The sequence below is a fragment of the Emys orbicularis genome, chromosome 4 (genome assembly GCF_028017835.1).
Source record: "Emys orbicularis isolate rEmyOrb1 chromosome 4, rEmyOrb1.hap1, whole genome shotgun sequence".
Lineage (NCBI taxonomy): Eukaryota > Metazoa > Chordata > Testudines > Emydidae > Emys > Emys orbicularis.
In genome coordinates, this window is record NC_088686.1 from 70,188,358 (window position 1) to 70,249,305 (window position 60,948).

A 60,948-nucleotide genomic window follows, 5' to 3' on the forward strand; every position below is an offset into this window, starting at 1 on the left:
CTCACCCCCAGACCCACCCCAGAGTCTGCACCCCCAGCCAAAGCCCTCACCCCCCACACCCCAATCCCCTTCCCTGGCCCTGATCCCCCTTGTGCCCTCTGAACCCCTCGATCTCAGCCCAGAGCACCCTCCTGCACCCCAAACCCCTCATTCCCAGTCCCACTCCAGAGCCCGCACCCCCAGCCGGAGCCTTCACCCCCCCGCACCCTAACCCCCTGCCCCAGCCTGAAGCCTCCTCCTGCACCTCGAACCCCTCATTTCTGGCCCCACCCAGAACCGGCACCCCCAGCCAGAGTCCTCAGCTCCTCCTGCACCCCAACCCCCTGCCCCAGCCCAGTGAAAATGAGTGAGTGAGTTAGGGTAGAGGAGAGCGAGTGACAGAGGGAGGGGGGATGGAGTGAGCAGGGGTGGGGCCTCAGAAAAGGGGCAGGGCAAGGGCGGGGCTTCAGGGAAGGGGTAGGACAGGGGCGGGGCAAGGGTGTCGGTTTTGTGTGATTAGAAAGTTGGTAACCCTAGATATGCCACAAAGCTAGTTTAGTCAGCCCTGAGAATCAAGCTCAGAATCTAAATGTGGCTCAGAGCTGGGGTATTCTTGGTGGGACGTAGCCCCATCAGCCATAATAATCCACCGCCCCTAGAGAGAGGCTCGGCTATCTGCACAATTACAGGCAGTGGGACAGGAGGGACCTTGTACCTTTCGTAGACTCTCCTGTGTAGATGCCCTGGTAGAGTAGAAAGTTGCATTCGTGTGAATCCCAAAGCTCCAATGACCTTTTGTTCCGTTGGATTTCTACTGTTAGGATTTTGCTTGTGGCTAGGAGTCGGGAATAGGAATAGTAACGGAGAGAATCCCATGCAGGGATCAATACATAGGAACATAAAGAGACAGGCTGAAAGAATGAGATACAGAGCATGGACGTGAGCCACTAAACATGAAAAAGAGCAACACAGTTAAGTAAAGTATCAGAGGGGTAGCCGTGTTAGTCTGGATCTGTAAAAAGCAACAGAGAGTCCTGTGGCACCTTTAAGACTAACAGATGTATTGGAGCATAAGCTTTCGTGGGTGAATGCCCACTTCGTCGGATGCATGTCACATGCATCCGACGAAGTGGGCATTCACCCACGAAAGCTTATGCTCCAATACATCTGTTAGTCTTAAAGGTGCCACAGGACTCTCTGTTGCTTTTTACAGTTAAGTAAAGTAAATCATGACTAGTTCTTTGACATAAGTGGTTTCCCCAGGGATTTCCATGTGCTTGCATATTCAGGGCATTATGCTAAAACATTTGCAAAATAGCATCAGCTGAAGAAGAGCTGAGATTTGTTAGAGCAATTCCAAAAATAGCATGGAAAAATACAGCACTAGGATTGGTTGATAAGGATTCCAAATGATGTGTGGTATGCAATCCAATATTCCAACATGGACCAGTACTTCTCTGCCCCGTAAGTGTGAATATCAGTCCTCCGCTTCAAACAATAGAATTAAACTGACAAACAAAGAGAATGCTCAAAAGCAAAGAAAACCGATAAAATCACAAAAATAAACAAACGGCATCTAAAGTTGGACGGCTTAGCATATCCTCTGCCGTTGGCAACCAATGGACTGGAACAGCAAGTGGTACCAGAGGTCATGTGTGGCAGAACGATGTGAGGGCACATGAGTGAGATAGCTTGGAGTGCTGGAGGTCATGCACGGGAAAAGCTGTGGGGAGTGGCAACTCAGGATTGGAATAGAATGGGATGCTACACAACTGAACTGAGGTACACGGGCAGACCAGCGGGGGATTAGACCTTGAATTGCTTTGTAGCTTGAAGACTGAATTGCTCTGGCAGAACAATGTATGAGGGTACATAGATGGGGCCTACCCACACTGTGCATGGATCCAGCTGGAACAATTAGTCATTGATTTATCTTCACCATTCACTGGGGTGGGGGGGGGTGTACATTTCTTAGGACAATATTGGCAAATCCTTTCATTATCCACCCACACCCCAGCTAGAAATAAAAACTCCCCTCTCCCTTTCATCCCGAGATGTGGGTGAGTAAGAATATAATCATGGGCTCTCAAGCAGCTGTTTAAAAAAAAAAAAAGAACATTAGTGTCTGACATTCACACAAGTGGATAATTTTAATTTTGCAGCCGCTGTCCTAATTAGCTGGAAGAAAAGACATGCTGGGAAATATCAGAATTGTTGTCTTGCCTTTATTCGTCTACACACACAAGGTGTAGGACTTTAACAAGACAGGTATAGTTAAAGCAGAACATCCCACGAGTGTGGACACAGAAAAAAATTTATAGCAGTATAGCTATTCCTGTATGGGAAGGGGAATAAGGCTATGTCTACACACGGAGCACTTTACTGGTATAGGAATAGCAATATACAATACCAGCAAAACACTCCTACTGTGGACACAGCTAAACCAGCAACACTGCGCTCTGTAGCCGTATAGTAAGACACTCCCACATGAGTGAACAAAGGTAAAAGTAAACAGTAAACGTGCAATTTTGCTGGTATAACTGCACCTACACTAGGGGCTTTTGCTGACACCACTATACTGGTCATGAATCACACCTCTTCACACCCCTGACTGACATAGCTATGCTAGCAAAAGTCTGTAGTGGCCTAAAGCTATACTGGGATAAGGCCCTTCTATACCAGTATAATTATGTCTGCACTAGGGGCTGAACCAGTCTAACTATATCGGTAAAAAAAACAGTCAGACCCCTAACCGACATAGGCCTGGTCTACACTGGGGGGGAGTCTACTGCTGCCACTCCCCCGTCGACTCTGCCTGCGCCTCTCCCCAAGCTGGAGTACAGGAGTCGAGGGGAGAGCATTCGGGGATCGATTTATCGTGTCTAGACTAGATGGGATAAATCTATCCCCGCTGGATCGATCGCTGCCCGACGATCTGGCCAGTAGTGAAGACATACCCATAGTTACACTGACACAAAAACTGTGTGTAGACCAGGCCTTTGAGGGTTGTCTGGGTGACTCAGATGTGCATTTTATGTTTTCTTAGCAGCCCTCATTGAACGGGATGTGGGCGGGGGCTACTTAACATACAGCCTCTCTCCCAATTGTCTTCACTGAATAGGTGTTTACAAATACCAAACCCAGAGAGTTTTAAGTGGTTTGAATGAAAATCATTTCCCCTTTCACTAGTTCACAGTAGCTTGTGCTGCCTTATGCATGCATGATTCTGCCAGCTCTCCAGTCACCCACAGTCTGCCAGTGAAGGCAGGATCAGAATTCCTAGCTTGAAAAACAAACAAAAACCAAGAGCCAAACCACCCTTTCAGGCCTTCTCTCTGAAGCATAAGCAGTAAAAAAGTCGCACGGCCTTTATTCCTTTGCAGGGCACTAAAAAGCCCCATTTCCCTCTCCCCCTTCCCCTTCCCTACTGGGATCTCACCCTCTTGTCCCCTAAGTTCCACTCACTCCCTTCCAGCTCCAACAAAGTCCCAATTTCTTGTCTCTTCTTCTCCCCAGAGTCCCCATCTCTTGCCTACATTCTTATTGCCCTTTCCCTCTGCTCTAACCTCCCAACTCTCCCGCCTCTCCCCTCCTCTAAAGTGTGACACCAGCCCTTTCCAGATGTTCCCCTAATTTCTCTCTTCTGCTATGTAGTTTCTGTTCATTCTCCATAGCAAGACTCACTGGCCACTACCTCTGAGGCCCTAACCTTGAGCCTGTTCTGGTCTGGGTGTGAGAGCAATAGCCAGGGACAGTTCCCTTGAGGTTCCTCTGCTGACTATGTTATATTTCCTCTCTGCACTGCAGTCAAGAGTTGGGCAGAGGTGAGGGGATATCAAGAGGCCCACTTGCTAGAGAGCAGAGTGGAGAAGGGGACACAACTGCACTCCTTTCCTTGGGAGAAAGTTGAATGGGACAAATGTGTCCCATGCTCCCCTTTAATTACACCTGAGCTCAGACTGCTTGGCTCATCAATTCCTCACCCTCTCCACTGAGACAGCTGACAAGGGGTCACTGGGCTCAAGTGTGCAGGGAGGTTAAAAGTGGGAGAGGAGAGAATGGAAGGGAGCCACCCCCTGCCCCTGCATAAGGGGATTACAGCACATACATAATCTGGTGTAGCACTGAGGCTGAAGTAGAGGCCATCCAGAGGGACCTAACAGCACCTTCTAAGCTTCTGGTCTGATTTTCAGAAGTGCTGAGCATCCACTTCACTGGGAGTTGCAGGGGATCAGCATTCTGAAAACCAGTCCATATACCAACACCCACATGTTCTCTCCCTCCCTTTCTAGCAACCACTTCAGCCACTACTGAAATGTAACCACATCTGGGTGGAACACAGCAGCTATTTTACAGCACATCACATTTCCATGCTTCAGGGCTTAAATTAGCTGGGGTTGGGAAGCATTTTTCTCTCCACGTTATTGTTCAGCAATAGAAGCGCAGGAGAGAAAAGGAGCACAGTTTCATAAGAACATAAGAATGGCCATACTGGGTCAGACCATCTAGCCCAGTATCCAGCCTTCTGACAGTGGCCAATGAACAGAACAGGAAATCATCAAGTGATCCATTCCATGTCGCCCAATCCCAGCTTCTGGCAAACAGAGGCTAGGGATGCCATCCCCGCCCATCCTGGCTAATGGCCATTGATGGACCTATCCTCCATGAACTTATCTAGTTCTTTTTGGAACCCTGTTATAGTCTTGGCCTTCACAACATCCTCTGGAAAAGAGTTCCACAGACTGACTGCGTTGTGTGAAAAACAAAAGGAAGTATTTTGTTTGAAACCTGCTGCCTATTAATTTCATTTCGTGACCCCTCAGTTCTTGTGTTATGAGAAGGAGTAAATAAATAACACTTCCTTATTTACATTCTCCAGACCTCTATCATATCCCCCATTAGTAGTCTCTTTTCCAAGCTGAAAAGTCCCAGTTTTATTAATCTCTCCTCATATGGAAGCTGTTTCATACCCCTAATAATTTTTGTTGCCCTTTTCCAATTCCAATATATCTTTTTTGAGATGGAGCGACCAGAGATGCACGCAGTATTCAAGATGTGGGCGTACCATGGATTTATATAGCGGCAGTATGATATTTTCGGTCTTATTATCTATCCCTTTCTTAATGATTCCCAACATTCTGTTCGCTTTTTTGACTGCTGCTGCATATCAGAGAACTATCCACAATGACTCCAAGATCTCTTTCTTGAGTGGGTAACAGCTAATTTAGATCCCATCATTTTATATGTATAGTTGGGATTATGTTTTCCAATGTGCATTACTTTGCAGTCAGGAAGGAGCAGGGGTTGGATTGGGCGGTGGGGGGCAGTCAGGGGCAGGGGTTCCAGGGGCAGTCGGGGACAGAGAGAAGGGGTGGTTGGATGGGGCAAGGGTCCCAGGGGGCCATCAGGAATGAAAGGAGGGGTTGGATGGGGCAGGGGTCCCGGGGGTGTGTGTCAAGAACTTTAGGTAGGGTTAGCATGCATCCGCATACATTATGCAATGTATATAATATATAATTTTGTTATTATTTATATATTTATGGAAAGTAAATAATACATGGAAGAAATGAAAGGTGGTTTTTACGTGTTTTTTTTTTTTAAGTCATCCCTGTCGTGCCCCCGCCGAAAATGTTTGAATTGGGCCCCGCACTTCCTAAAGCCGGCCCTGCTATCAGGGGTATTTTGGCTATCAGGGAATTTGTTTTGTTCCTGCTTTTAGTTGTCAGTCGTAGTGCATGAAGCCATAGCATTATGTTCTATCTCCATGTACAAGAAATAGTGTGCGGTGGGAGGGGTAAGAGGAGAGTGGTGGCTTTTTCTGAAATGAAATGCTTTCCCTTCCCATTGGAACTACGTTTTGTCTCCTCAAATAATCCTGCTCCTAAGTCTTGCTGCACGAGTGCTCAGCTTTTGGATGGCTGCACTTTCTTTCTTGGTAATTTTCCCAACCTTCTCACTGTCCCGTGCTGCATCTGAAAGATCAGCTGCGATAACAAGTAGGGTATCAGTGGGACTTAGCAAAGAGAGAACTTTAGCATGTGGGTGAAGGGCTGCCCCAGGCACTATTGTCTGTGGACTAATACTGACTTTGGCCTGCAGGTGGCTGTATGCTTTCAGGAGTGACCACAATACAAACTCCCTCGGGGTAGCATTTTCATCAATGCTTATGGAATCTAATGCATTTTTCTTAAAGGGACATTAGCAACTGCAGAGTGATCAATTTCACCCAAACCTAACAAAAGCAGCTCTTGTCCCCAAGTCCCCTGGCCCATTTTTTTTGTTTTTTTTATTTCCACATGTTTGTTTTGTGTGGGCTTTTGAAAAATATTTTCCTCTGTCTCTCCTGCTGCTGTTTGCGACCCACAGGAAAGGACTGGGGCTGCAGCTCGTGCAAAGGGCTACCAGGAACCCTGCTAGCCACCCAACTAACAGACTGGAAAGAAGCAGCAACTGCAAGGAAAGCATCTGTCCCTGCTCATTCCCTCTGGTCTCTGGTGCTTCCCAGGGAAAGATCACCTGCCCCTGCTACTTCCATTAGTTTTCACCTGTCCCCCCGGTAGGGTTGGGGAGTAGGGCAAACCCTGCTCCCTCTGATTCTTCCCGCAGTCCCAGGAAGGGGTGTGAATCTCCTGCCACTCCAATCTCCCTGGGCAATTTCCCAATAGAGATTTATATTTTTACCTTTTAGAGTCTTAAAAATTAAACCGTATTGACTAGATAAGGCAGAGATGGCAGCATCCAATACTATTCTCAGCCAACGGCGGTGCAGTCCACTCCTTTTCGGAGAGGCTCCCCAAGCAAGGTATCAGAATGTCACGCCGTCAGGCTAGTGCAGGGCACTGAGAAGGGAAACTATCAGTGCAGAAGCAAAAGGGATTCTACACAAAGCCCTATCCAAAGCACACAACCAGCTCAAAGAGAAAACTGTTCTTGAGTTTCAGAAAACATCAACACCTTTAAGCAAAAAGGTGACCACAGAGTTAACAGGGGAAAGCTCATTAGTGACCCCATGCAGGCTGAAGAAAGAAATGCTGTATCACTGGGGCAGTGTGTACCAATGGTACTGCCTGCTCACCAGTGAACAAGGGGTTAACTCCGGCACACTACTTCCTCCTCTTGCATATACGCTCAGGGGAAAGGCTAGAAGGGAAGCTGCCTGTAAAAGAGAGCCTGTGGGGCTCAGCACCTGGTGGCCACAGGACTGGGTTTACCCACAAAATGGGATGCTTTTCTCTTAGCTTTCTGGTAAGGTAACTCATTTTGCTTTCTGGTTAGACATATTAACCCCTGGGGAAAAGACCTCACTGACTGCAGCTGTTTCCTGCAGCTCAGTCACTCTTCACAGAGGCATTCCTGGAGGACACCTGACTATGGAATTAAGCAAAAGGCAAGCAGGAGCAATCCCTTCCTGGCTTGATATGAACACACCGATTGCAGAAATATCCCTCTATTAATCATGACAACCTAAAGAACAACCACCACCTTAGCAACCACCTGGAAAGTCCTTGGCAAAACATATCAGCTGAACTCATTGATTTTCAAGGCAAATATTAGCAGCTGACTTGTATTCAGGCTCTGTTGAATTGAGTCTACAACAAACTTTCTGAGTGTAGCCCACTTCTCGTGCTGTGCTCCCTCCACATCCCCACTGGCAAGAATCACCTTTCCTCCCCATGGCAAATACAGCAATTGCTCACATGGAAAAGTAATCATAGGACAATGTTTACAATCTTGACTGACACCAGAGATTGACGCAGCAACCTCCAGAGCTAGAAGCACAAATATCTACAGCTTGAGGGCAAGAGCCAGGCTCTGTAGCTGAGGCCTCTATTCTCTGTGCATGGGGCACACAGCGGGAGACACCTAACACACACTGACAATGGGTTATTTCATACAGTTATTCTCAACTGTTCTGCTTCTGGCTCTGAGGACAGTTTCCTTTTCCTCTCCACCTCCTCTTATGTAGGAGTGGCTAACACTGTTGCAGATCGCATGGCTCCTCCTCCTTCTTTTCATTTACTTCTCTAAGCCCCCGGGCTCTTGTGTGCAGTGTGGACTTTGGGCAACCATAGAAGCAGCTGGAAGCAGAGAGGAGGAGCCAGCCCCAGAGGAGCTGCCCTGCAGGCCAACAGGTGTCCAGGGAACCACAGTTTGTGAACCACCATTCGAAAAAATGCCCTGAGTTAGGGTTACCATATTTTAATTTTAAAAAAGGAGGACACTCCACAGGGACCCGGCCTCTCCCCTTCCCCTCCCCCAGCCCCGCCCCAACCCTGCCTCCGCCCCTTCCCCAAAGTCCCCGCCCCAACTCTGCTCCCTCCCCTGAACGCTCTGCCCCCTGCTCCTCCCCCTCCCCTGCTTCCTGCGAATCAAATGTTCGTGGGAAGCCTGAAACAGGGAGGCAGCAGGTAAGCTGGGGCAGCCCAGTCCGGCCGAGTGGCTCCCTGTGGAGTGGCACCCCCGGCCCCCAGTCGAGCACCCCCGGCCGAGCACCGCCGGCCCCGGCCCCCGGCCCCGCACCGCCGGCCCCGGCCGAGCACCCCCGGCCCCGGCCGAGCACCGCCGGCCCCGGGCCGAGCACCGCCGGCCCCGGCCCCCGGCCGAGCACCGCCAGCCCCCGGCCGAGCACCGCCGGCCCCGGCCCCGCCCCACCCTGGCCCCCGGCCGAGCACCGCCCGCCCCGGCCCGGCCCCCAGCCGAGCACCGCCGGCCCCAGCGGTCCCGGCCCTCGGCCGAGCACCCCCGGCCCTGGCCCCAGCGGCCCCGGCCCCCGGCCGAGCACCGCCGGGCCCTCCCTCCCTCCCTATTTTCCTGGACATGTCCGGCTTTTTGGGATTTCCTCCCGGACGGGGATTTGAGGCCCAAAAAGCCGGACATGTCCGGGAAAATCCGGACGTATGGTAACCCTACCTGAGTGAAACAGTGATTTGTCATCAGAAAACTTCCTTTGCCAGCCACGGAATTCCTTTTCAAACCTTTCCACATAATAGGTTTAAGCATGTTACACGGAGGCCGATGTACCCTAGAAACGGGCTAGCAGGCTGTACTGTTCAAACCATCAGATACACTCAAGGACACAAAGGAGCAGACTCAAAATATATTTCAAGGGCACCCTTAAAGAAGGAAGGGGTTTCAGAGGCAGCCATGGGTGGGAGAAGCTCTTGTTAGCATGGCCATGGGAACCAAAAGATGCGGCTTTATGTGGAGGGCTTAGGGCCTCCCTGAATGCCTACGGTCTGTGTAGAGCTGGGGGAGCTGCATATTCTAGGGTGGAACTGCCTGCTTTTGCACTGGGGGGAGCAAACTCCCCCGCCCCTACACATGCAATGGAACAATTTAGGGAAAGCTCCCTAAGGCAGACCTCACAGAATTCTCCCACCCAAAGACCCTGCCAGGTTTTTTTCTGTGGGAGGGGCTAATCTGGTTGATGGTGATTAATGGTGTTATTGGACTAGGTGGATCATTTCCCTTAGCTGCTGACCCATTGGTGGATGTTACTGCTTTACATTGCAAATCCATGTAAAACTGTAGGGTTGGAATAATTGTTTCCATATCACCGTTGGTGAGCACGGCACTTTGCAGACAGAGAAAAGACAAGGGTCCTGCAAGGACAAGCATATAATCTATGGGCCCAGTCCTGCCCTGACTTCAATGGGAGCCCTCCTGATTGCATTGCAGGATCAGGGCCTAAGCTAAGCCAAGAAAGATGGCAGCTGGGTACAACAGAAAATCTTGTGGTGTGAATTGGTAGGTTAGCCACGCAGTTCATTGATTCCAGTTGAGGTTTTTACTTTAGATTTAGTGTATCTTGACTTTAATTTTAGAATAAGTTTTAAACTGCTTAGCAGCAGAGCTGGACAGAGGAGCAACAAGACCTGGGTGTACGGGTCCATCACAGGATGACTATAAATCACCAATATGCTGCAGCTGTGAAAAAGGCAAATGCGCTCCTAGGATGTATCAAGTGAGGCATTTCCAGTAGAGAGAGAAAGAGAGAGAAGTATTAATGCCATTGGGCAAGGCACTAGTAAGACTTCATTTGGAATATTTTGTAGTTCTGATCACCCATATTTAAGAAAGATGCATTCAAACCGGAACAGGTGCAGGGAAGAGCTACTAGGATGATCATTGGACTGTAGGGCCTATCTTATGATAGGAGACTGGAGGAGCTTGGCTTGTTTAGGAAAAAGAAAGCTGAGAAGGAATAGGATTGCTCCTAATAAATACATCAGGGGGGTAAATACCGGGGGCGGAGTGGAGAGCTATTTAATCTAAAGGACAACGTTAGCATGTGAACAAATGGGTATTAACTGGCCAGGAACAAAGTCAGGCTGGAAATTAGAAGGTTTCTAACCATCAAAGGAGTGAGGTCTGGAACAGCCCCCCACTAGACTTCAAGTGGGCAAACAACTCAATTAGTTTCAAGCGAGTGCTGGACATGTTTATGAGTGCCATTGTAGGACAGGGTTGCTTGTGACGGGTAGTGGGCAGGGCTCGTCTGTTTTATGTTCCTAAAGCTCATACTTCAGGGTTTCAGCTGGCCACCGGCAGGGGTAAGAAGCAGATTTTTTTCCTCCCCAGGGTATTCTGGGAGGTTGTGACAGAATGCATCCCTGTATTCATCCCCTACACACTGCTGTCAAAATCTGTGTACACAATATGCCTTGTGAGGTATCACTTGAAAACTAATAACTTGCAGGTCAAGAATATCAAGGTGTAAAGTTATGAACATCAGCTGAAATTATGACAGAAGTGTGTTTACCAGACGTCTGGGGAGTGGGTAAATCTGTTTCTCAAAGACAAAGGAAGAGGGTTTTTTTAAAATCTCCTTCCTCTGAAGCATCAGGGAAGGCCATGGTGGGAGACGGGACATTGGCATGCTAGGGTACTCAGGAGTCTCTCTCTCAGCTGCTTGCTCCCATGCTCAGGGTCTAGCTAATCACTTTATGTGGGGTCAGGAAGGAATTTCCTCCCAGATCCGATTGGCAGTGACCTTGGAGGGTTTTCACCTTTCTCTGCTGCATGAGTGCAGATCACTTGCCAGGATTATCACGTATAGCTCATTTAATCATTTCCAGGCCATTGCAGGGGCCTCAGGTACTGGTGCACTTTGTTCCCTCCTAGTCTTTGTCTGTGACACATAGCAGTCTAGTCTCCTGTGAGCTGTAATCTCATTTTGGTTGTTGGCTTAGTGTGCGGGTGGCGTTGGTGGCCTGTGATACACAGCAGGTCAGACTGGATGATCTAGTGGTCCCTTCTGGCCTTAAGCACTAGGTCTCTACCACACTCAAGGAAGGTGAGTGAAAGTGGGAGGCCAGGGAGAAGGCATTTTATGTGCACTCCTGTCATAGTTTGGCAATGTACAGCACCTAGCACGGTGCAGTCTTGGTCCACGACCAAAACTCTTAGGCGCTACTGCAATGCAAACAATAATAAACAACAATAACAATAAATTCACTCTAGTAATTACTGAAGACTGCTAGAATGGTTTGATTGATTTTCATAGGGGAGAAGTAATGATCAATATTGCAATGTCACATCAAAACCAAACAGTCCCTTTAGAGATAACGTTGCTTTATTTGTTATGTAACTAATGTGCTGTATCCTGAAAGCAACAGCTCCATATAACTGATATTGTGGAATTCAATATTTATTGTCGTTTAATGACTGCAGATCAAAGGTGTTGTGTTAACAAATCAAAAGGTGATTTTTCTAACTGCCAGGATTGCAAACTCTCTCGCTGGGATCTAGATGTGTCTCTCTCCCTCTTACATCCTCAAGTAACAAAGATTCTGTAACTGGAAATTAAATGGTATTTTGGTCAGGAATGTGCAAGGAAGAATAGACTCCAGCTTGCTCTCCCATAGCATTGGCTCCTGGGGTGCTGGAACAATTTGTATAGTGGGGGTGCTGAGAGCCATTGAACCAATCTGTGAACCCTGCATATAATGGAAATCACTTCAAGTCAGGGGGTGCTGCAGCACCCCTACTTCCAGCACCTATGACTGGCTCTGCAGATTAAATAGGAATTGAAAACACAAAAGGATCAAAACTGTTAAGGAGGCATTTTGACAAGGTCACTTATCTGATGATGACATTTAATGCCTTTTATGTCGGACACTGGAATCGTTAGGCACATCCCATTGCCTGGCAGAAGGATGCCTGCGACTGCCTGCACAAAGGTATAAAATGAGGCACAAGCCATGCCTCCATGACCCCTCAAATTTCCTGCTTATTGCCTAGGTAACGTCTGCATCTCCTGAATCACTGTTTGGCCTTGCTTTAGGATGGAGAGGGGAGAATGGAATTCTGCGTAATATACAAAACAGGACCTTCTGAATTACAGCAGCAGAACTACTCTTCAAGCTTAACAAACACTATGTTCATTGGGACAGCATGAGGCCTGGTTCCAGCCTCACTGCTGCTTTCTACCTATAAACTACACTCCATAGATAGGAAAAGTGGCCTACTAGATAGCTGTAAGCCAAGACCCTCTGAACTCTAATCCAGGTTCTGCCACTAATTTTGTGATTTTGGATAAATCACTTAACTCTTCTGTGCCTCAGTTTCCCAATCCATACAATGGGGATATTAATACTCACCTACCACATATGTTTGTAAGTTATATCCGAGTGCTAAGTACTATTATTATTGTATTCTGGATACAAGCCTTGTACGGCTTGTTACTTAAAGAAGGTGCTAGTGGCCATCAGGTTTGCATAAAAAAATGATTCCTCTCTCTTCAGCAATTTACAGTATTATTACATGCTGGGCAAATCCTCTCTTCCAGCCTAGGTTGAGTCTGGGCTTCTATGACAAACACATCATCTACAGCATTCCAGGAAGAATGCAGGCCATGATGGAAAGGGAATGGAAGGGAAAGCCCTGATCTCTCAATAGGGACACCACCATTGATAAGACTTGGATAAACCATGGATGGTGTCCATCCTGCTACAACCTGGATAGTTGTAGTGAAATGGGTCCCAAACGTAAACCTGGTAGGTAGCTGACATGACAATGATGGTGTTATTCTGGGCAGCGAGGAAGCTAGTGCTCCTCAGGTTGTGTGTTAATTAACTAAGACTGTGGTAGCAGGACTCGATGCTGGGTTCTCCTCACCCACCCACCCTATGTTATCTTGTTGCCACTGATGGCGATGGCACCATAGACACCGACTCCATGGGTGCTCTGGGGCTGGAGCACCCACAGAAAAAAAAGCACCCACAGCAGCCCCGCGGATCAGCTGCTCCCTATCCCTCCTGCCAGCAGCCTGCCATGATCAGCTGTTCAGTGGTGTTTAGGAGGCGCTGGGGGTGGGGGAGGAGAAGGGGCGGGAAGAGGCAGGGCAGGGACGGACTGGGGACGGGAAGGGGTGGAGTGGGGGCAGGGCCTGGGGCAGAGCAGGGGTCAAGTAACCATAGGTGCCAACTCCGTGGGTGCTCCAGGGCTGGAGCACCCATGGGGAAAAATTGGTTGGTGCTCTGCACCCACTGGCAGCTCCCCGCCCCGCCCCAGCTCACCTCCGCCTCCGCCCCTGCCCGCTTTTTCCCCCTAGCTCCCAGTGTTTGCGCCGCGAAACAGCTGTTTCGCAAGGCAAGCGCTGGGAAGGATGGGGAGGAGGGGGAATGCAGCAGGGCCGGGGCGGGGATTTGGGGAAGGGGTTGGAATGGGGGTGGGGCAGGGGCGGGGAAAGGGTGGTGTCAGCTGGACATTAGGCTAAAAAAGGGGTTTATCAGCAGCACCTACATTTGGCTGGGACTAGACTGTGAAGAAATGACCCGACACTCCCTAAGCTAAAAAGTACGATTAATTTGAACACTGATTGTGGGATTTTGGCAGAACACATCCTAATGGAAATGGCTGAAGTAAAGGGAGGTGATTTGGGGTGAATGTCAGAGCCTCCCTGCAGTCTAGGGAAAGAGAGATTGGCACTGCTCAGGAACGCACACTAAAAGCCACAACCCTGGAGGGTGTTGCATGCATCCATCCTGCCCCTTTCCCCACAAAGGAGCAAATCCTCCCCCTGACCCCAGTGGTTTAACTTCTGATGAGGTGAACAACGACCTGAGATCAGAAGCCCCCTCCTGATGGGAGGAGATGAGGATTCACTTTTCGTCCCCTGAAGCAGAATTTTTTTGTGACATCATGATTTGATAGAGGGTTTCTCGGAAGTGCTGGTCCCGGCTCAGCCTCTTGGCTGCCTCCTTCAGCTCCTCAATGTTATCGGCTTCTGTCTGGGAGAAGATGAACGACTGGGACTGTTTCACTGAAACAACAGCAGCAGTAAAACAGGTGAGCACTCCCATGCCGGAGACCGCCCCAACGCTGCCCGAGACCCAGATTCAACGGAGAGCCAATGCAGAGCAGCCGAGCAGTGACATCTTTACAACCCTGGGCCCTGGCGGGGGAGGAGATAGTAACCTATGATGCCATTTGAGAGCACATGGAATAAGTCCATCTTGCTCTCTCTCCTCAGAGAGGGGCAAGAATGAAGGCAAGGCAGTGCCTGTTCCCCCCCAAAGGGCCCCCAAAAGGGGGCTTCCTATGGATCAACCACTCAAAGCAACTCAGCTGCAGGAGTGTGCTTCCCCAGCATGCACACAGAGAGCTGATGGCACTGAAGGGGTTCACCCATGTTTCCAGGTATGTGAAAAGCCAGGGAATACAGGTGGAGAATTGGTGCCTGAAGTTTCTCTGCCTGCAGCCCCGTGAGTGGGTGATGCCACAAGGGGGCAAGAAACACAAAGCACTTGTGGAACAAATTCCTCACCTCCTCCACCAAACCTCTCCCCTCATCCCCACTCCCCAGAGCATAAGGGGAGAAGAGCCGCCAACACCTACAGTCATTCCATGAAGCGCTGGACCTCCTGCGGTGAAGCCGGCAGCTCTTTATCCGGCGGGTGGCAGCCTTGTGGAGGTACACGGAGTTCTTCATGATCACGGGCATCTTGGCTTCCAGCTCGGCATTCCGGATGCACTCCTCAAAGAACTCTGGGGAGCAGAGATTCCAGGAAGCCATGTGGGGGAGGCACTTCAAACATTAACATTGACCCCAGAGCGAGCCTGTCCCAATTGGGCATACTAGATACCAGATACACTGTCCTGCTCAGAACAGTCCTGCACTGCCCACGGAGATGGACCAGGTACTCATACCTTGCATTTCTATAGCACGATTCAGAGGAGGATCTGATCCTGGAGCACTTTCACAGACACTCATTCACAAAGCCCCACAACATCACCAGGGGACAGTGCTTAAAGTGGTTTGAAAGTAAGCAGGGCATCGATCATAACCTAGGAGCAGCAGCTTTGGTAAGACACTGCTTAGAGTGTGTCCGGCAGTGACCCCGTGCAATTAAAGCAAACTTCAGGGTTTCAGCTGGCCACTGGCAGGGGTAAGAAGCAGATTTTTTTCCTCCCCAGGGTATTCTGGGAGGTTGTGACAGAATGCATCCCTGTATGCCAGTGGGTGCAGACCTTTTTCCAGGTCTGCACCCACTGGCAATCCCCCCTCCTTTCACTCTAAGTACTGTCAGGGGGTAGCAACTTCAAGACACTATTGATCTGGGCTGGATTCAGACTGGTGAAATGAAGGCACAAGAGCCCATTACCAGTCCCACAGAAGCCATCCACTCCCCCTCAGTTATTCCTACAGCTGCAGCAAGAATATCTCAGTCTAGGTCACTAGCTAGGAGCCAGCTAGCTCTTTCCTTGGTATTTAGCAGGAGAAAGTCTCTCTTCATGGGTCTCCAGAAATGCAACTCTTTGAAGCACTACTGGTTGCACTTTGGTTCAGAGAGCCTGAAATCAGCAAAGTAATCAAGCCAGATGGAAGCTGTGGCCACTGGTAAGCACAGCCATATTTCACGGCTCAGTGGAAGCAGAGAGCGGGACTGTGCCCGTGGCCACTGCACTCCTTGTTTCTCAAATGCTTCACCTTCCCCAAGGTGGAAAAGGGGAAGTTCCATATATCTCCAAAGAAAGAGAATTTGCACGTGTTTTATTCTCTCTCCAGGTGACCTTTGGAAATGGAGGGACTAACAACACGGGCACATGCTGGGCAAACATTGCTGAGCAGCTCTGCTGATGCGTTTCTTTCCTGACCTGCAGCATCTCCTGCTATTCCAGCCTCAGTCCCCCTCCTCCACACAGCTCTGCCAATGCACCCGCGTTCTGACCTGCTACATACCCTTCTATTCCAGCCCTAGGCCCAGCTCCCTTCATGATATGCCAGCGCACCTCCTCTGCCCTAGCCAGCTACATCTTGGGCCATTCCAGCCTGGCTCTCCTCCCCCATCCGCACAAACACGCCTTAAGTCTCCTCTGCAACTCCCCTGCTAGTCACAGGCCCCCAGACATCTTTGCTAACACATCTTGATCCTGACCTGAAAGAGCAGGGGTGAGATGGGGTTTGCAGGCCAGGCTTGAGGTGTGTGGTATTTAGGGTTACCATACGTCCGGATTTTCCCGGACATGTCCGGCTTTTTGGTCCTCAAATCCCCATCCCGGGGGAATTGCCAAAAAGCCGAACATGTCCGGGAAAATACTCCCAGCTTTGTTTTGCCGGCATCCCTGCCCCAGTCCCCTGCTTACCTTAGAGCGGCTCCGGCAGGCTGCGAGCTGCAGGCGGATTCCCCCACGGCGGCGGCTGCTGCTGCTCCCCCCCAAACACCTCAGCTCTGTGTAGCTGAAGAGCCGAGCTGCCCGAGCGCTACCGGCTTCACAGTTTGCCAGGCAGCCCCCAGACCTCCAGACCCTGCGCCCCCGGCCGGGCGCTTCCCCAGTGCAGCCGGAGCCCGGGAGGGGAAGCGCCTGGCCGGGGGCGCAGGGTCTGGAGGTCTGGGGGCTGCCCGGCAAACTGTGAAGCCGGTAGTGCTCGGGCAGCTGTTTCGCTTGGCTGGGAGGGAGGAGGGGGAATGCGGGGCGCTCAGGGGAGGGGGCGGAGTTGGGGTGGGGAAGGGGCGGGGCCAGGGTCCTGTGGAGTGTCCTCTTTTTTTAATGTTTAAATGTGGTAACCCTAGTGGTATTGGCCCCTAACCTTTATAAGCACTTAATTCACCCACACTCTTTTATTCTTTTAAGAGTAGACACAGTAAAACCTAGGGCAGAAAATTAAAGCTGAGAGGGTTCTAGTCCCTGTGCAAAAAGTTACCTGCCTTTTCTGTGCAAGAGCTAAGGTTTCTGTTCAGATAACTCAACACAAAGTAAAATTCTGTGCCGACAATGTAGATTTTGGACCTGATTTTCCATTCTCTAAGGCCTGGTCTACACTACAAAGTTAAGTTGATGCAAGGCAGCTTATGCTGACCTAGTTGTTCACGCGTCTACACTCAAATTGGCCTCCCACCGCTGTAAGCACTGACACGGTAACACCACCTACTTGAGCTATGTAGAGCCACGGTCAATGTACTTAGGTTGACGGAGTGCAAGTGGAAACACTGTGTTACTTATGTTGACCTTAACTGTCCTCCAGTAGCTGTCCCACAATGCCCCACACTGACCGCTCTGGTCACCTTTGTGAACTCCACTGCCCCAGGATCATGGAAGCAGAAGCCTCTTCCCCCCAAACACACACTTTTAAAGCCCTGTGAATTTTTGAAATTCCTTTTCCAGCTTGGTGAGCAGTTCCCCTAGCAGTTCTCCATTGTTGTGTGCGACTGCTCAGCTGACCATCTCTCCTACACACTCCAGACATGCTCCTGCCTGGAGTAGACAGGAGATATTGGCTCTCCTGAGCCTGTGGGGAGATGCTATGCAGGCACAGCTCCCAACCAGCCATAGAAGCGTGGCCATCTGTGAGCAGATTGCTCAGGGGATGCAGGAGAACCGGTACTACAGGGACCAGCAGCAGTGCTGTGCGACAGCCAAGGAGCTGCAGTAGGCATATCGGGAGGCCAACAAATAATCGGGTGCCAAGCAACAGATCTGCTGCTTTTACAAAGAACGATATGCCATCCTCAGCAGAGACCCTCCCCCACCACAGCACCGTGGATACGTCTGAGGAGCCCAAGTCACAGGTTCCTGCCATGAAAATCGAGGAAGGAGGAGGAGGACGACTATGGGGGACAGGTGACTGGGGGGATCCAGCTGCACAGTGAACCAGGACTTGATTTTGACTCCACCGCAGTCTGCTGGAGCAATGTAGTGGAGAACCAGGCCCTTTGCTTTGCCACTACTTTGGATTCACATAAAATGGACTGAATGCTAATCACTTGTATTTCTATGGTGCATCTCACCCTCAGGATCCCAAAGGTCTTTACACACTCTATACACAGGCCCGCGTCACCCATCCTGCACTGAAATGAAGCCTGGCAGTTCTTTAACAGCTCCCAGCAACATTATTCAACATTTTAGGACAGGAAGTGAAGAATACTGCATCTAATTGGAGCTGCAAGGGAATTGAAGAAGGGATAATTACCCAAAGCTGAATCATCCAGGGCCCTAGAGTCAACCCCCTTATCTCTTGTTGAAAGCATCTTTGGAACTTCAGTGACACACGGTCAGGAACTTGGCTTTCGTCTCATCTCAAAGACTGCACCTCCATCAGCACAACACCCTGTAATGCTAGGCTGAGGCACCGATTCAATACTGAGTCACAGTACAAGGTTAACCTACTGAATCACCCAGCACCGAGCTGAATGCTCCTTAGGCTGCTGCCATCCAAATACAGAAGGCTCAGAGTAAGGACTATATGGCGGTGGAATCACAGGACTGAGATGCAGAGCTCCATTCAGTTCTGTTCCCTGCTCTGCCACAGCTTTCCTATATGACCTAGGACAAGTCACTTAACCTCTCTATGCCTCAGTTTTTTCATCTGTAAGACAAGGGAGAATAACACTGACCTTCGCAGGAGTGAGAGACTTAACTCACTAATGTTTGCAAAGTGCTTTTGGAATCTGCAGAGGGAAGCTGCAAAGTGTTTTGAGAACTCACTAAACACCACTTTGCTTGGCTTGTGGAGATGGACCCTTCTGTGGAATGTATTCACCAGCAGAGAGGGGAATGGAGAATAGATGACTTACTTTTCAAATTGCTGACGTCTGTTTTCATTTTCTCCTCCTTCTCTTTGTTGCGATCCAGAGAATTTAAGCCTTGCTCCAAGCTATGTAGGGCTTCCTCAGCCTCCCTCAGTCTCTTCTCTAGATCCATACGCACCTTCATCTCAGCCTGAGGACGACGGAAGGAAATTGGTCACTCTGGAAAACCATTCAACACAACAGTGATACTGCTGCTGACTAGGGAGTTGCAAGGAATCCAAAGCTGAGGGTGGCATTGAATATGAAGGGATAAATACAGGGTGAGCCAGTGTAGATAGAAACCATGCAAGCTGTTCATCAGTTCCTCAAACTGAACCCCTCCTTGAGGCTCAGCAGTGTTTGGGTAACTCTATTACTCCAACTTTCTGATTTCACAGCTGCCCCCACCATTCTAGGTTCTGTTTGGAATCAGAGGTGTTGAAATACCATAAGAAAGGCTGTTTGTGCAGGTATTGCTAGATGAAAAAGAACAGGAAATATATGGAATCTCATGGAAGGGGGGAAAAAACTGTCCTTGTGACATTTCTAGCTAAATGTTACTGACTCAAGATGAGGGTAAAAAACATTGAGGCTTTTGGGTGTTTATCCAAACTGAACTGCCAGCTCTTCTGCACTCACCCATCATGATAAGATAGGTGGAAATCCATTTTCCTTTGCCCTTTGGCTAAAACCAGATACTCTATCAGGGGACAGTATCCCCCGTTTTCAAGAGAAAGAGTCTGGTGGTCTAATAGACCAGTGATTCTCAAACTGTGATGTTTGGTCCATTTATTGCAATGAGATTGACATGGGACAGCCAAGATCACTCATATGATTCCCTTGGTGCAGACTGCAGCCCAATCATGTCAGCAGTCAGGAACATATAAGCCCCACTCTCCAGAGACTCTGCTGATCCTGTTCAGCTCTGGTGTTGATCTATAAATACCTACAAGATTTGGGTCTTGGCTAGTTGAGAGACTGTCTCTCTATGCAGCGCTATAACAGCTGAGATCATCAGGAGAGTCCAGGAGTCCCTGGATATGAGCATCTGGTTGCAGAGGCAGGACAATCTCTCAGAGGATAGCCCTGCTTAGTGGAATTCACCTGCTTGTCCCATCAGAGCTAAACCTGTTGACCTACAGGGTATGGTATAAGTCTCTAATCTATCCACTCATGCTTTTTGCCTCTGGAGTGGAAGGGCTGACCATGGGGAACCATTCTTCAGAGATTGAGTTCATTTAGGTTGACATTGTCAATAAGTATCTCTCTGACCAAGTGCAGGCCCCGAACCTCTCCCCACGCTCATCTTAGGCCTCAAAAGAAAAGCTACAACACTCTGAGATCCCTGAAGAAGTCTGCAGTGGAGAGGGGAGAAGGAGGAGATAATCTGTTGGGCCCAAAGCAGGGGCAGATCCAGTGAGCAATGTATGCAGTACCTTGAGGTCTCTCTCTGTCTGCTGTTTCTCTGCAGTCAGTTCTGAGAGCGAGTTCTGCAGCACCTGTGACTGAGATGAGTAAAACTCCCGCTCCTCCTCCAAGGCTCGGGACCGCTCCTCATTCTCCTTCATCCTGCCACACAGCACGACAAAGGAGCATTAGAGAAGACCTCTCCCGGGTCATTGCAACTCCCAGAAAGGAAGGGAAAGAAGACCTTGGTTGAAAGCTGCTCTGATGGGTCAGACAGAGCAGGGCTGGTTTTGCAAACCCAGTTGGCCTCAGTTTTAGGTGTACATAGTCACTGGGGCAATTCCCTTAGCACTTTATCTCCATTTTTGAAACAGGTAAATGTAGTGACCCAGATTGACAGCTCTGGAGGGTGCAGTTCTCTATGAACAGAACAGGTCCACCAGTAGCACACGCTTCTGGCCTATCGTTGGGCTAATGTGCCTCAATCCTGATCTGAAAGGAGCAGCTCTAGAGTCAAAGAGGAGTTCATTCTCCATGGCCCATTCAACCCTTGGCCTCTCTGCTCGGACTGTCAAGTGTCTGTAATATGAACACTTGACCACAGGGAATTAGAAAGGCCAACCAGCTCATTTTACACTGGCAACCAAGCAGCACAGTCACCGATGGCCACCTACCAGGATGAATTTGAACCTGCCTGGCAATCTGAATTGCCTGACTAGCACTTTCCCCCTCCTCAGCTGGCATCCATGAGGGGAAACGACGAAAGGTCTAAAAACTCTGCGGAAGGCTGTTGGCCACCAGGAAATAGCCAATGTTAATGAAAATAGAGAAAATGCTTTAAAATGATCACAGGTCTAAGTCTGGAATTGTATTCCAGTGTCTCCTATTACCACGACTTTCCCTCTGCAGGAGTAATGGTAGCTCCTTTCCCAACACCACATTCCCTCTGCCAGGAGTAACACTACGTCCTTCCTCTTCTGGGACTCTGTAAGCTACTTTCCCCACCTCACCTTCTCTCTGCCAAGACTTTCTCCTCCAGCAGCTGGTACATCTTCTCCTCAATCTGGCGCAGGTTGCTGTGCAGACCGCCGGTGGGGTTTGGCTGCTTGCTAGCATTGGCCAGGGGCTGAAGTTGGCTCTCATTCTCCTCCAGCATCTCCAGGGTTCTCTGCTTTTCCCGGGAGAGCTCCTTGGGACAGGGAAGGAACAGAGCATGTCATTACTAGCCAGGCCACCACCATTCTGACATTGATGTTCCTGTGGCGAGGCACCTTCACAGATGACTCCTCTCCAATGGCTCCCTATTGCCCCTCCTTCCTTCTGCTGCCCTCCTTTCCCCACCCACTTAAACCTTGGATTCCCCTTCTCCCCTGCAACCCTGGGAGCAATCCCCTCCTTAATGGTCTCTCTTTATGCAGGCAGACGGGCCATCACCTGGGGCTTCTCTAAAGGAATCTGCCAATGCTGGCTCATGATTATTCAGCGAGTGTGCTCCAAGAAAGGGGAACTTTGCTTCCTCCACTCAACACTGATACTGTACAACCTCACTGCCCTTCCTCCTCTTCCCTTCAGCCCTCTCTGCACCCTTGATTCCCAAGTGTGCCCGAGGACTCTCCCCTTGCATGCTGATGAACCCTGTGGTGCTATCAGCTACGGGGGGAGGGCACATGACACTGTTTACCTCTGTACTGCTCAACCTATTGACTGTAGTCAGGACAGAACCATCCCTTCCTTAATACGGTCATTCCTGAACTTTGTCTTACCAGTACCTGTAACAATGGCAGAGCAGACCAGGTCAGGCAATGTGAGTGACCTGAACCATGAACTCCTGGTTTTTGCCCAGTGCTCAAAGTGAAACCCAAACCACCCAGCAAAAAAACTCAAGAGGAAGAGCAAATGAGAGAGGATCTGTATTATGGGAAAGTCCTATAGAATCAAAAAGGGATTAAACCAACAGGGTTCCATGGCCATTTCTCTAAGAACTCGCAAAATGTAATACAGAATGAGATCCTTTCCATAGAACTTTTGGACCATCCTGCAGAGTTCAATGGAAAATTATAGGCCATATTCTGGGTTCTACTGCCTAGCTGAGAATTCCCAGTGTGTGGGGAGGGATCTCTCAGAGGGCATAAAGCTAGAGGAGCCACCCTGACATAGGGGTTATAATAGGGGAGGGAAGAGGTGTGATGGAGCTCCACTATGTGCCACATTCTCAGCTGGTATATGATTCCTGAGGGACCACACGCAGCTTTGTAAATTAGAGCTGCCACCTGGTTGCTCTAATTTAGACCAGGGCTAGGGCCAGGGAAGCTGCAGATTGAGAATCAGGGAGCTATAGCTGGGTTCCTGACAGCTCCAGCCCTGACCTGAAGAGATCTCAACAAAGGAGATGATCTTGACCTATGTCCCTGCTAAAGAGTTCTATAGGATGGATCAATTGACCTGTAGAAGGATCTGATTCTCTGTCAAACACTATAGGCTTTTAGAGTAATTGCTACAGGACACTATTAGTTTAATCCCTGTTTAGTTCCATAGCACTTTCCCCAAAAGGCTGTCACCAGGAGGAGAAAAATCTGTCACTGACCTCCAGTGTATTCTGTAAGGACTCTGTCAGGCTTCGCAGTTCCTTCTTCTCCTCCTCCACTCCTTTGAGGGACTGGGCTGTCAGTTCCAGCTCCCTAAAAGGTACAATGGTTGTGCACTTTGTGGGGGAATAATAGTCCCAAACACTGCACTCACACTACCATAGGCTGTAGAGTTGGCCGTTACCATAGGACGCTCTGGTACTGATTTGGAAGGGGTGCTATCAGGAAGCAGAAATGCCAGGCACAAGCTAACTTAAGGTGGAGCGGGGGGACACAACCATAGCTCCCCTCCTTTACTAAAAACAGAGGAAGCATTCCTCCTCCTCTCCCGGGCTTGGGTAGGCAATGCTCCCCCAGCTCCCATCCCTCCTTGTCTTTCAATCGACTTTAACCACTGCATATGGGCATACGTGCATTATAAATTCTAGGCACTTAGGGTCCAAATCCATCCACAGTGTCACTCCACTGACTTCAGTGCAGTTGTGGCACGGTGACTTCCAGTGCCAATAATGTACATATGTTCCCATGTGCCATGACCGGCCATGGGCTCTTATACCTGAGAGGCATAGGAAATGCCCTAGTCTGGAATATGCGCCCATGTGTGCTTTTCACCATAGTAGAGTTTATGGGAGTGATCACCCTTCCATCCTATTTACTACACTGCTCTAAAAAGGCCGTTGAGGTCTTGAATGCAAAGTGAAACTGAGATCGCTTCTCTCCATCTGTGGAAGTGCCAGCTGTCTCGTTGCCCACCTGGTTTCCTACCTGTCTGGGATTCATTACCGTTTAATCTGCTGTTGCTCCAGCCGCAGCTCCTGTACCACCTCTTCAAACTGCTGCTTCTCTGCCTCTAGCACCTGGTTAAGACGCTCCAGCTCCTGAGAGGTAACATGGGGAGATAAGTGCACTCGGCTGCAGCACTCAGAGGGTTAAATGGTTACCCCTGCAGTAACTCAATTCATTTTATGTTATAGTCACACTACCCTTTTCTAACTGGGCCGTCCCCACCATCCCACATGGGCACTAGTGTTGCCTCCGAATCCAAAACAGTAAAGACATGAAATGCATAATTATTAATCACAGAACCATAGGAACGTATGGCTGGAAGGGACCTCAAGAGGTTATCTACTCCATCCCCCACACTGAGGCTGGACCCTGTAAACCTAGATGATCCCTGATAGGTGTTTGCCTAACCTGTTGCTAAAAACCTCCAGTGACAGGGATTCCACAACATCCCTTGGTAACCTACTCCAGAGCTTAACTCTCCTTGTAATTAGGTAGCGTTCCCTAATATCTAACCTAAATCTCCCTTACTCCACATTAAGCCAATTACTTCTTGTCCTACCTTTAGTGGACATGAAGAACAACTGATCACCATCCTCTCTAAATAACAGCCCTGAACATATTTTAAGATTGTTATCAGGTCCCTCCTCAGTCGTCTCTTCTCAAGACTAAACATGTCCAGTGTTCTTAACTTTTTCTCCTAGGTCAGATTTTCTAAACCTTTTATCATTGTTGTTGCTCTCCTCTGGGCTCTTTCCAATTTGCTCACATCTTTCTTAAAGTGTTGAGCCCCAAACTGTACAATACCCCACCCGAAGCCTCACCAGTGCTGAGTAGATTGGGATGATTACCCCCCGTGTTTTACATATGACACTCCTGTTAATACACCTCAGAGTGATATTAGCCTTTTTCAGAACTGCAACACATGGTTGGTTCATATTCTATTTGTGATCCACTATAACTCCTAGATCCTTTTCAGCAGTTCTACCACCTAGCCAGTTATTCCCCATTTTGTAGTTGTGCATTTGATTTTTTTCCCCTAAGTGTAGTACTTTGCATTTATTTTTATTGAATTACATCTTGTTGAATCCAGACCAATTCTCCGATTTGTCAAGGTTGTTTTGAATTCTAATCCTATCCTCTAAAGTGCTTGCAACTCCTCCTGGCCTGGTATCATCTGCAAATTTTACAAGAATACTCTCCACTTCATTACCCAAGTCATTAATGAAAATATTGACTAGTACTGTACTTAGGACTGACTCCTGCAGGACCTCACTTGACATATCCTCCCAGTTTGACAGCAAATCATTGATAACTATTTTCTAAATACAGTTTTTCAACCAGTTGTGCACCCTCTTTATAGTAATTTTATCTAAACCACATTTCCCTAGTTTGCTTCTGAGTATTGGCACTGAGTAGTGTTTGAAATGTGTGCTAGCTGCTACCCATAACCAGCTAATGTTTTTAATCATCACTGCCTTTGTCTACACTTGGTGCTAAGTGTTTAAAAAGGCTGATAAGTAACACCAACCATCTTCCCAGTCTCAACAAGCTTATGTTCCCCAGTCAGAATGGCTATTTTTTTACACCAGTGTTGTGGACACTGCACAGGAGAAGGATCCGGCTCACACAGAATAGCAAAGGACTTTTGTCTCAGGAGTCTTGGTTTAAAACGTACTAGAGTTAGCCGCTAGGTGAAGCTCTTACAGTGGCTCCGTTAGTGTCATAGAACCATTGATTGAAACTGACAAGCTAAATTAATAATAAAGACTGTACATCCATATGGCAGATCCAACAGTTCAAACAAAGTGCACTCCCAAACCATTCCTGTGAAGCCCTGCAGGCCTGGAAAATGTCAGACCAATTACACTCCCTGTAGATTATATTTTCCTTCCTCCTTTAGGAATAAAGGACCTCAAAACTGCTCTTGCTCCTGTCTGCTCTCTGTGAATGTTAAAGCACCCATGGTAGGCTTTGTAAGAGTAGGAATCCAGCCCAGTGCTCTTGGCCAAAATCACTCCCTCTCCACTGCTGTATAGCAGGTCTACTAGCCAGCTGCTCCAAAGGAGCTACAGGGGACAGTAGATTAGCCCTAAAAGAGGGAGAAGTGGACCAGCCGCTTCTGTAGACCCAGAAGGGAGCAGAAACTTTCTGAAACCTCTACCCCTCAGGAAAATATCATAAAGTAGGAGGGGTCTTTGAAGGGTCTTTGTGGTGAAGCCATGGGAGAGAGCAGGTGCTGAATCGATTCTAATAATTTGGGTAAGTTTCATATTAGCATTTGAATGATTGGGTATTTATTTGAACTGAACCCAAAGCCCCAAACCTCTTGAATTTCACCCATAATTAACTGTCTGTCTCTTCTCAAGACTAGAATGGGCCAGGGTACTACTGCAGGTCAAGACTTAAGTACACCAGCAGTGTTAATGAGGGGCAAGGACTCGAAAGAAAGTCCTGACCTGCAGAAACCCCCCTGTTCCAGGTTGTAATTCAAATAGCATCCTTATTGCCTGTCACAACAACTTTCAACCTTTCCTACATGTGACTAGAAGCTAACATCAACGAAGGCGAGAGGGTGCAGTGAGAAGAGATGAAACCAAAAGGTGTGCAGGATCCATCTACAGGGCATGGCTGTCACCCCTTTACTCATCCAAGGGGCATCCAGGAGCGTGGCTGCCTTTGGGCTTTGCATGACACTAACTCCTCCAATCAACAGATCGCCCTACACTCTGCCAGGAATAGGCAGAGGTATGATTTGATTGGCTTTGAATGCGCACCCACCTCTTTTTGCTCCCTCTGCAGACACAGCTCCTCTGTCTCTTCCATCAGCTTATCTGCAAACACACACAAACACAGGCCAAATGCAGGAAGAAAAGCAATTGATAATGCAATGGGATGTTTATGATCCTGGGGCACTGATCACACAGAGCTAGAAAATGCAGACTTCCCTCCTGCATTGCATACATCGATCTGGGAGTTTCCTAAGGCCAGGATGACTTTAATGGGATTTTCTGTTATCCTTCTCCTGCCAAATTTTTAACAAACAAACAACACTAATACTTTGCACTCCCTCTGATGTCTTCCTTCTAAGACTCTTAAAGCGTATCAGTGAGGGAACCCTCATGTGAGGCAGGAAAATATCATTCTCTCCATAACACAGTTGGGGAAACTGAAGCACAGATGGGTTCAGTGACTTGCCCAAAGTTTTACACAGTGGCAGAGCCAAGAACAAAATCCAGGTGTCCTGACTCCCTGTCCCTTACCCGAACTAGCAGGCCACATTCTGTCCTTAAGCTAGGACTAGACTCTGGGTCATGATCTCAGTCATCTGCTACTAGCCACCCTTGTCTAGCCCTCATTTCCTTTCATGCTCGCTATTGTGCTTACTCCACCTGTTTATTCAACAAAACTTGCTCTTTCCAAGGTTGCCGTTGTCTCTGTCATGCTTATCATCAGCTGCTCACTACTACCAGGGATGCCACCAGCCATCCAGTGAGATGACAATAGCAGCTATGTCCCATTTCCATCTCTGTGGCATGACATTGTGAAGAAACTGGTCGCACTGTTATGATGCCCCAGCTAAAATTGGGTTCCTTCAGTTGTCTTGAAAAGCTCGAAGTTGCAGAGGGATTCCTATGAGTAATGAAGTTTCTCAGCCCTGCCCCTTCCTAAAGTCTCCAGCTGGACATTGGCCATGCTGAAAAGAGCTCCTATTGGTTTATTAACAAGGTCAGTACCCAGAGTTCCTGCACACTCTGAGATTAACTCTCAGAGAGCATTAGTGGGACTCAGCAGAATGGGTTCAATTCCTAGTTCTGCCACTGGCCTAATGGGTGACCTTGGGCAAGTCACGTCATTGCTCTGTGCCTCAGTTTCCCCATCTGTCAAATAGGGATGGTGATACTGACCTCCTGTGGAAAGCACTTTGAGATCTAAAGATTAAAAGCACTAGCTAAGAGCTAGGTATTATTATTATTATTGGGCACAATGGGGTCCAGGTCTACAACTAGGACTCCTAGATGCTACGGTAATACAAATGAATATCATCATTACTCTATTCTTTCTGAGAACCTCTACTCCTCTCCTTCCTCCCTCCTGTTCCCTCTCTCCCATCCAAAAACCAGGACCCTTCCACTATCTCCCTGTGAGCGCTGGAAGATGCTGCCAAAACCACGGCTCCCCACCCATGCTGTAGGCTGAAGAACCTATGCTGCCTGCCTCATGTGCCACACTGCTGGCAATGTGCCATTTCTTCCCTTTCTTCGAACTCCTGCCCCTGTCTTGGGAGGACCAGGTCCTGCAGGGACTGACCTTCTGATGCAATCCACCAATCCCTGTGGTTCCCAGCCTGAGGGCAGGACTGGGCACCAGTGGGGACGGTTGGAGATGGATGGTCACTCCGGAAGGGGGTGGGGGGAGTACAGACGCTCCCAATAGAAGGGAGGCAGAGCAGTATGTGTGCCTCCCAGAGTTTTGACCTGATCTCCTAGTGGCCAGAAACTCTCCTGTCCTCAAAGCCTTAACCATTGGAGAGACACTGAGCGCTGACCAGGATGCTAATAATAAGACAGAAACCTCAGCAGTTATATTGGAACAAAGCGATCCAAAGCAAAAGCTGTCAAATAAAAGTGGCCAGGCATGACAGTACTGAATAGTCACCCTGAACACCCTGCTATGGATCAAAGATCCCTGTATATATATAGCTGCTAATTAGCAGGGAAGATGTCCTTCCCCTCCTCCCCCACATATGACTGCAACCTGGGAAAGGACTAACAGTTCTTATGCTGTCCTGGGGGTTATGGAGGGGATGTTTGGCCACTAATAGTGAAAACCCACTAACCTATGACATTCAGGGGCGAGGGACAGGTCTTCCCACTAAGATCCTGTTATGTTCTTAGAGGGAGAATCTCTCTCATATTATCTACCACATTCCACCAGGGTTGCACTTCCACAAAGCTGCATAGCGTTCTGCAGCCTCCCTACAGAAATTGGCAATGGTATTATACCACCTAAAGTGGGGTGGGGAGGGAATTGGGAGACTATGATGCAGGTGTCTGGAAACATCCTGGAGAAAGAGGGTTTGGTTGAAAGAATCCTCCCATAGATCAGTCCCGGATCAGTCCATGGAGGGTTGGAGAGCAAGGCCAGGGATTAGAGCAGGGGAATGGGAATCCGGTGGTCTGGGCTCTATTCCCAGCTCTAACAGACTGTGTGTCTATGGGCAAAGTCATCAGAGTTGTTTGAAAAATGGGGGGCGGGAAATTTGTTAACTAAAAGTAATTAATAACTCCCGGTCAACACTGCTTCTGGTGCACAGGGGCCAAAGAGAATTTTTTGCACCAATTTGTTTCATCAACATTTTAACTGAAAATGTTATCGAACTGTGATGTAAATGAAAATGGTCAGTAACAATTTCCATAACGTTTTAAAATAAAAATTACAATAAAGGTGTTGATAAAAATATCACCCCAAAATTTATGAACAAGATTTGAAATACACACCAGCTTTTCATGAAAAAATTCTTAAAGCCCACAAGCCAATTTTAGACAGTTTTCTTCCAAAACCTTTTGACCAGCTCTACAAGTTATCCTCTCTGGGTCTCTGTTTATCCCTTTGGAAAATGGGGATGGTATTACTTTCCTGCCTCACTTGTGGATTGTGAGGCTTAATTCATTCATAATAAATAAATAAAATGTTTATAAATGGCTTTGAGATCTTCAGATTGAAAGTGCTTTAGAGCTCTAATATTGTTACTACTATTAAATCCCAGGCAATGTCCTGAGATCATCCTTGAGCACAGTGAATGCAATAATGTAAAACAGAAATATTTCTTCATCTTTAGATTTCCATAGAAAAATCAGAGAAATGTAGGGCTGAAAGGGATCTTGAGAGGTCATCAGGTCCAGTCTCCTGTACTGAGGCGGGACCAAGTAAACCTAGACCGGGGTCCCCAATGCGGTGCCCGCGGGCGCCATGGCGCCTGCTGGGGTGTCTAAGTGCGCCTGCGTACTGGCCGGCGGACGAGCATCTGCCGAAATGCCGCTGACAAGCAACACCTCTGGATGACGCTGCTTGTCGGCAGCATTTCGGTGGCAATGCCTATTGGCGTTGCTGCTTGTTGGCGGCATTTCGGCGGATGCTCGTCCGCCGCCACGGTCCTCCATGGCTCGTCATCTGGCGCCCGCCAGACGAAAAAGGTTGGGGACCACTGACCTAGACCATCCCTGACAGGTGTTTGTCCAGCCTGTGCTTAGAAACTTCCAGTGATGGGGATTCCACAACCTCCCTTGGAAGCCTATTCCAGAGCTTAACAACCCTTATAGTTAACAAGTTGTTCTTAATATGTAAATGTATTAAAGGTTTATTAGCGGGAGTTGGATGACAGAGTGTAGCTCACAGCATTCATATTAATTATTATTTTACCAGGTGCCTTAGCTTAAGGTGTAAGTAGACTGAATTACCCAGAGAAGCCACTAATTATCTGAAATGTACACATGCACGAGCTGAGCCATTTGCCTGCCCACGAACCCATAATCTACCAGGCTAGAATTGCCATCATACACATTGTCACCACTAACACAGGGGTGAATTTAGATGGGGATTCAGCAATGTGAGAATAAAACCTCTGATGGAAAAAAACAACCACCCCAAAACTGTAGTTACCATAAGAAATGCCACTCCATAAGAAATTAAAACTGGCACACGAGTACCTGTGTATGCCTGGCATGCAGCTGCCTGGTGCTAACTCCCAGAGTCAGGATGCTCAAACTTTTCAAGAACAAGGGTCACATTGTCCATGGAGCCAAAGGATCACAACTGACTGGACACATGCATACTTTTAAGCACCTAAAATAAATGTCCCGAACTCAACCTTAGTATTTGCTTTTATTTTCATCTCCCTTGATAGCTGAATAGAAATGGCAGATTTTTTGAATTAATCAGTCATAAAAACCTGCAACTGATCAGACCGGACCTCACCAGCAGTTACAGGAAGTGGAGACCGGGTTGCTATTTAGGATTCTGCGGCCCTTGGGCACTCCTGAATCTAAAGAGTCCCCAGTACAAAAAGCTGCTCAAGCCAACCTAAATACTCCTGCTTCTCCTTGGCCAGCTGGAGCCCCTGAGCTTCCAGGCTCTCAATCATGGCTTCTCCCAGTTGAGCATTCTTCCAGGTCCTAAAGAGAGAATGAACAGAAATAAAGAGAATTGGGAAGGAAGCAGGACTGGGAATTATTGAGTGAGGAGGGAAACTTAGGCTTAAATTGTACCTACAACTTCAAACAGAGTCCCATGCATTTGATAAATTATCTTTTTTTTTAATAAAATATTATTTCTGCTAAAATGAGTTGTAAAATTTCCTGGTATACAATCAATAGAGAGAGATTTTCCCAGGTACCTGGTAGTAGGATGTGCTCGGGGCCTGTCAAATTGATCCTGATGGATTGGTAAAACACTGATTAATAGATGAGGATGATGACCAATGGCATCGTACTTCCTGTCTAAGACCCATCCCTTCTAGCCACTTGTACCTCCTCTGGCTCCACCCCTTTCCAACGCTTTGCCCCATCACTGCCAATTTCCATTTGGGCATTAACCTGCCCCCAGCTCCTCCCCTTCTGATTTTTGTCCTCATCCCTTCTGGTATCCCATGACCAACTGGAAATCTCTTCCTGCTGGGCAATTAGCCAGTAGGATTTGATATATGTCCTGGAGCCCCTAGCCCATAGTTGTTATTAGCACTACCTCTAGAAACAACTAAACATCAAAAGAAAAGCTAAAATGTAAAGAGAGAAGGGGGGGTGTTATAACAATACTTTGCATGCAATATCTGCCAGAGGATCTCAAAGTGCTTTGCAAACATTATTAAATAAAGCCGCACTATCCTCCTGGTATGCATCACTGGCCACACTTTAAAGACACAGTAGGCTGTGGTACAGCGGTTAAGTGACAACCCCAAGGACTCATAATAAGTCAAAGGCAGAGCTCCAGCTTCTCAGTCCTCTGCTTCAACCACTAGAAAACACAGCCTTTTTTATACTTAAAATGCAGACCAGTTAATTATATGCAGATATGAATAGCATGCCACATTTAGGAATTTCTCAGTTCTTTACCATCCCTACTAACCCATTGTGACAATCGGGATCCAGACACACCAGTGGGAGAACAGGGGATCTAAACTCCAAAAATAATCAATTAAATCAACTGCTCGTATACAATATTATTGTATGATAGAAGTGTATTGAGTAAAGTATCATAAAACTGGTGACATGTTAGTCATGAATATCATTGTGTGATGCGTGTACAGATGGTGTGCAAAGAGTTATGTAAAGTGTTCTAGAAATATATTCCTACAATGTGTTCTGGGGGCAGATGTAATAAACAAGTTTGCCCCAGGCAAAGTTGCCTGTTGGCCTGTGTCTCCAGTGTAAACTGAGCAAGGTGATGCCAGAGACAATGGAAGTTCATTTGCATCTGAGTCCACAGGAAAAGCAAATTGAGAGAAGAGTGAGGAAGGCAGGATGGCATCAGCTTCCTTGTGCACAAGCAGCAGGAGAGAAAAAACTTTACCTGGGGATACACTTCAGAAGAATACATTTCAAAGGTTCACTGGACTATGAAAAGAGGAGAGAGAACCTCTTAGTGATCCCTCCCTTAAGGAACAAAGGTGACAGCACCCTCTGATTCTGTGAACATTGGAGCCTCCTGCTGGAAGTGCTGGAGATGCTGTTAGTTTGATGTAAGTGAGAAAGCTGTTTAGGCAAAGACTGTAGCTTGTTAAAGTTAAGTCTTGGAAATGAAAAAAAAAATGTGTTTTGGTTTGCTCATAACCAGACCTGTCTCTTGTTCTCTTGCTTAGTATGACTGAAATCTCTGTTCTTGATTAATAAACTTATTCTGAGTTTTACTGAAAACTATCTCAGTGCTGTTGTATTGAAATGAAGAGTGAGTCCTCAGCTAACCTAACTGTACTGTCACTTTGGGGGCAGAGAAGTTATTTTCTGTGAGTGTCCAGTGAGAGGGACTGGATGCTTCAGAGAGACATCTCTGGGGAACTTGTGTTCACTGATTGGTACCTGCAAAGCAAGGTTACACTGGCAGAGTCTTGAGGAGTTTGCTGGTGGGGCAGGTGGACCAGAGTGGCAGGGAGCTGACATACAGTTTAAGTTCCAGCAGAGCAGTAACACAATGGCTATGATGCTGGGCTCCCTGAAGAGAGTGTCAAACCCATATAAAGGATTGATGAATTTTGTTTTCTTGGGGAAAGATTAAGATTTATAAATATTGGGTGCAAATAGGACTTTCTAGATTGGGGCAGTTTTTTCCCCCCTCCCAACTATGACTAGCTGTTTGGGCACATAGTTTGTGGAAAAAATTGTTAAAAATGTAACCAAACAGCTTTCTATAGAACAACTTCAATGAAGACTATATTTTGTCTCTTACAAAGTTCAATTGATGTATTAATCCACTTTTCCCAGAGGTCGGACAGCTCATTGTCCTAACAGCAAATTAGAAAAGAATTAGTAAAAATGTATGGCTTGTCTATTATTTGCACACAATTGGATTTCTTTTAAGCTAATGTGTGTCCATGATATTTTCTAAAATGCTGAGAACTTAGAAGAAAATTAATAAAAATGAACAGTTTAAGCATCCATTTATGTGCAAAATATGTCAATGTGTGCACGTGTGACCCAAGAACACTTTAATGTTATGGAATGTCCTGCTTCTGGTCTGTGCATTCTGGTTCACCAAAGAATATCATGTGAGGTCTTAAATGAAAGCTGGGGTCACACTAGTCATTAATGTCATTGTGAAATGCATGTGCTGATACTATGTAAGGAGTTATAGATGTATACTGAAAATATGTTCTTAGATACTGTATCAAGGTGAGTCACCAGCAGAAACAGCGTTTCTGTCAGACAAGAGATGTTTATTCACCGCTCTTTCTGTCAGATGTAAATTAAGCATTGCAAGCTAACACAATGGATATCCATTTACATACAAAGTCAACAAAGGCATGGGAAGTCAACAGGGAAGGAGCATGCAGGAAAAACAAGCCACAGGTCGCTATACTGTCTCTGAGTACAGACAATGAACTTTGGGGAGTATAAATAGAAGTCAAAGACGACATCTCCTTATCCTGCACCTAGAAGTAAACAGACAACTTGTTTACAGTCATGAAAACAGGATCTCAGCCAACCTTGGTGGAAACACTGCAGAGAACCATGGGGATGAGATGAACTTCTTTAGACAGGAGGTTAACCTGTTAGTTAAGTTTAGTCTCTAGAAAGCATGTTATGATTTTGTTTTGTATCTAACCATTTGTTTCCAATATTCTTACTCACTATCATTTGAATCTTGAATCTTTGATAATAAACTTATTCTTGTTTTCACTATAGATATATCTCAGTGCTGTGGTATTGTACAAGGAGCTGATTCTGAGTTGAATCATTCAAGCTGGTGTGTACTGTTCCCTTGGGGAAAGCAGACCGGGTATTACTAGGATTGTTCAGTGGATAAGGGGCTGAACACTACAGGGGAATGCTTCAAAAGGGTTTGGGGACTGGGATGTACCAGTTGTTAACCCACAAGGCAAAGCATGGGCTGGCATAGCCCAGAGGAGATTATTTGGGTGGCTAACAGGCTGGAGAAGTCAGGGAACTGACACCAGTTAAGCACAAGCAGGTCTCCCTCACGCCAAAAGCAGGGTGGGGTAACAAGATGACTCACAGTCTTGGGTACCCAAAGAACTAAGTGTGTGTGTGTGTGCGCGCGCGCAGGGCCGGCTCCAGGCACCAGCAAACCAAGCACGTGCTTGGGGCGGCACATTTTCAGAGGCGGCATTCCAGCCAGCCTTTTTTTTTTTTTTTTGCTTGGGGCGGCAAAAGCCTAGAGCCGGCCCTGGCGACAGCAGCAGTGTGTCCTGCACGGGGGGCACCCTGGGGCCGCTGCGGTTCGCGTCGGGAAGCAGCACCCGCACCTAATGGCACTCGGGCTGGGGGCCGCCCTGCGGGGCGAATGGAGCCGCCTGCAGGTGCCGCAGGGCAGCCGCCCCTCAGTGCCGCAGCCAGGGCTGGGCGAAGCAGACCGAGCCACCCAGGGACTGCGGCAGGGCGGCCAGGAGCAGCAGCAGGGCCATAGTGGGGACCGATGCCCGGGGCGCTGCTGTGCGGGGCCCGCGTCCTGCTCTCCGGGGCTCCGCTCCCTCTGGGGCTGCCCTGCCCCGGCTTCTCAGCCCTCTGCCGGGCGGTCCCCCGGCTCTGCCCTCCCAGGTCCCAGCCGGTCCTGGAGGCGGGAGCCCTACTGCTTACCCCGACCCTGCCAGCGCCAGACCGACTGGAGGCGAGGGGGGAGCGGGCGGAGTCAGCACTGGTGGGGGGAAGCCCAGGGCTGGGGCAGCAGGAAGTGTGGGTGGGGTGGGGGGCAGAGAGCCCAGCTCTGGGGCGGCAGGGGGGGCAGGTGCGGGGGGAGCCCAGGCCTGGGGTGGGGGGCAGCCAAAAATTTTTTTGCTTGCGGCGGCAAAAAACCTAGAGCCGGCTGTGTGTGTGTGTGTGTGTGTGTGTGTGTGAGAGAGAGAGAGAGAGCATGTGAGAGATGTGCACAAGGGATGTGGGTATTTTCTAAAATGCTGAGACACTGTGTGACCTCATTGAAGTCACTGGCAAAACTCCCATTTTCTTCAATGGGGCCAGGATTTCATATATTGTTATACTAATGGCTTGAAAATGATTAAAGCATTTAGGATGTCTGTTTATTTAGGTTAACTTTTCACAAATACTGCCCTGAAATTGTCATCCCCTCACCCTGTCCCTATGATACAATCTTAAGCCCATTGAAGCTAAACTTAAAAGCAGATGGGTCTCCCATGTCTGCACAGTCTGGCTCATATTTCAGAAGTAATCAACACATTTATTTTATGTATGTTATAAACAAAAGCTGAAGTCTTATGACCAGTGGCCCAGTTGCCTTGAAAGTTCAATCAGAAACCAACTATGTATTTCTCAAAGAACTTTCCTTAGGACTTCGGGACACTAAATAATTGATATCAAAAGTTCAACTGTAGCTGGCAGACAACTGAGAACCTCTGTTGGTATTTTCAATCTGTGCTTGTGTGGGTGAGTTGTTTTCCATCAAATATTATATCAACTAGTATGAATGCATGTTTAGCTGGTTTAGGGGTTGTTTGCTTATGGATTTAGAAATTAGTTACATTAGACTATTTTCATAAGGGGAAAGAACTCCTGTGCACTTTGTGGCATTACCTTCAGTTAGACAAATGTTGGCTTTTATAGAATTTTGGCCCTGCTCCAACAAAGAACTTAACCACATGCTGAACATTAAGCACATGCTTAAGTCCATCCCTATTTAAACACATATGCAAAGCTTTGTTGAAGTTATAAACATGCTTAAGTGCTCTGCTAAATTGGGGTCTTAACCCTGTTTTTGTAAACCTATCTAAAGATACACTTTTCTTTTAAAGAGTTTCTTCTTTCCTGCTTTTCATTCTTTCTATTTATGGTGGCTATTCCTTTTCAAGAAGGCTGTGTGATAATTTGTGGCTGTAAACTTTGATTTTAAATTCTGCCACTGCACAGAGGCCCCAAATCAGGAAAGCATCCCTTTGGAGGACAACATATAAGGATGCACTTAACTGCTTTCCTGAAGCGGGGCCTAACCATGTGCCTCCTTCACTTACACTGTTTAGCCCAGCAAGCCTTAGCAAGGTAAGAGCTAGGCATTATTAGTACATTTCTTCTTGGGATAGGTAGGAGACACTATGTCATGATTACGAATTGCATTTATTTTCTAACAAAATATTACCTTGCACATCTTCTCCATTCATTATTATAATAGGGTATAATAAACAATCTGCAAACAACACTCGTATGTTTGTGACATTACATGTGTTTCCTTCCCCCAACACTCACTGTTTACTTTCAAATCAGTTATAGCAGACAGCGTACCTGCATGCTTTCCCTAACGATCGTTGGCACTGTTAGCATTAGCCTATTTCTGGAGGAGGAAATAAAATGTATAATACAGAGTATAAATTTGCTCTCGAACAATAATTACAATTATTATTACTGCAATAGCACCTAGGGGCCCTATGTGAAATCATGGTCCCATTGTGCTAGGCTCTGCACATACCTATTACACATCATACTTATTTTACTCTCAAATCGCCCATGTGAGGTATTTTAGCTACTCATCAGCCAATCATTCCAGGGTTCCAGGCTATACACTAGTTCCTATTGGCTAACAGCTTAGGCAGGGAGCAACTTCTGGATGTTCATGGGGCAAAAAAAAGAGGTGCCTGAAGGGATAGGAAAAACTACCGGAAGGGGAAAGAGACAGAGAAGACAGCAAAGATCAGAAAAGGACATTGCAGTGGTAGGGTCCAGAGTTGAAAGGAGTAGGCTTAGGAAAAGGCCAGTGGTCAAAAGGGACAGGACCCAGCTACGAAGGGGGATCATCTGAATTGGAATCACATGCGATGTTACAACCCTTACCTATCGATTAATCTCATATTTATTCATGCAAATTGATTTGATAGGTACATGCACTCCCGTCTACTGTAATGGACTAGCCCATTGTTGCTCCAAATCAGGGGCAGATTCTTTAGCTGCCCTACAGATGCCAGATGGCCACTGGTGGAACCCAGAATAGATCCATGAAAATCTGCTGCCGTCGATCAGAAAGTGAAAGGGCTACACACTAAATTGTACCAGGAATAAGTTATTCAGGGAGAGACAGCCAAAGGCACAAAGGTCAATAAAGTACCCAACGCCCACTGAAAATCAGTCGGAGTTGAGAGCCTAACCACCCTTCATGCCTTTTAAAATCTCGCCCTTATCGGTTGATCTTACGAATATTTTTGTGACTTTTCTCTATTTTCTGACCAGATCTACCTCTAACCAACCCAAGAGAACACAGCAAAAGCAGCTCCAAAAATAATATGCATCACCCTAGTATCATGGGTATATGGCCCCCACTCCCCAGACTGGTGGAGTCCTCTGAATGCCTGTGAGAGCTAGAAGATCCCTGTCCTGTTTGCACCACTTCACATTCAAAAGCTTTCAAGGCCTTACGTTCACTGAGGCTGCTGTCCTTCTGGCCACAACAGAATGGAGGGAGGCTTCCCTTTGAGAAGCCATAAACTCTAGTCCTTAATTAATCAGAGGGCTTTGGGCTTAGTCATTAAGCTAGGGAATGAGAGCTCAGGACCGGAAATCAGTTCAAACACGCCCAGGTGACAGCGCATTTTAACTGAGCCACCAGACTAACCCATCTTTCTGATATTTTAAGTGACCTATACCTCACTACATTTGCGCACTCCCCCGGCTCCAGATTTAAAGAAACAGGACACGTATTCTCACATGGTATAAACAAAGGAGTCCGGGGAGAGGATGTTACCCCACACCAGTCTCATTCTTTCATATGTTCCTTCATTATTTATTGTAACCCTTGTCTATCCGTGCTCCCTTATATTATTATTATGAAGCGAAAGGCTGCAATGATAACAAAGTATAAACCCTACAATGCAATAAGCAGCATGCTTTTCCTCTAGGAACAAAAGGGCACTAAAATGTGGTGCCTAAATGACTTGAACAGTGTCCTTTGAACTTTCCCTTTCATCACCGCTCAATTTACTGGCCAGTCTGCACTTTTTTCGCTGTTGCTCAGCTCCACTCCCGACCTTGCTAACACAAGTCACTTTATCTCCGTTCTCCTTCACACACACACACACAGTCATCAAAAGCCATTAGGTGAACGCTGGAGCCAAATCATTCCTGCAGCGGTGGTGCATGGGGAGGCAAGACAGATGCCACAAGCCTGTTTTCATCCAGCACAGCGGGTTCCCTGCTGCACACTGCTAGAAACATGCCAGCAGCCGTATCAGCTTCTACATCAAACACGAGGGGTTGGAGGAACAGAGTCGGGGCCTAGAACTTGGCTGGTTCTAGGCATGGGATGAAGCTGAAAGCACACAGGGCCTTATGCTTTTGGGAGCCCTCTCTTTGTTAGTGCCCCTCCCAGCCTGTGCCCACAGCCACCCCTACCATGTTCCCACCCCCACTCTGAAAGGTAAAGCTACCTGGCTCCGAAGCAAGAAAAGTCCCAGGGCTAAATTCAACATTGATGTAAGTGAGAGCAGCTCTATGGACTTCAATGACAATCCTCCTATTTACACTAGGGCTGAATTTGGTCCCCTCATCCTCTCCAGCAGCCAAACCCTTCCACCCCCAGGCACACTATGTAGGTCACAGAGCTCTGCCTCAGGCCTGGCGTATCTTGCACCTCGTCCTGCCAAACCCGGCTCATCTCTGGTCAGTACATACAGGGATCAAACCCCTTGCCTACACTAGCACTCCTGTTAAAGTCTCCCTCCCATTTCCCTGTCCACAGTGCTGCTCTCAAGGGGTATTAACCACTGTGTCATCTACGCCTGAGCTGAGTGGTATTAGAAAACAAGGAGATTAAAAACCCCAGTGGCCAATCGACACTAGCAACCCAGCTGTGGCTAGTACAAGGGGAGCTGCACTGGGGACAGGGCTGGGTGTGGACTGTGGAACAGAAATGATGGTGGAGAGTAGAAAAGCCAAAGAGAAACATACAAATTGGCCTCCCTTCTCGTCTTGTGCGTGAGATCTCATGGATGGTGGGCAGGACTGAGCTCAGAATGGGGTGCCGGGCTAGAGCTGAGTTGGGCACATACTCCGTGCAGCCCTGGGCGGGGTGCTTTGTAGTGTGGTCACCACTAATAAAAAGTGAGCCTTTATAGCGTTTTTCAGTTGACTGTGATATCCCCCCCCCCCACACACACACACACTTTCCTCTTCACAGAAATGAGCATTCCCCATCTGCACATGCTGATACCCAAGGATAAACTCATTTGAAGGAGAAGCCTTTTTCTAGTGGGGCTCAAAGGAATAAGTCCCATGTATAGCTCCCTGAAGAAAAGCTGCAAAGCACTCTTTCCTCTAAGCAACTTAGCTGATTACTAGGCTCCATAGGTTCTGAAAGTTCCCATGTGCTTTGGGAGAGTCCCCGTCACTCAGCTCCCTTCCTAGCTCCTGCCTTTTGATATTGCTGCTAAGACCTAAGAGGAGCATGTTGGTGTTAGAGCCAGCTGCTTACTTCCTCTGCAGGCACTTAGCAGTGAGAACATGCTAGGACTAGTGCTTGCCGAACCTTAAATCTTTCAAAGATTCCAGCCAGATAAGCAACCAAACGTCCAGATGCTTACAGCATCAGAACGCTGTAGAAGTGGGCTGGAAATCCCACGATAACAGACTCTCTCAGGGGATTTACTTTACTTCCTTATTTTCAGAGCTAAATACACCTCCCTCTGCACAGCCTGAGCCTACTGGGATCTGGGTAAAAGGATCCCAAGGTCACAGATCCATTCTACAGCTGCAATTGAAGCCTCGGGGTTGAAGTAGCCCTTGTGACACCTGTGCTCCATCTCCACGGGGTAGTTTGACTGGTACATCTACATAGTCATGATTTCACCCCTAGCTCTCCTTCATCCTGCCCCCATCTCACCCAAAAGTCCTTCTCCCTGAGGCGCAGGGAGCTTCTGTGAAACATAACCCCAGAGCAGGATCTTGCTCCCCACACACAGCAGAATTGCACTGTTTCCACGAAGTCCAAGGACTGAGGAGAAGGAGCAGGACAGCAGAGGCCATGTGGCATTTTATCACTCCCAGTCCTGACCACAGCCAGGGGTGTATTAGCAACACAGTGAAACATTAGTAGGATGGAGGATGCTTCGTTTGAACTTTGAAACGTTTTGGTGTCTGTTGGGAGCAGAAAGCGAGGAGGTAAAAAGGATTTGACTAGCCATGGAGGAGCGTCTCAGCTCTTCCACACTGTCACTCTTGTTGGGCCTTGTTCTCCTCAAATCCCCAGCACCTCCCATGATACTTCAAAGAGAAGAAAATAATGGAAATATATCCCCGGTGCTTACACTTTTCCAGACTCCTGCAACATCTCCAGCCACTGAGCCTGCTCAAATTCTGACTCTGCTGCCAGCACAATGTTACCCTGGAAAAGAAGAATCAAATGAGAGATGCTGATGTGAGCCATGCAGATGTGCCCACCATCATGCACAAACAACTCCCATCCCTATTCTGGTTCATAGAATATCAGGGTTGGAAGGGACCTCAAAAGGTCATCTAGTCCAACCCCCTGCTCAAAGCAGGACCAATCTCCAGACAGATTTTTGCCCCAGATCCCTAAATGCCCCCCCTCAAGGATTGAACTCACAACCCTGGGTTTAGGAGGCCAATGCTCAAACCACTGAGCTATCCTTCCCCCCAGTGAATTCAGGTATCTGTAATATAGGAACTGCCACCACTGCAACTGGCACTAACTAGTTTCCTCCTGTTAGCCCATTCTGATGCTTTGGTGCCATGGAGACTGTCTGGGGGGGTTGAGGCACACTGGGAGGGCAGTGGGCCATGGCGGGGAGGGTTGCAAAACAAAGGACAGTAATATCCAAGGCTGTCAGTCCAGCACCTTTCCCCAGCACCATGTTCATTGGCTTGAAAAGAGAAAAGTTCACGCACGTGGAAGTCCTCATGGGAGATCTTCATGGCAAAAGGCATGTTGGGCTCTTCTTTGGCTTCCACGATGCAGCCCGCCAGAGGTATGACGCCCTAGCGATGAACCAGAGAATTTAAATCAGTCAGTAAAACTTCATTGAGCAGCTACAAGGCATAACCATAACCAATTCACATCAGGAACTGGACACTGATACCTAGCCCCAGTTTTTGCTGCTGGCTCTTCCCCTGTGCTGGAAGCATCACGAAGGCAGTATGCTGAGGTCCTGAGAAGCAGAAGTGCCTCACATCACCCAGGGTAACTCCCTGAAGCAGACTAAAGAGAGGTGTTAACTGACATCAAGAAGAGTCTCATCCTGTCCACTTGAACTGGGAGATTGGTGGCTGGGATACATAGGCAATGGGGAACAGGAGCTGTTTTATCAGGGATGTGCAGATCTTCCCAATAGTCTAAAAGTTCTACTGGAGTGCATAACGACAAGAGCTAAAGTGAAGAGGGAGTGTCCTCATGTGTAGCCCTCCCCCCATTTCCCTACATGGTTCTGTTTCCCACGTACATAATGTGCCCACAGCTAGTGTGTCACTGCTACCCAGTGCCGGATGGAATCAGATCTGATCAAGAGCATGTGATGTTGTCCTGAAGAGGCTGGAGATCCACAGAGAATAAGAGACTGACTAATACCACTAACAGAAATACACATTCTGCTTCAGCTTGGGTGATAAAGCCCAGGAAGCTGAAAGATCCTGAGTCCTCTTCCCTATGCTGCAGGTGTATGGTTTAGTGGGCTTCTAATGGTATCCACGTATGTGACTATGGATTAATTACAAATAGTGATGACGAGTAAAGCAATAAACTCCCTGATTAGCAGGCTAGCCTCGCAGTGGTTATTCAAGTGGCTGCAGGATCGATGGTATGATTAGGAAATCGCTAAAACAAGGCAGGGTATAAATCCAGTATCATGATGTTAGATTTATACCCTGCCATGCAGCTGGTGTGGTAGTGGGGAACCTGAATTAATTTCAGTTTTCAGAAGAGGTTAATCCATGTCTCCACGCTTCTTGGAGGTTCCTCTGGATCTAATTACAAGGCTGGAGTCAGAGAACCTGCCTGTTTTGCTCTCCAGGTACCTGCAAGAGGCCAGGTGGAGTCAGAGAGGGAATAGCTGGGGGATGCTCACCTTGGGATGGATATTGAAGTACTTATTGCTTTCAAAGCTCTTCTTTTCACTCTCAGAATAGTAAAGCAGAAAACTCTCCTTGATGATGAAGAACCTGAAAGGGGGAAGAGAAGGAAAGCAATAAACTCCTACTAATATTTATCCTTTAAAAAGCACTTACTTCATCAGAGCACTGAATGAACATTTACCTAATAACTGAACCTAATTTACCCTACAACAGCTCTCTGAGCTGGGAGGTTTTATTATTCCCATTCTGTACATGGAAAAACCTAGGCAAAGAGAGGTTAAGTGACTTGCTCCAGGTCACTAGGCGACTCAAACTTATGCTTGGCATAAGTGGGTGGACCACTGTCACAGACAATAGAGTTGTAGTAGCATATGCCAGTGGTGAAGCTGGCCCAGTGAATCAGCGTCAGAGCTGGGATTAGAACTTCAAAATTCCTTGTGCCCTGTCCTGTGCTCACTCCACTAAAGAATGGAAGACAGTTTCCAGGAAAACAAAGATCCCGGCAAAGTTGTCATTCTTTGTCATCTGGAAATACAAAGGAAATAAAATTCTCTGAAATATGTATCACATTAACTCTTTCTTGCCCTGTTTGGTTAGGTTTAGCTATACCCAGATGAACATGGTATGATAGGTGCAAAACATCATAGCTTCTGTAAAGGAAAAATCAGGCCTCCCTGATCTATTAGAATTCTTTGAGCATTGCCTCAAAATTGTGAATGAAGGTGCGCCAGTTGTAATTTTTTTAGACTTTCAAAATGCTGTTGACAAAAGCCTCCCTCTATTTAGGAATCCATGAGTTAAGAGATAAGGTACTGGCTAAGAAACAAAACACAAAGAGCAGGGTTAAATGGTCAATTTTCAACATGGTAAAACACGGGCCCAACATTTCATACCGGGGGAGAAATTATGATGATTTATACCAGCTGAGGATCTGGTCTTAGGACTGGTGTTCTGCAGTACATTTATCAATAAGCTGCAAAAAAGGGGTGAACAGTGAAGTGGCAAAAATTGCAACACAACATTATATAGATTAGTCAAATCTAGAAAAAACTGTGAGGAATTTCCAAGGGACCCGCCAAAGTTAAGTGAAAAGACAACATGATAGCAGATGGAATCCAGTGTTGAAAAACATGGTAAGCAATACTCATTGTAAGGAATAATTAATTTCCATATGAGCAGTTCAAATTTAAATGTAACTACTTAGGAAAGAGACCGGTAGAGGTGGTTGGGAGGGGAGGGGAGAAGTGTCACTGTGGATGGCTCAATAAAACCCTCTGATCAATGTGACGCAACAGTCAGAACACAGCAATAGCAAAATCCCTAGTGGACTTAATGGCAGCGCTAGCATTTTTCCTTTTGGGGGGGGGGAAATCCCCTCTGACTGGGTATTTTTTGTTTGTTTTATTCGGTGGGTTAGTTGATTTGTTTGTTACAGGGCTTTATTTATGTTTAAATGTATTTTATTTCCTTTTAGCATTTCTGTTAACATACATAAAGAATGAGATAGAAAATAATGCTGAAAGTATCAGAAGGCCCTTTTATAAAGCAATGGTACTCTCTCTGGTACACTGAGTTCTCTTCTAGCTCACATAGGACATAGCAGAAATAGAAGGGGTCCAGTGATGAAATACATGGAAAGACTGCCATACAAAGAGCAGATTTAGTGGGGACATGACAGAGGTTTAACAAATAATTAGTGGCACAAAGAAGGTAAGCCTTTCCTTATACAAGAACCAGAGGATCCTTGATGAAAATGAAAGGCAACAAATTTAAAAATGAGAAGAGGAAGTACATTTTTACACAACACAAAACACATCTATGGAAGTCACTATCCCAAGGTCTGGAGGCCAAGAGCTTAGTAAAATTCAAAAAAGAATTAGGATAAAAAGAATGAGAAGCACTATAACCCCTCATGTGTCAGGGCATAAACCACCCACTAACCGAGCGGGGTCAGGAAGAAACTGTGGGCAGGCTAATCCCATAATTATTTTTATAAATAATAATGTTTATTATAGTAGTGCCTAAGAGCCATCGGGCCCCATTGTGGTAGGCGCTGTACAGACAGAGAGCAACAGACAGTCCCTGCCCTGAAGAGCTTACAATCTAAATAGTCAAGACAGACACAGGATGGAGGAAGGGGCAGGACACAAACAGAGCGAATAATGTGATGGCAGCAAATGGCATGTTAGTGCCAGGACTGATTTTATTGGGAGGGGTGCATTAGAAAGGGATCAGCTAAATGGAAAAAAAGAGAAGGGAAGGGTAGGGGTGAGAGGAATGAGACAGGGAAGGAGAAGGTGAGAGGGGCAGGTGTGGAGTGAAGCTGAGGGTGAAGAGACTGAGGGGTGGGGGGAGGGTTGGAGCAAACAGCCAATCAGCACAGGGACAGAGAAAGCCCCGTCAACACCATAGAAAGTTCTCTGAATGTCCGGAGGTCCCTGCTTTGGCCTCTTCTGCCCCTGCCAGCTGGAGTCAGGCTGGATTCTCTCTGCGGTTTTTCCCAAAAGACACATGGGGGAGGCACGCCCTGGCCACTACTGCCCTCACACTGTGTGGGGGGGTCTTCCCTACACGGTTCTGTGCTAGGGGAAGGCGTGGACCCTGCTGGGCCCCATTTTACCCCCTCCCTCTAGTGTACAGAGGAGAGGAGCCCGAGCGTCATAGGCCTCTTAAATAAATAATAATAATAATTAATAACTGCATTCTTTGCACAATTCTTGCACCTTCCTCTGAAGCATCGGGTGCTGGACACTGTTTGAGACCAGATACTAGGCTAGATGGACAATGACTCTGATCCAGAATGGCAGCTCCTATTTAACACACTGTGCCCACCACTGCAATGCGGACGTCTATCAGGTGGAACTAAGCAGCCGTGTCCTAGTACAGGAGAGCCCAGCAACACAATGCAGCAGTTTAAGACACCAAGTGAACAATAATCTCCTGCCCCACTGAAATTGACGCGAGAATTTTGAATTAGGCGGAGTGTAATTATCCAGCTTGGAATTTGGTCAGCGCTTCATCTTCTGAAAAGTGCCATGAGAGCTTTAACAATGGCCAGTGGGTCAGTGCCCTGGCTTTACACCCAAAAGTTCCGTGAACATAACAAACAGTTTGAGAGGCTTGCAAACCCTCAGACTCCAGCCCGCCCTGCCCAGGAGTATATTTTGGACTGTGTGCATGTCCAGCGTCAGGCAAGGTGAAGGCAGTTTGCTGCGTCAGCAGAGCAGAGCTCTTTTGATTCACATCCCCAGAGCCTCAGGCCTGGCTGGCTGCTCTGCTTTCTGTTCCCCACACAAGCACCGGCTCCTGCACTCAGTCCAGCCGTGTCTCTCTAGATCTAAGAGCACCACTCAGGGTAAAGTCACGGCTTATTGATCATAGGGTCAAAGAAGGGTCATAGGTCATGGTAGCTCCCTCTACAACAAATCATTTGAACAGAAACTGTTGACCACTGCTTCATTGTCATGCACCTGTTCCCCTCCCAGCAGTTACTAATTTCTCAATTTACTTCTCAGAGGAGCCTTAGCAACACCTTTCCTCCAGCTGGTAAAGCGATGGCTGGCCTCATCTGTAGCCACTGTCAATGCTTTGTTGTACACTAGCTAACAGATGGTGATGTATGAGCAGAGCAGTTAGCACACAGCACCTCGGTGCTGACCTCTGAACTGTTTTCTAAAGTTGCTCATTTAATATCTTTGCTGCTCTTCTTACTGAAACTCAGGTTCTTCTCTCTCGTGCTTGGAGCGCAAGCATTTAATAGGCTACATGCAAATTAGAATTAGGAAAAACAAGGGCCTTCATTGATTGAGATTAAATTAAACTGCACAAGAAGTGGAGCGAGTAAAAAACATCTTGAAACTGGAAAATCTCAGTCCTGAGGCCAGTGAGAAATGACAAGGGGCTAAATATTTTCTCTTCCCTCAGTGTTTCTAAAGATCTCAGGCTTATCCTGGTAATGATTATTATTGTGTTATAGTTGTGCCCAAGATGTGCTAAGTGCTGGACTGCCCAGCTGACTCACCGCACTTTTGGTGGATCTTGACAACACCCTCGCAGGTGTCTCTAGAAACCTCAGGTGTATCCCATGAGTTACCTGCTGACCCATGTCAGGGACCAGGGTTTACACTAATGCCTAGGGACAGCATGGAGACCCAGAGAAGGGAGGGGCTGAGACATCCCCATGCCTCTAGCACTTTGCCATTACTGTTTCAAAAAGATCAAAGCCCATTTATCAAAGCTGAACATGGCTCTGTGTGACCCCTCCTGATGCAGTGGTTCCATTTAGGTTTCACCTCTGGGTGACGGGATTTTCCAATACATTTACACTAATGGAAAATGCATCAGCATTTACTGCTGCAGCAGCTCCAGACCTGCTGGCACCCAGGGATTCATTCTACCTCGCTAACTCTAAAGTGCCCTGTCGTGGTGCCCAGGCAAGACATCAGAAATATCCATACCGGCTGACTAGCTAGTTTTGATCCCGAAGCTCTTTGCCCCAGTCCTTTGTTCCCCTCCACTGCATGCCAGCATCCTGGCTATTTGTTTGTTTCATCCACCTGTTACCCTTGATCATTAACCCAGACTGTAAGCGCTTTAGGTCAGGGGCTGCTGTCTTTTTATTACACATTTCGACAGTGTCTATCACTGAGGCCTCGATGCCTGATTTGGAGCTTGCACCACTTCTGCAACAAATTAAAAAATATATATTTTTAAAGAGATCTTCTCCGGCAGGGCTTGCAACTCAAACATTGCAGCACTCTGCTAGCACATGGAAATCAGAACGTGAAACTGACTAGCCACAAATACAAAATGGAGTGGTCTATTGTGCTGAGAAAAATGCAAGCAGCAAACAGTGTAAATGGTGAAAAGTACATTAATTTTTTTAAAATTATTTCAGTTTCAACATCAGGTGTTATTTGCCACACAAGTAAGGACATTTTATTGTTAAGTATGTGCAATTCATAAGTCAGCAGAGCCCCCCCCCCCCTTTAAATCCAAGCTGTATAGTGCAGTATTCTGTTTTTGGCTGCTTAGTGCTCCCAATAATCCCTATGATTTAGTTTTTGCTCTGAGAAAACAGAGTTGAGTTCTGAGCAGTGCTGTGCTTCTGGGGGATTAAAGTCCTGACCTCCGAGAGGTTGGCAGAATCCTGGGGGATTTGGAATTATAAATAAATGAAATAGAATTCAATGACAAATAATACAACAATGCATGTGAATAATAATAAAGGAAAAGAAAACCATTTCAAACCTGGGTTATTGATGGGCACCTCTTCACATGTTACACGCATATCTCATGGTCTCTCCCTACAAGGGAGGCTATCGTCAGTAAGATTGCCACTTTATAATCATTGGCCTCTAGGACAAAGTCATGACATCACTATGTAAGGACCCTGAGAGACCCTGAAGGGGGGATGACTAAGGCAGTGTGAAGAGGGGAGCGAAAGACCCAGAGAAGCATGGGGGCTGTGAGACACAGACACAGCAGAGAGCTGAGAGACACAGAATGAGCGTAGGAAGTAGGTAGGGGCATCTTGGGGAATGGGGGGAAGCAGGGGTGGTGGGGAGACAGGACAAGATTGTGGGAGGAGCAGGAAGGGAGACAAACAGACTGGCAGGAGAATGAAAGTGAAGGTAAGGGCAGGGCCGTAGCAACAAAGAACGTGGCCCCCTCCGAACGGTGGCCCCCTCCGAACATATGTCCGGGCGGGGCCCCTTACAATGCAGAAACTGGAATGCGGTATTTATTTTGCCACTTTTAGGGGCCCCCTTCCTTGCGGGGCCCCCTCCAGTCGGAGGGCGCTCGCTACGCCTCTGGGTAAGGGACAAGAGAGAAGAGCATGGAACTTCCCATCCCCCAAATGTGACACTGCCATTGGGCCCCTCCAGCCATTTGCCTGCAGAACCTCTCTTTTAAATCCACCCCTGTAGGTTATGGCTGATAGGTCCCTAAAATCATCTCTCCAGCATTAGGCCCATATCACAAATGTCAGAAACAATTGGCTAGATTTCTCCCTAGTATGACTTTACTGAATTCACTTGCATTACACCAGGGTTGAATTAGGCTCAGCGAGTCAGATTCCCCTTGCACATCACTGAAAGAATTTGACCCAGCTGTTTTATGTCACTTGGAAGCCGCATGCCCAGCTCTCAGATTGGTTCCAGCTGCCATATTTGTTTCTAGCTCCAGCCAATCTCAAGGTAACGGCTGCTGAAATCATGTTGCAATTAAAGTAGGGATGGAGAAGAAATGATAGTAACTAGAGTTATGGGACTCAGGTGAAGGTCAGAGGCATTGTGCTCTTCTAGGGCAAAGCTACATCCCATTGGGAAGCTGAAATCCCTGATCTCCGGTGACAAAGTGTCTTTTTTCTAGCACTGATGGCTAATGAGGTTGGTTAGTTAATGTCTGCAAAGTGTTTTGAGGAGATAACGGGCCACACACTAAGTATCAGGAGCATCAGACTTTAAAACAGTCACTGGGGCTTTAGTTTAGCAGTGCTTTTTTGGCACTGGTCCAGGATTAAATATAGCAAGTCCCGGATGCTGGACCAGTATAATTTGCATTTCTTTAGGATATCCCAGGAACACTTGGACAGTGGCGGCCTGAAAAACAAGTTAACTCGGAGGCGGCAGCACCTGTCATTTCTTCTGCCCCTCGGGATAGTTCGGCTTTGCTTGTCTGTCTTATATTCTAGTGAGTTCCGGCTGGAGAAGGGTACCTCAGTGAAGGCCATGTGATGGGGAACGGGTGTACAGATCGCCTAAATAACACACCGGGAGGTGGGGGCTTTTGCCTAACATTTTTTTCTCTCCCTCCAGGGCGGGGAGCCAGCTGTAGCAGCCAGCTGTAGCAGTCTGAAGACTGATGGCTTCTGTTTATCCACAGAGCAGCTACAGGAACAGCAGCAACTTCTCAACCCCGCTTCAGCTCAAACCTGACTCCTGAGCTGGAGGGACCACATCCAATGAGGAGAGGGGAGTTCACTCTCCAAGGCCCATTAACGACCTTGACCTCTGCTGAAATGGCCAACACGGTGCCAGTCAGTGGTGGTGGGTTTTGGATGCGGAGCTCACATTTGTCCATTGGGAGTTGGATTGAGACCCTCCTCTCTCAATTTTGTTCCTGGTAGGTCACCAAACAGCTGCGAGAGGGTAACAGCTTGCAGGCCCTGCCAGCTTAGGCCTCGATCCTGCAATAGTTAGAGCACAGTGGGCTGCTGCCCCTACACAGAGCCCCAACTCTTGCAATGGGCTCCACATGGACACAGCAGGCTGCCCACGTGCTACCACCTGCAGGATCAGAGCCCTAGGCAGGAGTCAGACAGGCAACTTAAGGTGGGAAAGCCTCTGTATCACTTCTAATCCCTTCAGTCCCCTGTGAATAAATATTCACAAACTGCCACTGTTTTTTCTGAGCTGCCAGTACGTGTAGTGGCCATCCTGCTGGAAAGCCAGGTCATGTGCAACCTCAGCAGTATTAGCTCCCTAGGGCAATCAAGACTTGGTACTCCCTCCTAATTGCTTCATGTGCATTAGCCTGGGACCCTGCCTGCCTCTTTCCTGGGTCTGCTCAGCCACCTTCAGCAGACAGGATCGATTTACTTGTTGGAGGTATTGGAGGCCTGGCGTCCTGGGAAGGGTCTGGTTGCTCAGCAGGTGGTAGCAGATGATCAGGCTGCTGGGAGCATACAGGTAACGCTGGAGATGGGGATGAAAAGGACACGTTCCTGCCCTGCTCTCCTATTGATGGGCCCCTCAATGCAGTGATAGGTCTTGTGCATTTCACTCTGGCTCCACTCCCACCATCGGCATTAGTGTTGTAGTGTCCGTGGCATGGAAAGGGGTTGAGCTGCTAGTTGGGGATCATGGGAGGAATAAGCAGCTGCAGGGAGAAGAGGGGGAATCACAAGTCAGGCAGCAGAAATTTCTTTCCAAAGTTGCTCCGTAGCACAGCAGTCACCCAATTTGGACTTGACCGGTCAAAAGCACCAGCAGTGTCCAGTCAGGGAACCAAGGCTCTGCTTCTCCCTTGGGGGGCTGCTGGCAAGGGAGCTCTTTTCCACTGAAAGACGTTGCATTGCCTGGGGCATTAATCTCTCCTTCTCCTCCTGGCTGGAGAGGATGCTGCTAATATCACTTCAGATTATTGCTTATACGAAGCACAGCACACAGATGTCACAATAATGACAGATGAACTCAGGCTGTCAGCCTTGTTCCAGTACCAGACCTCCCCCAGCCACTCTGGATCAGTAACAGAGACAAGCAACCAAATGAAATAACTTGGGCTTTGCCACAGTATATGTGGAGAGGTTGGTAGATTGAGACAGCCCTTATCTCTGCTGTTTCTCCCTATAGCCCTCTGATCTCTGCAGGAGTCTTCACCTGATTCTCCACTGACTTGTACCCTGGGCAGTTATTTACACCTGTGCAAAGTGCTACTGTTCTGATCTTGTGTAAATGACTACATCGGGGCAAAGCAGTGGAGAATCAGGTCCGTTCTCGCTCATCTGTACACAAAGGGCCAAATCCAGGAGTCTTTATACAGGCAAAGCTCCCATTGACTTCAGCAGGAGTTTAGCCTAAGCCAGCACTGCAGATTTGATCCACATGCCCCCAGCTCATTCAGTCACAAGCACTTAGTTTGATGGAGCCGGGTATTGTCAATGAAGATTCTTCAGGGGGTCAGAAGCTGAATTCCTCCTTATACTGGTAGATGGATTAATTACCATTGATCTGTGTTTGCTCCATTCCAACCCCTGGCTTTGATAGTCCCAGGGCAGGAAAGAGCATTGGTGGAGAGGGCAGTGTGGAGTATGTACATATGGAGAGTGACGGGAGTGCTGCATAATAAAATGCTAACTAAGGCGACTCATCTAGGAAAACTGGTTTCTCCAGCTGGCCTGCATCCAACATTTGCTGACACTCTGCTCCAAATGACAGATGCTCTGACCACCAAGGTCTCCCCCTACTTGCTTTTTAACCCTGCTCTCCCCTCCACCCAAATTGGCTCTATGGTATCTGGCTATAACTGCACAGGGTCTAGATGAGGTGGAAGGTGGCTATTATCATCAGCGTTCCAACATAAAATGTGTTAATTATTAACCCCAAGTCCTCTTGCACGCTGCAGCCAGTTAGACCTACTTTCTTTGGCAAAGTCCCTGGGCTCTGCAGCTCTCTGGTGCAGCAGGCTGGGAGCTCTGAGGCATCTTCATTTACATTTAAAATTGAAGTTTTTAATTAAATATGAAAAATTAATAATAAAATCAGGTCTCTATCCCTTCAGTTTATTTTAATAGTAAATTCTCCTCCGGGAGAGGGTTGTTTGTGACAGGATAAGGGAAATAGTTAACCATGTAGAAACCGTATTGCCGAGTTTTACAGTTAATAACCCATTGAGATGCCTGGGGCAGTTCACGCCTCTCCAAACTATTATTTCAGGCAGTCTGCAAACTCAGGAAGAAAACACTGCTACAGTCTACATATCCTGTTCTCAAGATTATTTTCACAACCACGAGGACCAGAATTTTAAAAAAATGAAATCTTGGATGCTTGAACACATTTCTGTGGCAAAAAGGTGAACTGTGTGTCAAATTCCATGTGTGGAATCACCAAATAGGAACCCCATCAGTCCTCACCCATTATAGGATCATAGTAACCAGACATGAGATCCCATTAGACCAGTGATTCTCAAAGTGTGGTCCATAAAAGGCTGGTGATCTGCAAAATATTTCCACGTGGCCCACACAGCTGATTCTGCAACAAAGATGGAATCTGTGTTGGTCTTCAAGCAGTGACAATTCCTGCTAGATGCAACTCTTCTAACAAACCTCCAGAGACTGTTTAGACCAACTAGACGCCAAACAAAATTAATTCTTCTTTGCATCCTGTGTGGCAGCTTCATGGCTCCCTTAATCAACTGTTTCTTTGTTGTAAATTCAACCATGATCCAAAGTGAGAGGTAGCAAACCACTGAGAAGGACAGAGCCAAAAAGCATCTGTTGTCTGGGAAGACTGGGGCATTGAGGACTGCTGGAAAGAGGGTAAAGCCCTTTATGTATGGAGAGTAGATAACCATACAGAGGTACAAGGTGGAGATAGGTAACTGTGCCCCTGCACTCATTGCATTGCATTTATCCTAACTCCTTGCCACTGGGGTATTACATTTTCCTGTAGGAAGGTGTGGCATTGGGGTTGGAAAAGGAGATGGTTCATGAGAAGGTCCTTCTGAAGGAGTGGTCCACAACATGAAGGAGTTTATTACCACTGTAATAATGAGGGGCCTGATCCTGTCAGGTGCTGAGTGCCACCAACTCCACCTAAACTTCAAAGGGAAGTCAGGACACTCAGGGTCTTGTGGGACTGGGCTTGATATCATCAAGTCCATCCCCATACATGGATATGACTGACCCTTGATCCTGCACGGAGCTCTGTGCAGGTGGAGCCCTGCAGCCCCACAGAGCCCCACTGAAGTCAACAGGACATGGGGCAGAAGCAGGACTTTAGATAGTCCCCTTCAAACATACCAGCTCAGCACCGGATCCACATACACACTCCACTCCAGTGGCAGCAAAGGGGACTCAGGAGATCTGGGCTGTTCCTTACGCTGCAATATAATTTCCTGGTTGACCTTGGTCAAGTCACTTCGCCTTTTGGTTTCTCAGCTCCTGGTCTACAATATAGGCTTGATGAGAATATTCCCCTGCCTCACAGAGGGGGTTGCAAGGATGAATCAAATGTGAGTGAGGCACTCAGCCATCGTGGTGATAAGTGCTGTAAAAATGCTGGCTGCCGCTGTTTAACCCGAGCAGCTAGTCAAAGGTTGGGGCCCGGTGGGTGTTCCAGTTGGAGCAGTTGGTGGCAGTCAGGTATTTCTCTGTACATTCTTTGTAAATCAAATTGCACCAAAGTCCTGTGTCTCTGAACTCCAAAGGAATCAAATAGTGGGAAACAGCTCCTTTTGCTCACAGCACCAAGAACACTGTTTTCAGCCTGCAACCTGACCCAAAAACCTCTCCCCAGGTTTCTTCCAGAGTCAGCCACATGCTTTAAGCTGCTCCTTCAGGCTGCCTCTGCATCTATTCTTGTCTAACCTCAGTGTCCGTGAGATCTCTCTTCCCCACCTACCCACAGCCCTACTGAAAATAATATTCAGCCCATAGCTCCGGGGCAGGTGCACACACAGCTATTGTCTAAGGCTATGTCTACACTAGCACTTTTGTCGGTGTAACTTCTGTTGCTCGGGGGTGTAAAACACCACCCCTCTGAGAGAGATTCTCCCGCCGACATAGCTACCGCCATTCACTGGGGTGGTTTAATGATGCCGGCAGGAGAGCTCTCTCCCGTCAGCACAGAGCGGCTACACGGGAGACCTTACAGCGGTGCAGCTGCAGCAGTAGAGCGGTGCTGCTGTAAGGTCTCTAGTGTAGACATGGCCTTACGTGGGGCTTATGCTTACAATGGATGCTAAGTGAAGGGTGAGTTCACACCTACCGATCTCAATCAGGTTTTAACTCAGTCCCCGAGAAAGGCTATGGGGATGCTACAAATTACTTCAGCATGACCTATGTTGCTCAGGAGTGTGAATAATCCACACCCCTGTGTGATGTAAATCATACCGACCTAAGCCCGTGTGTAGACAGTGCTATGTCGGTGGGAGAGCTCTCATGGAGGTGGAGTTATATTGAGCCAATGGGAAAGCTCTCTCGTGTCAGCTTAGAGCATCTTCACCAGAAGTGCTACAAAGAGGCAACTGCGCCGCTGTAAGTGGTGTCGTGTAGACATAGCCAAAGTTTCACCCAGCTCATAACAAGCTGATCAGTAAAATGTTGTTGCCCATGTCTGGAGTGACCTGCCTGATCAAGTAGCCTGTAGACATCCCTGAGTCCCTCCTCTAAATACCTTTCTTGCCAGTCTCTCCAGCAATGACCTTAGCACAACCCTATAAGCAGGAACCAACACGTGAAGCATGCCGCTCTAGCAGGTGCACACCTTTAGCTGTGTAAACCTTCTTCCCTAATCTCCTGATCTGGTTTGTCCCTGCATCACATGATGTCATACTTCACTTAGGTTGTAAGCACCTCAGGGCGGGGAATGGGCCTTCATGTTCTATGCAAGGTGCAATGCACACCAGTGCTGTGTATAAATGCTAACTAGACAAATAATAGTAATAAACAAACAATAATAATAGGATTTCATAACAACAAAGGCTTTGCCATAATCAGCAGACCACTAGTGCATCAAGTCACCTGTCTCCAGCAATTGGCCAATAATATCCATTCATTTAAATTAAGATGAAAAACACCAGGTCCCCCTACCCTCTGAACTAACATACCTGACCAACCATGTTTTGCTATACTGGGGGTGGGTGAATTATTTCTTGAGCCTCACCATGATCAGTTTACACAAGCCTGCGAGAGATCTGATTTCACAGCAAAATCCTTCTGTGCATGAGAAAGTAATGCTAGTTCTACCGAGAACTTCAAGAGCTAGCATCTTTAGGCAGAAACGGGTGACACAGCATCTTAAAATCCAACCCTCTGCAAATCCTGACGTGTGACATGTTAAAAGCCCTGGGAGCTCTGCAAAGAGTTGCCATCTGTAATGTGCACTGATGCAAACGCACATCCAAACTGAGAGGCTTGCAGGAGGGAAGACAGCAAAAAGAAACATGGGATGGGAAAGTCTGAGAAAGATTCAACATGCTGCAGAACTTGAAAGCCTCAGCAAGTTTATGTCCCATTTTCTTCCAGCGGTCCCTCTGACTTCCCTTCCCCTGCTCAAACTCTTTTTGTCTTCCAGGACCCCACTGCCACTCCATTTCTGCTTTTCTTCCAGACCCCTTGCTTTCAAGACCCCTGTAACCTCTTGCTCCTGTGCCCCAGCCTTCCATATGCTTCGCTTCCAGGCTTCTCCCTTTCCTTCCTAGGGTACGTCTCCACTGCACGGTCAGTCCAGGCTCGTATGCAGGTTCTAGCCCCAACTGCCCTACCAACCACACAGCAAACCGTCTGACCCAGGTTTGGCAGTCCCTTAAGACTGGGCTAGCTTACTTGGCTGGGTGGAGTGGGGTGTTAAAGTCTGGGATTCACTTTCATTCACTGGAACCCACCCACTTTGCAGTGAGGATGTAGGCAAAAAATCACCCAAGTGCTGACAGTCCTCCAACGCCTTCCCACAATTCTCTGCAGAGGACAGAATTTCTCCTGCAGTTGATGTAACTGACTGGAAAGAATCCTAGAGCATCTCAGTGCAAAGAGCCATGGGCTATGCCCAAGGACACACATGGACAAGTACAGAAATGTGAGGACACAGTAATGCAAGTAGGGCTTTGCAATGGGGGCACTTGCCCCAGGCTAAGCGAACCTGGGTGCTCAGACCTAGGTGACAATCACCCAAGCTAACTGCCAGGAAGACATATCCTCATGCATCTCCCCATTCTCTTCATGCCTCCTGGTTTCCTCTTGTTCCCTTTCACCATTTACCCAGCCTCCTGACTTCGGAATACCCCATCAATTCCTTTCCTTCCAAGCCCAAATCCCTTCCCATTTCTTTTCTCCCAGGGCACCTGATAGTTCCAGTTGCAGCAAACATTCCATCCCATCCCATCGCTGTCTCATGAGAGTCTCCCCCACCTCTTGCCACCTGCTATCACTAAAATATTTACAACTCTCTGCCGAAGGGGGTGACTTCTAGGAATAGAACAGTGTTAAATAAATAATGACTCAAATGTTGGATAGAGTTGGATAGTTTGGTTGCAAGAGATTCTGATTGAGAGGAAATGAGCGTGTTAAGGAATCCTTTTAATCTGCCTTGGAGGAGATCTTGCCCTTGGTTATTCTCTCTTTCTGGGAAAACACCAATCCTTGGCTCCTTTAAGTAGCACAATCACATTTGTTTTGAAACATAATTCATGTAACAAATGTTTGTCAACTAAGCTGCGGTTACTTATCACAAATCACCTCCCAGAAAATAATGCCTCAGTTTGCAGAAAAAATTTGCACACAAAGGAATGGGGTGGGGGAGGGGAGAAATCAACATTGACACGTGATGCCACCTCTCTGACAATGTCAAATTATTTTTCTGATAACATCATTTCTATATATTTCTATGGGGTGGACTGCAGTTACAGCACAGAACCGGGATTCAGGAGACCTGGATTCTATTGCTGGCTCTGTCGCAGTCTTCTTGTGTGGCCTTGTGCAAAAGACTTAACCACTGTGTGCCTCAGTTTCCCCAGCAGTAAAATAGGACTAAATAAATAACTCTGCCTTTTACAGTGCTCTCCACAGGTGGTGGCAAAGCCCCTTTCTGGGGAAGAACTGTTATCTCCTTTTTACAGAAGGGGAAGCTGAAACTCAGAGAGGTTAAGTCACTTGCATAAGACCACAAAGCAAATCACTGACAGTAGCAGGAGAGAAATACAGGTCTCCTGACTGCTAGGTCAAGATCTGAACTGTTAGACCACAATTCAGAGCGATAATGGTATTTCCCTGCCCCTTGGGGTGTTGAAAGGCTTAATCCATTCGAGTGTGTAACGTATTGAGAGCCTTAAACGGAAGGTGCAATAGAAGTGTGAAGTATTATAAGAAGAGAATATATATATATAAATAGTCACCTTTTGTTGTTTGAGGGCCCCCGGAAATTTTTTTTAAATGTAGTGAAACTTGCACTGAAATAACATCAACTTTAAACAAAGAACCACCCACTGCTTCTGTAGTAAAGTACATACTTTTACTCAGAGAATAAGTAACAAAGGTATAGCCCCCTACAAACTTCCTGATCATCAGTATGCAACACACCATGCCAACTTTATAGCAACAGCGGGGATACAACTCGTACTCTCCATCTTCAGAAGCAGAAGGAGAATCTCTTTTTGCTGTTAGCAGTATAGCACCTATGACACGGAGTGAAGCAGTTCTGATTCCACCCCCCCAGAAGGCAGCAGTACACATACACACTAGCCAAGTATCTCAAGGAGCTTTACAAACACTAATGAATCAAGCCTCACAACTCCAGGACAAGGTAGACAAGCAACCTCAGCTGCTGTCACACAATTATCACACTGTAACATTAGGAACCAGTTCCAATGTTGAAGTGATATGTATATGGCACAGGGGTTAAGCAGAGCTAGAAGGAAACCGGCTGAGATGCCCTGTGTGGACAGCAGTCTCAGAATGGGGGAGCTGTCCCCAGAGGTTCACATTGCTAATCTAACCCCTGCCTTTGAGTCCTCCCCATCCCACTTGGAACTTGCCTTTGTATCCTTCCCTGCTCACCCAATGGCTCTTTCAGAGGTTCACCCAAACCCATCTAATTGAACACCTGCAGTTTTATCCTCTCTGCCCCAGCTTGTCAACCCCTCAGAGGGTCTAGCTGCTTATCTAGCCCTCCCCTCCTCACTTGAACTTTGCATTTTCCCCTGACCAGACAGGGAGTCCCGCAGTAACTGCACCTCATCACAGCCAAATCCTGCATCTTACCTCCTGGACCATTTGGCAGACTGCCTCCCAAAGGGTCTCTTCCAGAGCACGCCATACAGCTGCACTTTGGTGCTGATATCCAAGACATCCGAGTCTGCCTGTTCCATGGACGGAGAAGGGGAGACAGAGTTGGATTTTGAAGTGAACATCGTAGACGGATTTTATTCTAACTCTCCCACTGTGCCTGGCAGCTCAGGGAATCCGATTAAATGCAACGACCCAGAAGGACATCACCAGCCACTCCAACAGAGAGACTGAGGCTATGGTTTAAATCAATAACAGGACTGCTCAGTGCTCAGGCAATAATTCTCCCCCGATGCAGAGATGATGAAAGTGTCTTCATTTCGTATCACTTTGTGATGCATTACGGAGAGCGCAAAGGTCCCAGCCCATGAGTCAGAGGGCTGAATAGAGCCACAGACCAGCAATAGAGAGAGAGAGAGAAAGAGAGAGAGAGAGAGAGCGCGCACACTCAGAAATAATGCAGCAAGCCTAATTATCTGTGTGAGAGCCAGGGTGTAAGGATGGTTATTGCACTGAATGCTCAGGAGCCCCAGATGGGAGTCAGAGGGGACCGTCTGCAAATTGCCAGGCTTGTTTCTGTGACACATGCCCCCAAAGTCTTGTGCCTGTTCATGAATTCTTCTGATTGGCTCGTAGGGCAAGGTGAGCAGAGTGGGTGTGAATCAGTGAGCTCCAATCAGACTTCCTCATCTATTTGGAGAGGTTTCCTTTCTGTGCCAGTCTGGAAGCCAGTGGGTAGGGTTCACATGCTCGCTCTGGTTTGAACGGGTATTGTCCGTGACACCAGTTTCATTCTTCCTTAAAGGGCCATTGCCAGCAATAAAATAATATATTATACAACTCGACAATTCCAGCTCTGGGACTTGGGACACATTACCCCTTCTGTTGCTCCAAGGCGAGCTTCACCACTCCATTCATCTCCTCTGACTCCATCACCAAGCAACAGCTCCCCAGCCATCGCCCACTCCACGCAAAAGTTCCTCCAAGAGACACTTCTTCCCCAATGCTCACAAGAAACCACAGAATAATGTTGTTTCAAGTTCCTGCATCCTGCCTTCTCTGTCTCTGACATTGTTAGATCTTTGGGGAGGGATTGCCTTGGTTTTGTCTTGCCCAGTGCTGAGAGCACATTTTGATGGCAGCATCTAACAAATTATAAAGACAAGAAGTTAGAAGTATTATATTAATAAGAAGTTTTGTGCACTGGTAAAATCAGAGTGAAAGCTGGTGAGATCTAGACAGGGCTAGGCAAACCCAACATGCTGTTTCTGTTCTCTCTACGTTGAGTCCCTTCTGTTGCATTACATTACATCTCTCTCTAGACCTGCCCCTGAACAGTGCCAAGAACATGCCGCTCCAGCTGCAGTCAGTGGGAGCTTTGAGTGCTCAGCCCCCCTCAGGATTAGGCCCACAATGAGGTGTATGTAGACCACTGAAAACCAGGCCCTGCCTCCTGTGCATCCTTTGCCTGTGCTGGGTACCTTTGGGTCACTGTGGAGCAGGCAAGCACATCACTCAGGTGGGCTGCTACGTTGACTGCACCTGAAACGTTGAGACCTGAGCAACTCTTCAGGATGCTGTTCTGAAAATAAGTGATTGCTTGTGTTTGAGTGGGGGTCTGGGAGGAAAACAGGGAGGAGTTCAGTTGGAATCATACTGCGTGCAGGATAAATAAGAATACTGGGTCCAAAACATCCACCTTTAGTTACCCGTGCTCCACTGAAATCAACTCACGTACGGACTACTTGGATGAGTAAGGGCTTGAAGGATCAGCCCTCAAAATAGGATTGGTATCAGTGAGGGATAGTAGGGTTGCCAACTTTCTAACCACACAAAATCGAACACCCTTGCCCTGTCCCTTCCCCGAGGCCCCACCCCTCACTCACTCCAGCCCCCCTCCCTCAATCACTCACTCTCCCCCACCCTCACTCACTTTCACCGGGCTGGGGCAGGGGGCTGGACTATGGGAAGGGGTGAGGGCCCCAGCTGGGTGAGACCAGAAATTAGGGATTCAGAGTGCGGGAGGGGGCTCCAGGCTGGGGCAGGGAGTTAGGGTGCAGGAGGGGGGTGAGGGCTCTGGCTGGGGGTGCGGGCTCTGGGGATGAGAGGTTGGGGCTACAAGTGGGGGCTACAGGTTGTGGCCAAGGGGTTTGGCATGCAGGAGGGGGCTCAGGGTTAGGGCAGGGGGTTGGGGTGCAGGAAGAGGTTCAGGGTGCAGGCTCCAGGAGGGAGTTTGGGTGTGGGAGGGGGCTCGGGGTGTGGGTGGGAGGTGTGGGGTCTGGGAAGAAGTTAGGGTGCGGAAGGGGGTTCTGACCTAGGGCAGGGAGTTGGGGTGCAGGAGGGGGCTCGGGGTGCAGGCTCCAGCCAGGCAGTACTTACCTCAGGCAGCTCCCGGTCGGTGGCACAGTGGGGTTAAGGCAGGTTCCCTGACTGCCCTGGCTCCATGCAGCTCCCAGAAATGGCCGGCATGTCTGGCCCCTAGGTGGAGGCACGGCCAGGAGGCTCTGCACACTGACCACAGACACCGCCCTTGCAACTCCCCTTTGTCACGGTTCCTAGGTAGAACAGACTGAGATGGCCTTTGGGAAAGACAGGCAAGTATGTAGACCATTTATTGTTTTAAGATCTGTTTTATCTGAAATTCTTTTGTTCTAAATACTTTGCTTGAAGGAAATGTTGCTTTAAGGTTACCACTGTCATTGTTCCCAGAGGAGACAGACTGCAGGTGCTGAAGATAAGTCAGATCTCCGGACTTAGGGCAGGAGGTGAAAAGGTATATGGTGTGAAATTCAAACAACACGGGCAATTTTAGACAAGAAGAATCCTTGTTCTCAAACCGGGAATGTGGTCAGCACAAGGGAGTTAAAACTATATTCTTCAAAAAATAAGTTTCCTGTGGTCATTTAATGACCACAAGTACTCAAGAC

The 60,948-nt window shown here is 47.7% G+C and overlaps 1 protein-coding gene across 1 annotated transcript; it reads right to left on the minus strand.

Moving 5' to 3' along the window:
- Window positions 1-14,084: 14,084 nt before the first annotated feature.
- On the minus strand, window positions 14,085-58,146 carry PLEKHD1 (pleckstrin homology and coiled-coil domain containing D1). Its single transcript, XM_065404298.1, has 13 exons — window positions 57,998-58,146; window positions 42,510-42,603; window positions 41,338-41,427; window positions 40,737-40,813; window positions 30,851-30,942; window positions 26,549-26,601; window positions 23,768-23,862; window positions 22,984-23,077; window positions 21,410-21,588; window positions 20,429-20,561; window positions 18,999-19,143; window positions 14,821-14,970; window positions 14,085-14,245 (listed from the first exon to the last, which is right to left on the minus strand). Exons 1-13 carry the CDS (start codon window positions 58,144-58,146, stop codon window positions 14,085-14,087), a joined length of 1,512 nt encoding a protein of 503 aa, XP_065260370.1.
- Between the last annotated feature and the right edge of the window lie 2,802 nt (window positions 58,147-60,948).

What these genes read in the sequence shown, in the direction of transcription:
- PLEKHD1 (XM_065404298.1), bottom strand. Translation starts at nt 58,146, where the DNA reads ATGTTCACTTCAAAATCCAACTCTGTCTCCCCTTCTCCGTCCATGGAA. An exon ending in GAGCAACAGCAGATTAAACG is followed by an intron (nt 23,078 to 23,767) that starts GTAATGAATCCC and finishes TGTACCTTTTAG; the next exon opens with GGAGCTGGAACTGACAGCCC. An exon ending in AAAGTCTTGGCAGAGAGAAG is followed by an intron (nt 20,562 to 21,409) that starts GTGAGGTGGGGA and finishes GCTGTGTGGCAG; the next exon opens with GATGAAGGAGAATGAGGAGC.